Source organism: Lissotriton vulgaris, chromosome 1_1 (assembly GCF_964263255.1).
Source record: "Lissotriton vulgaris chromosome 1_1, aLisVul1.2, whole genome shotgun sequence".
In the NCBI taxonomy this organism is placed as follows: Eukaryota; Metazoa; Chordata; class Amphibia; order Caudata; family Salamandridae; genus Lissotriton; species Lissotriton vulgaris.
The window spans coordinates 2,059,111,576-2,059,183,664 of NC_141685.1; positions in this window are offsets into that span (position 1 = coordinate 2,059,111,576).

The window sequence follows — 72,089 nt, forward strand, 5'->3', positions numbered from 1 at the left end:
TAGAGCGCTCAGCTACTCCAAAGGAGTGTCCTGGCGCTTTCAGACCAACAGGTCAGCAACTAACACATAACACAACAGGAAATAGGACCGGTAAAAAATAAAACAGAAAACTAGAGACAAAACAACCAGGTTTTAAGTCCCTTTCTAAAAGCAAGCAAATTGGCAGTGCTGCGGAGTGATAAGGGGAGAGTGTTCCAGAGCTGAGGAGCAAGACGTTTGAAGGAGCGTCCACCAGTCCGGGCCTTCTTCACCACTGGCACCACCGCAAGAGAGAGAGTTTCTGATCTCAGAGCCCTAGTAGGTTTGTAAAAGGCTAGCCTTTTCCGGATATAGGTTGCTCCCGTAGAATAGAGCGCCTTGTGGGCCAAAGTAAGGGCCTTAAAGGCAATTCGCTTTCTGACAGGGAGCCAGTGCAAGGTGGACAAAAGGTCGGAGGCACTGGCACGGCGGGGAAGACCATAAATGGCGCGGGCCGCCGAGTTCTGGACTACCTGAAGGCGCTGCAGCAGGTAGTCAGGCAAACCCAGGTAGAGAACATTGGAGTAGTCCAGCCTCGAGCCAATGAGGGCATGGACGGTAATCTTGCGATGGTCAAATGAGAGCAGAGGGAGAAACCTCCGAAGCATCCTAAGCAATCCAAAGCAGATGCCCACAAGGCCAAGAACTTGGGCTTTCATCGTCAGGCCGTTATCAATTTTGACCCCCAGATTTTTCGTCACGGTGGAGGAAGATGCCAGTGGAAACATGTCATGCGGCCACCATTCCTGCCAACTCGGGTCAGATTGACACCCAAAAAAGAGCACCTCAGATTTTCCAGGGTTACCCTTAAGACTATTACCCTGAAACCATTCAAATACAGCTCCCAATCAGCCACGGATACTCTCTCCATCGAACTCAGCCCCCTTTGCACACATGAAAAGGAGCTGGGTGTCGTCGGCGTATGATATTATCTGGGCCCCAAAGGACTCAGCCAGCACCGCCAGAGGGGTCAGAAAGATATTAAAGAGTGTCGGGCTCAGCACGGAGCCCTGCGGTACTCCAACCTCCAGCGGCGGCACTTCGGCTGAGTAAGGGGGGGCCCAGACCACCTGCCGGCGACCAGCCAGGTAGGATTGGAACCACCTCAACACCGTCCCACGCAGACCTATCTTATACAATCTGCGGAGAAGACCTTCGTGAGGGACGGTGTCGAAGCCCGCCGACAGATCAAGCATGACCAACATGGCCCTACCCCCTGAATCCAGCACATTCTTGATAGCCTCACTGACTTCGAGAAGTGCTGTTTCAGTGCTAAAGTTGGAACGGAAGCCAGACTGGGTGGCATGCAGCAGGCTATGTGACTCAAGAAATGCAGAGAGGACCTTATGGACATGCTTCTCAACGATTTTAGCAAAAGCAGGTAGGAGAGAGATCGGGAGATAGTTAGCATGAAGGTCGGGATCAAGGCCCGTTTTTTTGAGAAGCGGAACCACCCTCGCCTCTTTCCAAACACCAGGAACAACGCCGCTGGTCAAGGAACAATTCAGCACAGGATTCACCAGTGGATTGACCACCTCCGCCATCCTTGCCAAAAACCTGGCAGGACACGGGTCAGCAGGTGAACCTGATTTGAGCTGAGAAAGCAAATCAAGCGACGCAGTGATCGATAAAGGTGGAAATTCTGATAAAGTACGCTCAGAATCTTCCGCCAAATTCCCTTGGATCTCCAAGTGCTGACAGTGCGACTGACCTGAGGGTCAAAAATAACCCCCAAGTTTTTGACTGAATTGGCGGGAACAGGAAGGGGACCACAATCTCCCGGCGACCAGGCATTCAACCAGATTGAAGTCTGAAGACCAAAAACTATAACCTCAGTTTTTTCAGATCATTACCATGTCACAACAACACATATATACAAGTGTCTGGGCTTACAACATCTTTATTCTAGTGTTCAAATAATAGGTTGACATGGTTTCAGACACATAGCAAATAAGATATGACTCAGTTATTCTGGGTCAGTGATCACATATTCACTAGCAGCCTCTCACAACTTGGAAGGAAGGTATACATCTCACAATATCCCACAAAATGGGTAACAATAGCTTAGGTGTACATTATCAGATGGGGCCACATGGCATACCTCACAAAAGGAACCTTACATCAAATAAACAAATTAACATGCTCATGTCAGTGCAACAGTTTCTGACCACAGGGTCATTTCAATCCAGTGTTGCTTGCATCTGGTGGAATGACACAAACAAATGTCAGTGATGTCCTACAAGAACTTTGGCCTACAATGAGGAGTCACATTAACAGCTGCATCCAGTTCATACACAATGAGGAATAAGTCAATGTGCAGTCAAGATTGCATAAATTGGGCCCAACACAACATTGTATCGGACCGCATGATGGCACACATATTGCATTAGAAGCAACGCATCATAAGGAACAAGCATAATGGAAGTTAGGTAACTTCCATCCCATCGCTGTGCAAGCTGTCTTGGTAACAACTTTGTATGCCCAAACCCTGTGTTAAACATTCCTAGGACTGATCCTTGTCCACTTGAACATCTGAAGAGCATCATATAGATGCTAATGTCACAACTCTGAAATGTCCAAAGGAAGATGACAGGGTGAAGGTACATCGGAGCCTTGAGGGAGTACAGTCAGGTTTGCTGAGAGGGAGTAGCCTTGATGGAGGTGTGACTATAGGAGTCCCTTCCAACTCCTCCAAGGACCTAATGATGGTCCCAGATTATGATTTTTGATGTTTGACACAGACAAATTAGGTGCTGTATATTTGTTTTTTACTGCTATTATGTTCACAGCAACAACAGGAGGGGGAGCATCATTTCTCCTTTAGTATCCCAAGGGCCTTGGGGTAGGGCTTGAAACTAGTTGACCTACCAGGGAAACAGTAGGTAATTATGCCCAGAGCTTTTTTTAGTATATCATTTTAGAGGTATGCCATAAAAATGTTTTTGTCCCACCAATTTGGTATTTTTAACTTTTTTTCACACTTTAAAAAAAAAACACTCCAGCTTCAATTTAAGACAACACAGGTGTATAGGTGCATAGGGACACCCTTATTTTTCAATCAAGAGTTCCTCGGTATTCGTTGGTAGCAGGACGCTTCTGTCCGTAGAGGGCAAGGTGGACCCTATGATGAAGCATACCACCAAGGGGAAACCCGGGTGGGTGAGGGTTATTTGAAAGAAAACGTTTTTCTCTTAAGTTCCTGCAAGGGGTGCTTTTTTCTTTTCTGATACTGAAGGGACCAGCACAGAGAGAGTAGCTACAAAAACATACCTATGACACACATCATATTGTCAACCTGTATAGAAAACAGTCCAAAACAACATTTATTGCTCAAAAAAGCTACACTTACAATGCAAACACCTTTCCCCAGATATTTACAGACCCATATATTACTAGCATGTGGCATTTACATCCTCCACATAACAATCCATCTCACACCATACTTGGATAAGTAGTTTTGGATAAGATCCTGGCGCAAGTCAGCTGCTTCCTCTTCACAACTATCACCATCGTAATTTGGCATTTCAGGGTCCCCTTCTGGTGGTTCTTCATGGCCTGCATCCTCTCAATGTGAGATATGTTCCAACGCAGGGCAATGTTGTAGAGTATACAGTGATCTTGCACACCTTCCCGGATGAGCATAGGAGGGCTTCCCCAGTTGGGTCCAGACATCTGAATCTGGATTTCAGGAAATCAAAAGACTGCTCCACTGGCCACTGTTTTCTTTCATGGGCCTCAATGAAGCGGACATACCCTTGCGTTGCAGGATTCCTCAGCAGTGCCAACAACCATGGCTGTTGGAATATGATTAGTATTTTAAAGGGAAGATAGATAAAAGGACAACATTTAGTTACACACTTTATGATCATACTACCTGACATTTCCCACACTTAGAGGCCTATTAGGATGGTGGACGGACCTGCGTCCGCCCGCCACCCCCGAGGTGGAAGGACCGTCCGCTAGGGCAGCGGCGGTCCCTCCATACCAATTAGGATGTGACCGCCACCCGTATCCCTAACCTTGCGGCGGGTCCTGCTTGAAGCAGCACCCACGCAAGGTTAAAAATGCATGTTTTTCATTTACATGCACAAAGCGGCAGTCACCGCGCGGTGCCTGCCGCTTTGTGCATGTTAATGCAGGGGGGTACCATAGGTATCCCCCATGTGCACCCCCCACACCCGACACCCTGTTGGCCCGCAACGGGCCCCCAAACACAAAAGACCACATGCTTTTCCACGGTGGAAAAACCGCTGTGGAAAAGCATGTTTCAGCCTGCATCCTAATATGGCTGGCGGTGTCTTGCAGACACCGCCACAATATTTGCGTGCATACACTGCGGATCAGCGGCGGATGGACTTGCCGTCCGCTGCTGATCCCACCGCCATCCTAATGTGGCAGTGGGTGTTTTAGATGTCCGCGGGGGTGAATCCGCATCCTCCAGGCTGCCGGTGGCTTCCGCCGGCTTGGAGGATGCGGATTCACTGCCATCCTAATCGGCCCCAAAGTTAGGACAGATCACACTTAACTACAATCCGAGCCCTCTCAGGTAGTAGTTGTGACATCAGCTGGGGTATGGTGCTGTTCTGCAGTATGAACAAATCATGGGCAGATCTTGGGAACTGGACAAAGATGTCTGAGATGTACAAATCGGGTGAGCAGACAACTTGCACGTTGATGGAATAGAAGTGCATCCTGTTCCGGTACACTTGCTCTCTGTTGTGTGGTGGTACTAAGGCAATATGGGTGCCATCAATTGAACCAATTACATGTGGGATGTGTCCAAATCCATAGAAATCCACCTACACAGTGGCTAAATCCTCATGTATGGGGAACTGGATGGAGCTGCCCATGTGTCTCAAAGGTGCTGCTAGCACCTCCGTGAGAACCCGACTAAACACAGTTTGTGAAGTTCCACCATAAATAGCAACAGTGGATTGAAATGAGCCTGAGAACAAAAAGTGCAAAACTGAAATGAGTTTAGGAAGTGGTGGTATTCATGTAGGATTATTGATGTGAGTTAGGAGGTCAGGCTCCAACTGATGACAGGTTCAGGATTATTTGCTGATTCAAATGGAATTTATGCATGATATGTTGTTCTTACATAGTGTTTAGGTCTGGATATGGGTGTTACACTTGCGTCTGGTATCTCCTCCCTCTCCCAGGATATCTATGTGAGAAAAAAATGTATTTTGGTCACAGTGTGCAGAGTAACATATGTGAAGAGCAAGGCAAAAGCCATGTGTCTGAAAAGCAATTCTTCATGAAGCAGTACACATTTTACATCATCATTGTAAAATCGGGAACATCCACCTGTCATCCCCAAGGTGGCCTTCACAGGTCTGTAATAGAACTGTGTACATATTAAATTCATAGAATTTAAATTGTCACTCAATTGTGTGTCTTTTGCTTTCGCGCCCTAAGTGCTCCAGGTATGCCCCGGTGTGGGTCCTGTGCTCACTGTGCCACTGGATTCAAGCTATCCTGGCTGAAGAGGAGTAAAACCCAGAAACTGGTCCTAGGATGCTTGTTTCAGGTTCAGGGAGGACCAGGCTTAGCAGTTTGGGCTGGACTGTTCCCATGAGGCACAGGGTCAAGACTGATTTGCATATGGCCAGGTCTAAACTGGGGTGGCATGGTGAGAAAAAGAATGATGGATTTAACCCAGATCTCTTGATTGGGGATGAATGTTTTCATTTGTTCTGCATTCCGTCCATCAATTGTGTGCTTTTTACTATATTGAGTGGAGCATAACATTTATTACCGCCAACCACGGTGTACAATGCGTCACACACATTTTGCACATATAAAGGTTTCCTAAAGGCTAACATGGTGGATGCCTGATCTCACCAATAGGACATGTCGGATGTATGCCGGTGGCGGTAGTTAACTGCTTGGTAGGCGGTCACATGCCCGTGGTCACGACCATATCCTAATATTGCTCATAGTAATGGTCAAGGCCCAATGGCTATGTACGTTGAAGCTGATGACTGCGTACTTGCCATATATGTATCCAGCGGTTGGAAAAAACCTCACTAGTCTCCTGACACTGCTGCTAGCAACACCTCCTCCATTTTAGTTTCTGTTTGCCACCTTTGGCAGTAATAATGGCATGAACTACTGGGGAGAGGGCCTGTACCCTCACTCCAGAGGAGATGAGGTCCTCCCCCTGTATTCACAGCTCTATGGCTCACCAGAGGAACAGGTAAGTTTCTCAAATACATATTAAGCTCCATTTCACTGCTTTCATTCTATTCCCATAGGCTACAATTGCCCACTGAGTGTCAGTGTGTAAGCATCAAGTTGCTTTCATAGATACCAATGTTTTGACCTTTGTGGGCATCCTACAGATGCATTTTTGATGATTTTTTTTAAACAATCCCAGACAGGGTCCCTGTATACGTGCAAATGACCCCAACTCCCTTGCCTGGTCCATGGCGGGGCATCATTTTACAGAGGAGTCTATGGCAACAGGTAGTTGTATGCCTTACCACTGATTTTGTTTGTGAAAAAGTACGTTTTGAATGTAGTTTAGCAGGTAGAGCAGCGGCAGGACATGTTCCACAGTCTCCATGAAGGTAGATGAGTTGCGCTAAAATGAAGTGATATTCAGCCTTATACCTCTCCCTTTCCACCATCTCAGATGTGGAGGTTGGACTGCCACTGTCACTCTCACTGTAAAGCAACTCTTAATTGGGCGGGCAGGTTTACTGCCAGTGCCAGTCTCCCACAGCCTTATAGACCCATTAATTAGTCAGAGTTAGCTGGGTGTGTCAGCAGTTTGGCAGCGGTCTTCTCAGAGCCAATCCACCCAACTCATAGTCACACTGCTGAGCTCATCGCAGTCGGACTGCCACCGCCGGTATAGTGGTCCACAGACCACCAAACTTGTAATAAGGCCCTACATTTTTTTTATGAATCTACAGTTAAATAGACATTTTCGTTTTTTTCAAAACTTACTTGTATCTTGTTTAGCAAACTTTTGTATCCGTAGAACCTTTATCTTCGGCAAGCTTTTTCTTGAGACCGGTGGTAGTCTTATTTATTGCACATATTATATTTTTGATGTTTAAGGACATATAGGTTATGTAGAGTTTAACTGTTGCTGTCTGGTACTTTTAAAACATTTTTTTTAGATATCCTTAATTTATTTGTGGTCTTTGATGTTTGCTTGTCGATGCAGTTGATTAGTTGAAGGCTGAATAATCTGTAAAAAATGATCAACATTAAAAACTGTGTTAGAAACTGCTTCATAAGAATTCTTTCCTATTTTGAATAAAATATTTACTAACTTAGAGAAGTGGATGTGCGGTTGTCTATGTTTCATGATTCTCTTTTGCCCGGAAAATCCAGAAGAGTTTACCCCTTTTCAAATGTTCGGCATTTTCTGAGCAATATGTTAGCTTAATTACAGTGGCTTGTTTATTGTTTGTGTAATTGGATAAGCTCTTTTATTGGTTATAATTTTGTATAGTTTTATATTACTGGTTGTTTTAGCTTCCTTTTAATTATTTTAGCAATCATGCCCTTATTTAGAAAACATAAATTAGGGGCTTATTACGATGTTTGGTGGATGTCCGTTGCGGATTGGAAACCCCCAACATTAGGTCAGCTGTTCCAACTGTAGTATTTTGCAGTCGCAAACATCAAACTTTCAATGGAAGCTTGTGCGATGGGCGGAAAAGGCCCGCAGCACAAGCTTCCGTTGAAAAATTGTTGTTTTCAAACATCCCTGCACTGTGTGGCAGGCACCTCAGGTGCTTGCCACGCGGTGCAGGGATGTATAGGGAGCACCATAGATGTCCCCCAGGCCCCAGACTGAAGGGCAAGGAGGGAAGGGGGCCCAGCAATGTCGCTTTTCAATGTCAGAAAGGCCGACATGAAATGGCTGTCGGAAACTGACATCATAATCCCGACGGCGGAGCTGCGGTCATTAATGGAGTATGAAGTGTTTCTGGAGTACTGACGCGCTCCCTGGGCCTGTCGGAAAGCGTTGGATGGTCCCTACACCTGCTGCCTCTGACCACAAGCATTGTAATGCATAGTTCAGACCGCAGCAGCAGATGAGGTTTGGACCGCAACCAACAAGATGTTGGTTGCTGTTGAACCGCCATTGTAATCGGTCTCTAAATGGTTTTCTATGCTAGTATTAGAGATAACTTATTGGTTTACTATTATATGCATTTATTTTAAGTAAAGATATAATATTCTATGTAAAAACAGATATGTATTGTTTGTAAGTGGGATGTAAATGTGTGTAATATATAATTTAAAGGAATTTAATGTTGATATATTTTAAATGTATTATGTTGGTGAAGAAAAATATTAAATCTTATTTATATATTGTAGTTATTTATATGGGATATATTTTTGTTGTTTATTTAAATCCTGTTTTTTTTTCCTTATTTGTTACTGCTACTCATTACTTGTTTTAACAATATTTATGTAGTTGATATTCTTGATTTCGATATTTTTGACATAGTCTATGATTAGTTATAAGTGACAATATTTTTTATTCCTATACTTTTGTTTTCAATATATGTTAGTTTAGGTATTTTTGAAGTTTATTTTTTTCTGTGCGTTATTAGTGACTTTTTAACTTAGGATAGGGTCTTGATGCATTTGTCAACGATATTTAGGTTGATATTTCTATAACTCATTATTTGTAGTGTCGATATTATGTCAGTGAGGCCTACATAGCAGTTCTTTTGGCAAACATTATGGAATAATTTGCCTCTAGCACTTCGATTGACATCTGACTGTCTTTGCTGCCTGAAAGCTTTAAAAAAAATGTAGGCCTAAGCTCTTGCTTCCTCTTGTCCTGCTTCATGGTTCTGTTCCTATCGCCATTTGCACCTTCAGCTACCTGTTGTTGTGATCACAACACCTAGAATTTATTGGATCTTTTGAGCAACTGTAGTGGTCTACAAATAGTATTTACAATATATTACATAACATGCAATGCTCATAGAGCAAAAAACCTTTCTATACCAGGTAGAAAGGTCTAGAACACATTTTTGCATGGAATTTGTCATGTCGTTGATGGAAAATAATGCAGTGCTTGTAAAAACGGCATATCTTTTTCAAAGCGATGTGCCTGGTATATAAGAGTTTATATTTCCCATAAAAAAATGCAGAATTCCAGATTTACATGGTATTGTTTCTCCTGCCAACACCGATCAGCTAACCAAAAACTACTTAACAGTTCGAGACTATTGATGACATAAAATGGTCGGAAGCAGAGCATTCTCGTGACTGCCACCAGTATTAGAATGCTCAACCTATACAGCTAAGTCTGGTTGCCAACTTAATAAAATTCTGGATAATACTGTATTTGTGGTGGTTTCCCTCTACTAAACTTCTTTAACGTGCTAACTGGTAGATAAAGTGGGGGGCTTTCTATAGCACCCAGAAACCATTTATGGGTGTACATAACGCTTAACAAATATTCAAAAATAAATCAATATATACAATGATTCAAGTAGATTTGTGTAGGTGGCAATATGTGACAAGAATATCTGTGTATATTTCATGGTTTGCATTTTGTTGTTGTGATGATCTGTTGTTTTTTTTCTATTATTTTCGTATAATATTATGGCATTTTATTGTTGTGTTCTATTATGGTTGTTGTGTTGCGTTCTGTTTGACTGTTTTATCATGTTGTTCTCTGTTATGTTAATGCTGGGTTGTTATTTGAGATATGCCAACACATGCTACTACATTTCCAGTAGGGAGCGGCGCTTTTCTATGTCCGGTCCAGACCACTTCGCACTTAAGCAGACAGTCTTTCAGTTATTCCGCAATGTCCAAAAAGCTTGGTTAGGCAGGAGGGTCTTTTCAGTCTTAACCATTAAAGCCTGGAAGTCCCTACCCCTACTTCCTCGCTGCACTACAAATTACATTACTTTTCGTAAATGGTTCAAAAACTCTTAATTGATGATATTGTGTACCTCAAATCATATTGTTTGGCAATTTAACATTGCTATGTTTTTATTCATGGACATGAAAGTCTTAAAATTCAGCCCTAAAGTCTCATTCTACACCATGACCATTTTGAAGAAGTTTTTGATAATTATACCTGCTATACTTACATTGCTTTTACGGTGATGTGCCATGAAGATGCATGCAATGTTATTGAACCACAGAGCCATCACTTTTGCAACTGATAACCTCCATTGTAACCTTCTCATCATAGGAAGCATGAAAACTCTACTATACACAATTGTAAGGATTCTTAGCCTCAAACTAGGAAGAAGTTGTAGTCCAAATATGACATTGGTGCCTCAAAAAAGGTTGGGTGCATGTGGCACACATGTGTATGTGCTTGCATTAGACTGTAATGTGAACCCTGAAGATTTACCAGTGTATGCGAATAATTCAAGCATTCCATCCATCATTTACTTTGCTCTTATTTGTGCCTTTGGGTCAAACATACTGCATGCAAATATTGTATCATCAACTCAAATGTGCATCTACTTACAGCATGACTTATACAACACAACCTGCTTCACACTTTTATATGTGCAAGAGTCGCCCAATAAGACATCTGAAACATTTCAGTATCAAGCTTTAGGCCAACATATCTGGGGGCTCAAATTTATTGTTGCTTGTTGTTAGAACTGTCAGCCTTAGGGTGGTCTTCCCTCAAACGTTTTGTCTGTTTTGCCTCACTTTTTGCTAATAGACTACATATCTGTTTTTGTTGGCCTTAGGACACTGGCCACTTCTAACCAGTGCTAATGTGCATGTGCTCACACCCCTAAACATGGTTAAAATTGGTTTATCCATAATGGGCATATTTAATTTACTTAAATCCACAGTAAAGTGCAATATATGTGCCACGGGCCTGTAAAATAATGCTACTAGCGAGCCTGCAGCAATGATAGTGTCACCCACTTAAGTAGCACTTTAAACATATGACAGGCCTGCCACTACAGAGTCTGTGTGTGTAGTTTTACTAAGCATTTAAAACCGCTTGCCAAGCTTTAAAGTTCCCTTTAATTGCTTATAAGTCACCCCGAAAGAAGGCCCTATGTAGTCTATAGGGCAGGGTTCTGCGTAACTAAAGGTAGGACATGTGCCTTTAAGTTATACGTGTCCTGGTACTTAACTTCATTTTTTACTACTGATAGGCCAACCCTTCCCATAGGTTAACGTTAAGGATTTCTTATAACATATAATAGGTATAATTCCTGATTGAGGGAGAGTAGATATTTCATGTTTGGTATCTAAGAATTTGTAATAATAAATCCGCTTTACTGGTAAAGTTGGATTTATGATTACAACTTTAAAAATGCCACTTTTAGAAAATATTAATTTCTGCTGTTAAGCCCTGTGTGATTGCTGCCTGTCTCCAATACACGTCTGGGGTGGGTGACAGCTGGGCCAGGTGCATTCTCTCTAGACAGCCACACACAAAGGGAGCCTAGGTGTGACTGATGGGCCATCAACATCCTGATGAGCCATCCTGGGCAGAATGGAAAGGAAGAGCTGAGTTTTAATGTCACACGTATACCTAAAAGTGTCTCCGCACAAAGGTCCCTCAGTTGATACCCTCAGCTTAAGTAGTACCAAAATTGAGCTTTGGGTAATGGTTGGGGCTCGTATTATACCATTAGTATTATCTGCACCCCAAGGAGCTGCTCCAGGTCACACAAAAAAAGTAGCTGGGCATACTCTTCAAATTTAATCTGATCGCCACCTCCAAATGAGTTGTAGTACCTAGTTCTGCTAACTTCATACTTTCCATACCTTTAACAATCTTACCACTGCTACAAACCAATCACCAAAGAATGCTAAACCTGGATGCTGAGGAGATACGGTAGTGGGGATCCATTTTCATACTGGAGATATTTAGATTGTTGGGGGGGGGGTCCCGATCAAAGGCCCTTCCGTGAATGGGAAGCCAGATTAGCAGCTGGAAAATAGTATTAATGAAAGGATGTTACCCAGTGGTCTGTAGTGGAAATCTAGCTGAAGTGTGCTCCCTCCTCACTCTACTTCAAAGATACCTATTGGCATTGACCATCCCAGACCTCCATGACTAGCTGTCTTCTCATTAACACCAGCAAGTTGTAGAGTTTCAATTCTTTTAAATAATATCCAATGTAAACTAATACAGAGATGTTGAAAATTGAGGTTTCTAGTTGGCAGAGGTATGCACCCTGTCCAAGCAGGAACTACAGTCCTAGTCATGGTAAGTCAAATACACACCCCTAAATTAACCTGTGCTTACCCTCTGTTAGCTTGGCACAGAGCAGTCAGGCTTAACTTAAGAGGCAATATTTAAAGTATGTGTACAACACTTAAAACAGAACAACTGTGAACAAGCCCACATAAAAAGATACCACCCTTTGACAGAAAAACAGAGCTTAATTTAATGAACAATGCAAAACCAACACTGCAAAAATCCAATAAGTAGTACCAGAGTTATGAATTGTTAAAGACGTTCTGCAAATATAGTGCTTAAAAACTATAAAGCACCAACCAGAGCTACATGGTCACGCTTGCCCGAGCCAAATCCAAAAGTTCAGGCTGACCACAATGGAGCATGGGTTGGATCCAAGGACCAACCTTGAGGATGCGTTGACGTTGAGGGCGAGATGTGAGAAGCAGGGTCGTGATGAGCTGATTCCAATCATTAGGATTCATAGGCGATATGTCATCATACAGCTGGGTACTCAGAGATGCATCGTCGTCAAGCAGCACTGGATCTAGCCGATGCACTGTCGTCGAGCTGCGAAGCTGGTGGAGCTAGGCCCTCGAAGCAGGCGATGCATAAGCACTGAAGGAGATGCATTTGTTACAACTGGTGCAATAACAACGATATGTGGATTTTGCAGCACAGGGTTACTGGAAGTCTTTTGATATCCCTGAGACTTCTGACCAGAAGACAAGCAAACAAGCCCTTGGAGTCACTCTATTTTGGTTTTCATTTTGCATGATACTTTTATGAGGCACATATCCTTCTTTATATGTATTTGCACGTACCATCCAACCCTTCTTTTTCTAGTGGCTTTCGTGAAGAAGGTGCTCCTATACAAACACGTATAGATTGATGATTTTAGATCAAATTTGTCAAGCCACATATAATCTTTCTAAATGGAATATTATTGTGTATAAATGCGCAGCAGCATACGTCTTTACAGAGCATTCTTCAAGTAATCGTGTGTCCTTCTGTGCACATTGTTTTTAGAGGTTGGATGAGATCAGTGTGACTACAGACGCAAATGAAGTGTGGATGTGAAATTGTTCATTTGGATATTGCCAATTTGGTTTTTGTATATTCTTTTCTTGTGTTGCCCTCTTTATTATTATAATTATATTTTGGAAGTAATTTTATTTTCCTTTCGGCAACAACATGTATCATTCCATTATTACACGATCATCTGCTGTGATAGATGGAAGAGACCAAGAAGGATGCCGGAATTTGAGCACACTGCAGATCTTCACATTCATTACCACCACTGTTTTACCTACTGGAAAAATTGGCAAGCACATTAAAACACTGGGACCTGTTCACAAAGGCAAGTAGTATATTGTAGTACTCTTTTTCGTACTCTTCCCTGACTATGTGGACTGCTGCAAAAACCTCTAAAATGAGGGCCAAAAATTGAATAATTCAGGGACTATTAATACAAACAAAAAAAGGGCCAATTCACAAAGGAATGTAACAGTATGCAAAACTGTATCCCCTCAGTACTAATTTCTGTTCTCAAAACTGTTTAACATCTGGTGTGATTAATACAGGGAAAACTGCAAGGTTTGGGCCCATGTTTAATAATGCTTTGCATCAACGCAAAATGGTGCAAAGTGGTGCACGGTATTTACAATCCAGTGCCAAGATGTCCTTTTTTTACAGACAAAACGATTTGTGCTGTTTGATGTCACTTAGCAACAAGAGAGAGTTACATTGTTATTGTTATTGTTATTTTTGATTTATAGCGCGCTCAATCACCTGCAGGCCTCTAAGCGCTCGGGAATCGATGGTAAAACAACAACTTTAACAATACAGAAAGGAATCCACTAGCCTAGATGGCTCACAAGGACCTCCTAAACAGCAGCGTTTTCAACCCCTTTCTAAAGCGGAGGAGATTCTCTTCCCTGCGCAGTGGCTCAGGTAGTGTGTTCCATAGCTGAGGAACCAGCACCGAAAAGGCTCTTCCGCCCTTGGTGACAAGTTTATACCGAGGGCAGACCAATAGTTGAGAGTCTGAAGATCTAAGAACTCTCTTTGGGCTGTACACTGCCAGACGGTCTTTAATGTATGCGGGCGCCATACCATAAATGGCTTTGTGGGCTATACACAAACTTTTAAATTCCACTCGTTCCTTGATGGGGAGCCAATGGAGACTCTGTAACAGGGGGGATGCTTTAGTTCGTCTTGGCAATCTGAAAATGAGACGAGCCGCGTCATTCATCACCACCTGTAGCCTATTTGTCAGAGTTTTTGGTAGGCCAAGGTAGAGGGCGTTTCCGTAATCTATTCTTGAGATCACGGTGGCTGCGACAATGGAACGTAGCATAGATTGGGAAATGATGGGTACTAATTTCCGTAGCTGTCGGATAATATTAGTGCAACTGCCCACCACTAAGGAAATTTGGTTGACCATAGAAAGGTCACAGTCCAATTTGATCCCCAGGCTCTTCACGTTCAGGCTGGGTTTTGGGGCCGGGCCTAGCTCTGCGGGCCAGTAGAGATCACACCATGGTGAGGTGGCAGATGGAATCACCAGGACCTCAGTCTTATCTCACAGACTTCAATGAAAAGCCCGATCACCTAAGCTACGCAGACCGAGCTTTGCATCAAAATGGGCACTACTTGCAGCGGGCATTAACGGGGAAATGTGTGTTTTTCTACAAAAACAAAACAATGTATTGCATATGTGCTGGGCATTCTTCTGAGTTTGTCTAGGACCGGTATAGGAATTTATAATGGAAGGGTATGCTTCCACTACAAGTTCAATGCGAGTCAGCAAATACTCAGCTCTGCACCATGGTGTGAGACTGCCGGGTTACTTATCGGTAATATTTATTACTCCTAGTCTATGTCTTCCTCTCACAGGGGTATATTTACAAGAACGTGAGCTAAATATCACCAAAAAATGTTAACGCAACTTTACACATCGAAAATAACCCAGTGTTAACGTTCACAACACCGCGGTACCATGCAATAGTTCGCCGAAAACTCAGCCAATGTCCACGATACAACCACCGCGACGGAGAAAAAACCACAAAACTCAACATGAAAAAACGTGCAATGAGCCCAGTCGCGATGAGGAAATTAGCGATAAGCATCGCCAGGCCTGCAATTCACATATGGCAGGTGAGAAAAATCATTATAAAAGCAGAAAAACACACAAACACAATCTGACCAACACCCAAGCACCATGGAGGCAGCCAGGACAGGCGCAGAGTATGAGCACAACCCCACAAGCACCCCGGATGACCAGCCCGGGACCTCAGGGACATGGAAGGGCAAGGACAAGAAGAAGTGGAAGAGACGTAGTTCAGTCCCCAGGAAAACAGGATCCTGATCACGGAGGTGATGGAACACCATCAACAAGTCTTTGTCACCTCCAACGTGTCATTGGGCACCAAAAATGGGATATGGCGGGACATCGTGGACAAGGTGAATGCCGTCCACGCTGTCCTGTGGACATTGTGAATGCCTAACGGACACCCACGGCCCTCTGCATGGTCTCCAACGAGCGCTGACTGACATAGCTGGAGTCATGATGCGGAGAGAAGAACACCTGTGCGCTCAGACTGACTCCAGCGATACCAGCCGTGAGCTGGCACACATGCGGATGCTCATGGAGGACATGGTGTAGATGGAGGCAGAAAGGATGGCAGCCACCGCTGCACATAAGCGCAGATCCTTATCATGGCATTGCTACCACAAGGCGTGGCACTAATGAATGCTGCTGCCCCCACACCATCTACATATCTGCCCTCCGGGGGTGTCAGTGCCTCACAGTGCTGCAGGCGTATCCACTCCGGCACCTGATGTGTCACTGCCACACAGTGCAGCCGACAAACCTTCTCTGTCCCCTGATGTGTCAGTCACACACAGTGCCACAGCCAGCACTGCAACACCCACAGGTGGGGCAGAGCACACATCCAAGGATGAGGACGTGGCTGGGATTGTTGTCAGAAGGAGGCACTAGCATTCGTTTCCGCCACCTGGCCAGTTTATGCTTGGTGTTGCCCAGGGCCCCATGACCTTCCACTGGCCCCCGATACACTCTGCTGCACTCACCGTGGACCACAACATGGACTGCCATATCCTGTTTGATAAACAATGACACGGCGACCAGACTGCGTACTGTACCCTTCCTCTTCCGCAGTACCTCTCATTCCTGGATGGACTCTGGCTGGCCCTCCGTGGTGTGCTAGGCATGGCCCTGTACCGCTCCAGATGCATAATTCCACTGGATGTGCAATAAATATCCAGTTACACACTGCTGTGTCATGTCTTTCATCATCCATGTATGTATGTGATTCCCCTCACGCCAATATTGCCCATCTAGTGGGATGCCAGTCACAGTGTGCTACATTTCTGATTTTGAACCGTGTGCCTTGGACTCATGCATTAGTAACTTCCTGGTCGGGACATGGACTGAACCACGCCCAGAGCCCCAGAGTCATAGTTGCAAGCCCTGCCCTGGCATGGCATACGCCAGGGCAGACCACTCCACTTATGCTCGGAAGGGGGGCCCACATAGTTACATGTCACAGGCATTCACACTGATGTTTTGCTGGTCACTGGTCTAGTTGTCAGCATGTCATGGACACTCCCTGAGGGCAGGTTTGCACACACACCACACCCATTCGGCACAGACGCCAAAGGCCATGAGACCACGTAACTATAAGGGGTCGACGACGTCACATTCCTCTCTGCCGGTGGCAACTGGATGACCGATGCGCCACGGTGCTCAATCATAAAGGGCCCATGAGATGTTGCGCACAGGGTTGTTGGCACCTGAGGCCTTCTGGTTGTCACGGGCCTGCCAACACATGGGGCTGACTTGGGTTGCATAGGGTTAGTGGCACTCGAGGCCTTGCAGACGTCACAGGCCTGCCACCACGTGGCGCTGACTTGGGTTGCACAGGAGTAGTGGCACCGGACTAGCTGAGCGGGTTTGCAGCCTGCAATGATGACGTGTGCACTGATGTGGTCTCCGCCATTGATGACTTAGGACTCAGCGTCATGTGTGTGCTCTGCTGGACCACAGTGTAGGCCAGAGCCAACAGGCAGCATGTGCCTACTGCCACATGGTGTTGCATCCGGGATCACAGAGTCAGTGGCTACTATTGGGTTGAATGGGTGTGCAGCCTGCAATTATTCCCAGTGCACTGGTATGTCCTTTGCCATGATGTAATCAAGACCCAGCATCAAATGTTGGACCTTGTGGCCTGCGGCGCGCAGCTGCATGATGTGGAAGGGGCCATGTCCGTGTGCCCCGGGCTTGTGGCTTGCAGCGGCACGTTGTGGGACATCTTTTACAGACGCTGGTGGCGAAAGGTGAGCAGTGATGCCTGAGTGTGCAGAGATGGGCATGTGCCAATGGGCAGCGGAAGGGGCTGGGGTGCCTCTGCCTGGGTGTGCTGGGGCAGGCATATTCAAGTGGGGGGCAGGGAGGGATGGGGTGCCTCTGCCTGGGTGCGCTAGGGTGGGCATGTTCCGATGGGTGGCGGTAGGGGCTGGAGTACCTCTGCCTGGGTGTGCAGGGGCGGGCAGGCGATGATATCTTGTGCAATTGTTTGTACTGTGCCATTCATGTATCTGGACTCTGTTTCAGATGAAGGGTCTGTCTCAGTTGTGGGACCAGGTGTACTGCACTACATACCGGCATGTGGTTGGAGACACACTGGTGGCAGCAGGTGAGCAGTGTGGCCTGGGCGCACAGGGGCGGCATTCTCTCTCTCTCTCTCTCTCTCTCTCTCTCTCCTCTTGTCTTCTCTCTCTTTCTCCCCCTCACTTCTTCTTCTCTCTCTCTCCCCCTCTCTTCTTCTCTCTCTCTCCCCTCTCTTCTTCTATCTCCCCCTCTCTTCTTCTCTCTCTGTCCCCCTCTTCCTCTCTCTCTCTCTCTCTCTTCCTCTCTCTCTCTCCCCTCTCTTCCTCTCTCTCTCATTCGCTCTCCCTCGGTCCCTTGATGTGCGCAGGACACCCCTACTCATCCTGATTTTTTTCTTGCAGGCTGTGGCCTACAGATTGTACGGAAGGGAGCAGCCATGTGTCTTCATTTCTCTTCAGTGTTTATTTTAATATATTTTCATTTGTCGCTTCGTAAGTGAATGTGTGCTGCTCATTGTTGTGACGACACATGCATGTCACCAAATGTGATTGTGCGACATCATGCGTATTATTTGGTAAATTTTTGAGTGTAGTTGATGTGGCATGTCTGTGTTCGGGGGGGTACTGGTGAGGAGGGTCTTGGGGGTGGTGGCGGTAAATGTTGTGGCCCTCTGTGGGCTCTGAACTGCACTATTGTTGGCTCTATGGCATCTGTTGTCCTTCATGTGTGGCTCTGGGCTTGGCTACCTTTTGTGGTGCAGGCTGTGGTCCGACTTTACACCAGGTCAGGGCAGGTGTTATTTTCCTGCTGCTACCGTGGCTTAACGGTTGTTTTTTGTTCGCATTGCGGATCAGGCATTTCGTTGTGAAAGTGGTGGTGTTCTTTTTCTGTGTGTTTTTTGCACGGGAACGCCTCCACTGCATCTCATTTGGGTTAGTTGGTGGTGTACACCGTGGAGGTAAATTTTGGGGCAGTTATCGCAGGAATACTGGCGATGTCCGCAGTTTTCGCCAGCTTGTGAAAGGGGTGTTAGATCTATCTCCGCTTTTGAAGCGGTAAGGTGGGGATATATCGGAGTTACGTCCTTGTGAATATCCCCCAACAGTATATAGATATGAGTTTATCTCCATTCATGCAGAATGATGATTGATTGCCTGAATGGAGATAAACTCATACGGAAGTACTGTGAGAGGAAGACAGATGGACAGCCTTGTTTGAGCACCAGTGCAGGGAATGACAGCAGCAGCAGACCAGCTTTAGTAGATATGGATTTGCAATGTGTTTCCTTTTATAGATGGCACACAGCAAATGTGGGTGCTGCACAGAGTTGCGTGTAAAATTAACAAATCTGGCTGTCAGAGTTTTGCAACTTGGTAAATAGAAAGCGTGCAATTGTACTATCTTAATTGAGATTCGGAAGTGTCAGACTCAGGAGTCAATGAAACACTGGGGAAAGGTGCACCACACTATTTTTACCAGGTCTTAGGTGTTCATATTGCCACCCCAATAGTAATGCTAAACATCAACTTGTTTTGTAAAATTTTAATCGCAAATGGTTCTTTCTAAAGAAATAGAAAACATGGTTTCTTCAGGAGTTTTTGAGAGCCATCGTTTAATGGCGAAATAAAAAAAGACCGAGAATCCTATTGATGTATAGAGAGGTGACTATTTAAGGCATTTGAATGGAACAATCTTCTTTTGGAAGAACATGTTAAGCTCTTTTTTTATCGAGGGTTTACTTTTTTTTGCAGAATGAGGTACACTTAGAAAAAGAAAAGAAAACATAGAATGATAAAGCATTAGAAAAAAACTTAGGCAATGGTCGACAGAAAATAGGGAATGTGAGATCGCCAGGAAAAAGAGAAAGAACATCACAAGTTCCATAAGAGGTGGAAGGATGGCATGATGCTTGCAATGACCTTTAGTGTTCCGCACACACTGGTAACTTGCTGTTCTTTTTAGAAGGTGTCTGCTGAAGACATTTGTTCCAATTGCTCCGGAAAGAACATCCTTAAAAAAGCATTTGAAACCTCACAGTTTATGCCTGGCAATTCAGTAAAGTTAGTGTAGTTTTAAAATATAGTTAACCGCACAGAAAGTAAAAGATTAATGTTGAAAACATATCATATTCTATTAATTTTTTTTAAGTTGCTGGTCTAAAACATATTATTTACTTTGAAACTGCTGAGAAGCCTTTGTTCATAGCAAGGGTAGACCTACCCTTGCATCTCTCAGAACTCACATGTTTTTCGGCCTCACACCACACTGCCCTTGAGGTGCAACCCTTGACAGTTTCATTTGTCTTGAATACCACAGAGACTTCCCATGTTAGTCCAAAACTAAGCAACTGCTTTCACCAGCTAGATACATCCTCTTGAATCTTGCAACTAAACTTCAGGCATGACCAGTGGTGGCTCCCTCATTGGGGGGTGGAGGCGTCGCCCTACTGCTTTCTCGCAGTGCAAGAAGGCAGAAACATAAATGGTAAAAATTATCATTTATGTTTCTGCCTTCTCGAATTGTGAGAAAGCAGAAGTGCCTCTCTGCCTGGATGTGGGCGGGCGGGTGGGAGGTCCTGCTGTGCAGCCTACATAGAGAAAATGGCCCGGGTGTGGCGCGCTCCGCTGCACCTGCAGCGTTCTGATTGGTGGAGGGGAGGGAGGCTGCCTGTGATGACGATGAGACCTGCAGGAAATTTGGAAAATGCAGGACGGCGGGAGTCGGGACCCATCTGAGGTGGCGCGGCCGGTAAGTTTTATTTAATATTATTTTTTAATTAAACACCTCCCGCCTCCACCCGTGATGACCCCATTTACACCTCCCACCCACGCGTCATGCTGGCCGTGATTGCGAGACCTAGTGACCTTGTGGTCGGCCTGAGCCTCTGAGCCTGATTGTGTGGCCTGCCTCGTGTACAGAACTTGGCATTTGAAATTGGCCGTGGTAAGCTCAAAACAACCCCCAAAAGCGAGGGATGTTACAATGTGGAAGAAAAATATGAAACCTCAAGACTTAAGTGTTTTTCATATCTTGCCAATGAACAAGCACAGTAAAGGAATAAGCACTGTAGGATGTTCAAGGTCTGCAGTGAATTCTTTTGATATCTAATATGTGTAATAAGTAACACAAAGTAACACAAGTAAAACAAAAATCTGATATTTATACTCAAATAGTGTTTTTTTGGAATTGCCCATAGGATAACTTTTGTTTTCGAAGATTTGGTTCCTACTTCTTGTCTGACAAAAGTGTGTCAATATGTTTACAAATATTCGAGGCACTGGAAAGTTCGTTGTAGCCAGGGCTGTTGGTGCTTACACCCTCGTTAATTTCTAACGTAGTGCTAATAAGTGCATTGGTGTAAATCCGAACGTGCAGAGTGTCACTTGAACATGTAGTGCATAGCATGTTGTTACACAAGCGTGAATACCCTGCCCTTCCCCTATGACGATGAGACTCCGGGCCTCCCTGAATGACATAACAAACCATAGATCCAGAAGAAGGGACTTATCTGCAGGGTGTGTGTCACATGTCACATTTCTTGGAGTGAATACTGTTTTTGGTGGGGAATCCCTGGACTCCGATTAGGATGTGCAAGTCCCTGTGTTGGGTTTCACAAGTGATCATGAGGGATAAAAAATAGATTTCCCATACATAGGGAGTATCGGATCATATTATGTTAGCATGATGCATCTATATGTACCCTTTTTTGCTTGATATATATATGTGTATCCATCTATATCACTTGTGTTAGGGAGAACAGCCTTTATTCACTCCTTGAGTTAACTATGCTTACAGAGTAGGTCGAGAACCACACAGACACCATTTTCTGAGCCTATGCTTGAACACGAGCTGGGATCACGTGTCGGTCTCCGGCAGTTGTCAAGCCCCAGTTCATCTGAATTACTGGGAGCAGCTGAACGTAGCCTGTTTACTCGACTGTCCTGAAACTCAAGGTCGCATCTGGCTTTGGGTGCGATAAGCACATTCTTGGAGGCACCGTGCCTACAATCCCGGGCACCAAGGCGAAAGGGAGTCACCCCTCCTGACCTCCCCAGTAATAAATAGCTAAGCTTTGAACTAATCATGTGTGCCATATATAGTCCTTTTTCCTGGAGCTCGAGTGCCAACTGGTGTTTTTCCTTTTGCAGTGATTATATGTGCTGAACTGAAAAGTATATAACCTCATGTTTGAATGCAAGCCAACAGTCTTCTCCGCACACCTGATGGGTGAGGGTTAGAGAGGCTCCTCTATAGAGTATTTTTGCTTAATAAACGATTGAACTTTCTTCACTGCCAACTGGCTGTTTATTGGGTAATGGGATTGGGGCTATTGGGGCTATTGTTAGGTATAGCCCTTTATGTTATTTTTATGGTACTTCAGTTGGCGACTCTGGTGGGACTCCATGATAAGGTCGTCCTCCCCGTAACCGGGTAGAAAGGACAAAGAAAGGGGAGTTCTGGCCGAGCGAGTGGACGGACCGAAAATTTTCGACTTACTCCGCTCTCGCGAGGAGAGTGCCCCAACTGCTAGTGACCCTTCGCCTGAGTCCTTCGGGCGTAACCCATGAGCTGACCGTGTTGGTCTTCAGGAGTTGGCAGTGGAGAATACGCAATTGTACCTGCGTGCACCAGGCGAGAGGATTGTTTTTGATGTCTTTTGGAACGCGCTGTTGAGCAGTGCTTTTGAAGCAGTTAATTGTGTTGGATTTGGTGGTCGGTGTACCACGGAGAATCTTGGAGGTCTGATAGGCAGCATTGTGGCTGCACGGGTAGATGCTCCACAGACTTGTTTTGTGAACAATAGAGACGCCGATCGGACGCCTTGGTGTGGCTCGTGTGGTGCGCACCCGGCCGGACTGGTCTCGGAAAGGCCTGTGGTGGTACCTGGGTAGCCTTGGGGACATATCTGAAGCGGTGCTAAGGAAGCAGGCTTAGTCAGAATAGTCCCAGGGGTGAACCAGGAGGACTACAGGATGGTCTGTAGGGCAGTCTGTGGTTATACCTGTCCGACTGTCTCTTGGTAGTCTTCGGACTGCTTGATTTTGGTATCCGTTGGTCTGGAGTCGACGGACTCTGTTCTTTGTTTGGAAAGACATAAATGAGACATGTCATTTTGAATATCTTTTTATGTACATATATTATAGTTCTCTGTGTGTTCGAATGAGAGTGAGGTTGAATATGTTGTGATTGTTTGAACATGGCCATGTTTGAAAGTATGTTTTCATGATTGAATGAGGAATACTTGACAACGATCACTATGACGTGCATTAGCAAATTGAGTTTTTGTGGATGTTGTCGCCGTCCTAATGATACGCCCTCGGCTGAAAGTCAGCCTGCCCCGCCTGAGTACCGCCCGAGTTATGATATGTATGTAAAGCATGGTATTACACCTATCTTGTTTAACCCCATCTTTGCATTAATATACTAAGGATAATGTAGAATTGCAATGGCCTTTAACCGGGTCTTGTGATGAGGAAAAAGATACATTTTCTGCAAGATCGATTGTTTGCTAAACGTAGTCTACAGTCAATATTTGATTCCCTAAACATATGGCAGAAGGAAGCTAAGCATAGACGGATACGGGAGGAAAAATTATGCAGAATGAAGGCAGGTCAGACGATTACGCAGCAAGCCATTGCTTATGATAAAGCTCAAACCGAACAGGGAATTGATTGTGCAGACAGACAATATGTAGCTATGATCAAGTGGAGGATGAGATGGAGGATTTATTGGATACTCGGCCACCTCCACCTTATGCCCCACAACGTATATATCCTGTTGTTTCCCCAACTCCAGTACAGGTCCCTTTAGCCTCAGCCCTGTATGTTTCCTCTTCCCCTGTCTCTCCAGGAACGTCTTCTGTTTGTCTCCCTCTGTGTCTGAGACGGCTACCTTATGGTCTGTTACATTGCCATCTTCGGTTATGTCCACAGCTGTTTTGTCTCCCCCTTCCCTTGCGTGGGCTTCCCAGTCCGTGAGCACGACCCCATCCCTAGCTGCTTCGACTCCAGCTCGTGCTCGGGGGATTTGGACACACAAAAGTTGTTTACTCGTTCGACTGTAGGACTAAATGAGAAACAGATGCTTGAAAATCAGTCATCCCAGTGGATGTGACATCCTATATATACTATAACCGATATATGGAGCACGCTCTGAGACTTTGAGCCTGTTATGCAGCAACATGCCCTGAATCACATGGCCACATGTCTTATTACTTTATGGGAACAGTGTTTTCCAGGAGGGATGGCCCCCCCAAGTGATGTATGATATTAGGGACAGGGCGCATAAGTCCGAATTTAGACCAGAGGAAGTCTACAAAAATGTCGAGGTTTTGTTAAGTTACCGGGAGCGGATGCAAAAAAGAAAACAGATTTCCCTTACCGGCCACACAAATCTAATGCAAATATGTCTCAAATTTAAGATAAGATATTGGTGACAAAAGCTCAACAATATATTACATTCTTTCAAAAGATGTAAGTTTTATTTCATTTTTTATCCTTTGATTGTCATTGCTTTTCATATATAGAAATTTCTTCACCAATTTTTCACAAAATAGAAAATTACCATTTTTTTATAAGAGATTTTTTCATACATGGACTTTTTTTAAATAAAGTAGAGAAAAAGTGAAAAAAGAAGGCATAATAAAATACATACAATGCATAGCTATATACAAAACTAATTTCTTACAAATTTACACATAATTCATTATACCCCTGGTAGTAAACAATTAATCACAACATATCACACATTCACAACATTCACAACATTCTCACCCTATCTACATGTATCACCACACCATTTGAAACAAGGAAGTAAAATCGTGAATACAGGTCTCAAAGATCAATGTGAGATCCCGCACTTGGTCGACGCGCGTTTCGGCGGCTGAAGTCCACCTTCTTCAGGACCTCTTCCAATAAAAGCAACCCAGGTATCCAGGGGATATAAAAGGGCAAATTTTATAGGCTCAGGGGAGTTTCTTGTGACATTATCCTGTATTTGTATTGGATATTCCTATTTTGCGCGTCTTCCAATATGATATTCCCTATGGAGGATTCTCAAAAAGTCACATTAAGTCTCTTCATGTAGCCAGATAATTATATTCTCTTCAGCTCTATAAGCTGGCTGGTATTTCCAAAGTGTATTTTGTATGCTGCTTCTATTTCAGTTATGCGTGAATGGACGCCTGCCAATACCTCCCAGTGTCCTGGCCTCAAAATTGATAAACGTGCCGGCGTGTCCTGCTCCTAGTTCGCCAGGCCAAAAGGGAGCGGATGCACCAAAAATGTTCCTCATGGGACTCTCAGCACCCTATTTGAGAAGTCCATCCTATCTTTCACCCTGAAATACCGGAATCAAAAAATGATCAGGATGTAATGACCAGACCTCCTGTAGAGGCACGAGTACAGGAACAATGGGTTTATACCTCTTGGAAGAGGAGTGAAGTCCTCTCGCTAAAATCACAACTACCTGACTCCCGTAAGATTCTCACGGCTTATTATAAAGAACTCACAGAAGCGGCTTACTCAGCCATTATGACCCTAGCTGACATAGAGCTATTTTTTGCGCTGCTAGTTCCTATTGATGTATGACATCAGGTGCATGATCAGGACTATGTTCAGGAGTTGGGAGGAACATAGGAACAGATAAAAGATTGGGATAAGGAACGAAAGCCTGGTGATAAACCAAAACCCGAACAATTGGCATTACCTGGACGTATTATTACTTACATGCATTCCTTAATTCCGCCCGTAAGGGGGATTGGGATAAATTGACAGCATGTAAGCAGAAGAAAGACGAAAACATTTCTGATTTCTTCACTAGTTTGGAAGGTGTATTCATTGACTTTAGTGGACAAGATTTATCATTGGAAGGCGGTGTACAATTATTTGTTAATCGTTTTGTGACAAATTTGTTACCGGAAGTTTCTGCGTGACTACAAGCCGCTGAAAATACCTGGACTACTTCTACGCCCTCGATAATATTGAATGCGGCCCAATATTACGAACATAGAGAAAATGAGAGTAAGGATAAGACAGAAAAGAAAATGAAAGATCTTAAGACACAGGTGTTATAACAGTAAGTTGTGCGAGGACGAGGCAGAGAGAGAGGCGGAATAGGATTCGTCCCGAGGGGGGCGGGAAACGTACGAAGCGGAGGGCCGGCTGTTGTTTTGGGACCAAACCAGTGCGCTTACTGTAAGCAGGAAGGGCATTGGCAATTTCAGTGTCCATTGTTGCTGGCTCAGAATGGGGCTATGAGAGGAAGAGGTCGAGGTGGTGTGGATCACAGTGATATGCGACGAGAGGAGGCAGCGCACGTTGGATCAGAAAATAAATATTTCGATAATCCGAGAGGTAGGCAGTATAATAATGAGGACTGTGCGATGGATGCAACCGAAGGGTATGCTTATTCATAGGACAGCCAAGGACAGGGTGGGGGGCCAGGTGTCAGTACCCGTTGATCAGCAGGGTCCTTATGTAAAAGTGCATTTGATGGGGACATCTGAAAAGTTATTAGTTGATAAGGGTGCAATAAATAGTTCTATTTCTTGTTCTCTGGTCCCAGGGGCTGCTCTGTCCGGGCACAAATATGTTTTGGTGGGATTCTCTGGAATTCCGGTGGTAAGCCCCATTTCCAAACCTATTCTGTTTAAATTGGTCCAGTTACGGTAGACTCCCCGTTTCTTTTGACTTCCCATTGTGGTGAAAATGTATTGGGCTTGGATTTGTTGAAGAAATTACATGCAAAAATTCATTGTTCACCTGACTATTAATCCCCTTGGCAAGCATACTTTGCAGTGTTTCACCAAAAATCAACCCCTCCCTCCCGAGTTTGATGCCATCCCAGCAACGCTGTGGGCCACTGGAGACACAGATGTAGTATTATTGAGGATTCCACCCGTTTCTATTACTCTGAAACCAAATGCTCGGCTTCCACGTATACCTCAGTACAAAATTTCACCAGCGGGCGAGAAAGCTTTGCTCTCCATCATACAAGATTTGATCAAAAAGGGTGTGGTGGAAGAGACGTCTGCTAATGTATGCAATAGTCCCATTTTATCTGACTATATTGATACTTATCACTTTGTGATTGATTTGCATGAAATTAATAAAATAGTAGTGCCCCAATATCCTGTGGTTTCTGACATCAATACTATTCTTAACATGATTCCTCCCACTGCAAAATATTTCTCCGTGATCGATTTGTAGAATGCTTTCTTTAGCATTCCGATACACCCTGATAGCCGTCATATTTTCGGTTTCTTATTATCTGGTCGCAGCTTCTGGTTTTGTCGCGCTCCCAAGGGGTACACGGAGAGTCCTAGTATTTATAGTCAAGCTTTGAAGACATTGTTGGATGATTTGGTCCTGCCCCCTGGTAATGTGCTTTTGCAATATGTTGACGATCTGTTAGTGGCCTCCGATACTGAGGAAGGTTGTAAGGAAGCAACTGTACAAATATTGTCTCATTTGGTGGCTAATGGCAATAAATTATCTCTTTCTAAATTCCAATATTGTCGACAGGAGGAGACCTATCTAGGTCATCTGCTGTCGAAAGAGGGGAGGAGACTAACCCCTGAGCGTGTGACTACCATATCTAATATGTCTGTACCTCGTACTAAGCGTGATGTTCATGCATTCCTCTGCATAACTTCTTACTGTCCCCAATAGATCCCTAATTTTTCCCTTCTTACTAAACCTCTCCTGTATTTAACCACTAAAGGTGTGCATGAACCTTTACTTTGGACTGATGATTGCCAAACTGCTTTCGACTCTTTGAAATCTGCGCTTTGCTCTCTACCTGTTCTCGGTACCCCTGACTACCAAAAACCTTTTGTGCTTTATGTACACGAGATGGCCGGTTGCTCGCTTTCTGTGTTAACACAAGGGTTTGGTGGTAAGCAGAGACCTTGTGCCTATTTCTCGGCGGTGTTGGACAATGTCGCCAGAGCACTCCCTAGCTGTTTAAGGGCTACTGCTGCGGTTGCTGTGGCTTTTCGACAGTCAGAAGGGCTCGTTCTGAACACTGATCTCACAGTGAAGGTACCGCACGCTGTGGATACATTATTGAACAAAACGAAGACCCAGCACCTTACGAGTGCTCGTCTTACAGGTTACAAATTGACTTTGTTTGCTCCCCACATTACGTTTAAACGATGTGCCACTCTGAACCCTGCCACATTACTACCCCTCCCTTCGAACGAAAAGAACAATGATGTTCATGATTGTATATTTCGGAGAGAGGAAGAGAAGAAGGGACGGGTAGACCTGACAGACAAACCTCTATCTAACTCTCAAGGGGATTTGTATGTCGATGGCTCTTGTTTAAAATTACCAGATGGCACGACAACTGCTGCATATGCGATAACTACTCTTCACACTGTAGCTGAGGCTTCTCGAGTACCCTATCAATCAGCTGAGGTAGCTGGGTTAGTGGCATTGCTTCAGGCCTGAGAGTTAAGTGAAGGATTGAGCGTAAATATCTACACCGACATCCAATACGCCTTCGGCGTGGCCCACAGTTTTGTCTGAATTTGGGCCGAAAGAGGTTTTCTCACTTCTCATGGTCAGCGAATACAACATGGCCCCTTGATTTTGCGATTGCTGACCACATTGACGTTACCAGAGATGGTAGCTGTAGGTAAATGCAGTGCATACCAGGCAGTGGTTGATGCAGTAGGTGAAGATAATGCCTTTGCTGATCAAGTAGCTAACGAAATGGCAAAATCCAAATTGACCTCAATGTTTGTGACTAGCTCTGCTAGGTGGGTGGCTGAAACGGAGATGTTTATTAACACCATGGAGAGTGTCCGAGAAATACAGAAAGAAGCTACCCTATGAAGCTGGCTCATTGGAAAGGGAAAGTGGGGAAATTAGACGCAGAAGATTGTTGGATTGATTTGACAGAAAAACAGCTATGGTTATTGCCAAATGCATTAGTGAATGCGGTGGTAACAAGGGCCCAGGATGTGTTTCCTTCAAGGGTTGTGTGGGAACACAACTCCAACGCGAGAGGCTTGCTTTGGTATTATTTGTGATTAACGATAGGAGTCTGCCTGTGAGGCTCTAAACAGACACAGGAAAGAAGCACCCTCTGGCAGGTCGGACTGCATTGCCCGAGTTTATTTTTGGACTTTTAGTTAGCATGTATCCCTTTGCTCGTTTCGCTCCTGAAGAGGAACGTCCTTTTGTACCACGTTATTTCCCTGGAAATAGGCCTGTCTTTTCTAGTTGGACCCAGCAAATTAAAATTGCATTTATAGTTGTTATAGCAATATTATTAATCACATTGATGGTAGTATTCATCTATTTAGAATTTCGTCACCCTATGCATACTATTTTAGGATCAACTGCCCCACCTCCGGAACATGTGTTTCATACTTTAGCCCCACAAAAGGAAAGGCATCGTCAGACTTATGTGAAGAATGTATTTGTTGAAATGCTTCATCAAATACACAGTCCCACTAATACTACAAATTGTTGGGTTTGTGGTCTTTTACCATCTGTTATGCACAAACACGACTTATTCATATCCCTACCCTTGTCTCATCTGGGGAGCTGTGAGGCTTGGTTTAAATTACTGTCAATGATGTATATACATTGCACTGTGGACACTCAAAAATTCTCCGAAAAGGATTATGAAATTATTTTCAGCATATATTGAAGTTCATCAAGGATTCGATCCCGAGGGGAATAATGAAGCGGGAACATTAGATCCGAATGCATGTATGAATATGTATACAATGTATGAAAATATCACTTGGTTGAAAAATGAGATTTTGTAGAGTTTAATTTCACACAGTATTTTCGACATTTTCAAGACCGAAATGTTACTGAAGATAAGGTTATTACAGTGCCTATACTAAATAGTACTTCTGCATTCTGTGTTCAGGGAGTAAGGTACATATCAGTAGGAGAAAGCCGATGTAATTATACTTATCGGTTGCGTACTTTTAGAAGCCCCCCTTTGTTAACCCCTCCTAATGTATATTTTGTCTGTGGAGAGAATGCCTATACTTGGCTTCCGCGAGGTTGGGCTGGACGTTGCTATCTGTTCTTCCTGTACCCACCCGTCTATATCTCCCCTTCTAATTATCACAAGGATCACCGCCTAGATAAATGAAGTATGCCTGTTCAGAGAAATAGATACCAACGATATAGATCACACTGATTCTCCTGAACAGCATTTTACCGATATTGTAAAAGGAATGTTTCCCATCTGGGGGCCTATAATCACCAGCAAAGAAGTACGTCGTTTGTCCAGGGTAGTTGAAGGGGTAATCAACACTACTGCAGGAATATTGACTAATCTAACCGTAGAGCTGCAAGCGACGAGGCTTGTTTCTCTTCAAAATCGCATGGTTTTAGACGTTCTGAGCTGGGATGGTGCAGTGAGCTAAAAAACGGTGATGGATCAAGCCCTGATCTTTGGACTGGGTAAGAGTGGTCTGCTTAATTCAGACACTCTGTTCATCACCACCCCCTTTTCTGAATCATTTTTGTCCACCACAAGCGTGGAAGGGTATACTCAGATGTGAGTCCCTAGCTCATTGCACAATCAGGATTCAAGCAAGCCGGGCCGAAGACGGCTGAAATGCCAGAAACCGGTCCCCGGTACCTTGTTTCCTTCCCAGTATAAAAATTGGCTTGGTAGTTTGGTCTGCCCTGTTCCCAATGAGCACTGGGCCAGGGTCAGACTAATTTGCATATAGCCAAGTTCTGAGCTGGGATGGTGCAGTGAGCTAAAAAACGGTGATGGATCAAGCCCTGATCTTTGGACTGGGTAAGAGTGGTCTGCCTAATTCAGACACTCTGTTCATCACCACCCCCTTTTCTGAATCATTTAGACGTTATCTTGGCAGATCGAGGAGGAGCATGCCGTGTGATCGGCAGTTCTTGCTGTGTTTATATCCCTGACTCTGCCCCCTCCGTACATTTGGCTATCCGGAACCTACATCGTTTGGCTTCCAAAATACATGTAGAGACTCGTACGTGGTCCCTCTCTGGGTGGTTCTGGGGCGTGTTGTCTTCTTGGGGATGGAAAAGTTTGATGGTGCTTGCTGGTATAGCCGGTATCATATTCATGTGTTGCCTTTTTGTACAATGTGGACCTGCATTTTGCTCCTATTGCACAACTAAACTCACCTCTTCCTTGGCCAGTCCATCCCCAGCAGCAGTAAAGGCTCAGTTGGTACAGCAGGAGCTCAAAGATTTAATGCAGATCGATGAAGGAATATTTGAAGATTGAGCTGTTTTAGTTAGCTACATCATGCTAAAAGGGCCATTCTGAGGGATAAAAAATAGATTTCTCACACATAGGGAGTATCGGACCATATTATGATAGCATGATGCATCTATATGTACCTTTTTTTGCTTGATATATATATATATATATATTGCTTCACGTAGCAGGCAGTTTTCTGGCTTGCAGAATAAGAGGCACACACGGAGTTGATTTATAAAGCTGGAAATGCTTTATTTGGTGCTTAAAGTCCTCTCCCCTCCATATCGACAGACGCGTTTCGCCTCGCGGCTTTCTCAATGTCGATTACCCATTTGTGTAACAACCATTTTAAACCCTCCATTCGTCTTCATAGCCATGAAAACAAAATATGGACATTTAACCAACCCCACAGGTATCAGTTGTGTGGTGGCCATCTTGTAGTGGGTATATAAAATGCAACAATGTCCTTTTCATTTGTAAAGTGCAAGTGCTCAAAATAATTTTAACATGAAAATTAAAGGTTAATCGAATTAAACGATTAAAAAGCATTTTCAATAAACAGGTATTCATTTTTTGTGTGTGTAAAAGCAATTCATTATCTGCCATACAAGTCTCCTGTTATAATTTTTAGCCTCAGCAGAAACAAAGAAAATTGAGTAAATGTACACAAAATTGATAAACATTACATTCAATATCGTATTGTTACTAAGCCTGCTGTGGTAACAAAATTGTGCCCTGGGTGGGCTCATGATTATTCTATACATATGTCTAATGAGGTATGCTGCTTTAGATATTACAATTATTATTCTTTCATTCATGGCACCAATAACATACCCGATTTGGAGGAATAAAAGGATGTTTCAATATTTTGTTTTTATGTGGTGATAAATATTTCATAATTGCATAACACCCTATTACCCCACTATGAAGCTATTTCTATGTTGATATAACACTGCCTTGAATTGTAAAGTTATTCTAGGTGTGTCCAAAGCTCCTCATCATTATTGAGTCCAGCCGGACTCATACTTTGGAGCTCTATGATATAACGGGACTCTTTGGCTCTAAGTTTCCTCAACCTGTCTCCACCTCTTTCATGCTTGTCTACCCCATCGATGCAATAATATTGCAATAGATGCCTATTGCTTTGATGGTATAATTCAAAATGTCTTGCGACGGGGTAGGGGGGTCTTTGTTAGAAATTGCCCGCATGTGCTCTAATATTCGCTTTTTGGTGGGATTCTTGGTGCTACCAATATACCTCTTATTACATGGACAGGTGAGGCAATATACGGTATATTCCGAATTACAATTGTAAAACTTATTGATGGATCTTAATGGTCTAGGGTCCCCTGGTCCACCTTCGAAACTAGTCATTTTTTACTGAATTTACAGGCCTTGCATTTTTTGCAAGGAAAAAAGCCATTTATTCCTAGTTTGTTCTGTGTGGCTTTAGATCTAGTAAAGTGGCTGTGTATAAGATGGTCTCCAATGGATGGACATCTTTTATATGTGATAGATGGACGTTCTGGGATGTGTGTTTTAAGAACATTGTCGGTTTGGAGGATGTGCCAGTTGTTTTTGAAAATCTGAACAATTTCTGCTGATTTCTCATTGTATGTTGTAATCATTCGTACAGTCTTATCCTCAGTTTTGGTTTGTTCAACTTTTTTGTTGTTTTTGGAGGATAATAGTATTTTCCTATCAGTTTGCTGTACTTTTAATTCAGCAGTTTTCAAATGTCCTTTCTTGTAACCCCTATCTGAAAAGCGTAATAATGCATCTTTTTTTGCACTTACATAGCTCTTATCCGTGGAGCAGTTGCGCTTTAGGCGCAAGAGCTCCCCATAAGGTATACTTTTGATAAGGCTTACAGGATGATGACTGTCTGCGTGCAAAACTGCATTGCCCGCAGTCGGTTTTCTAAAAATACGGGTGGCTAGGACATTGTCTTCAATATAGACCTGCAGGTCCAGATAGTTAACAGTGTTGTTACTGATATTCCCTGTGAACTCAAGATTTAATTCATTATTATTTAGAGATGCAATATATTCCTCAGCAGAGGATTGATCGCCCCTCCATATAATAAACAGGTCATCAATAAAAATAAAAAAATATATATATATATATTTATAATATATATATATGTGTATCCATCTATATCACTTGTGTTAGGGAGAACAGCCTTTATTCACTCCTTGCGTTAACTGATTACAGAGTAGGCAGAGACCCACATAGACGCCATTTTCTGAGCCTATGCTCGAACACGAGCTGTGATCACGTGTCGGTCTCCGGCAGTTGTCAAGCCCCAGTCATCTGAATTACTGGGAGCATCTGAATGTAGGCTGTTAACTTAACTGTCCTGAGACTCAAGGTCGCATCTGGCTTTGGGTGCGATAAGCGCATTCTTGGAGGTGCCATGCCTACACTCCCGGGCACCACGACGAAAGGGAGTCACCCCTCCTGATCTCCCCAGTAATAAATAGCTAAGCTTTGAACTAATCATGTGTGCCATATATGGTCCTTTCCTGCAGCTCGAGGGCCAACTGGTGTTTTTACTTTTACAGTGATTATATGTGTTGAACTGAAAAGTGTATAACCTCATGTTTGAATGCAAGCCAACAGTTTTCTCTGCACACCTGATGGGTGAGGGTTGGAGAGGCTCCTCTATAGAGTATTTTTGCCTAATAAACTATTGAACTTTCTTCACTGAAAACTGACTGATTATTGGGCAATCGGATTGGGGCTATTGGTAGGTATAGCCCTTTATGTTATTTTTATGGTACTTCAATCAGTAGTAGGCAAGACTCACTAACTTTCAAGTGTTTAATTTGGCACGCAGTAGGTTTAAGTCGTGTCATATGAGGGATTGGGTCGGGCACTTGACTGACATTAAATTGTGACTCACCATCCGTGAATTATGTTAATGTTTTCCGAAAGTCGGCCCTTATTTAACTTACTGTGCAATATATGATAATGGCCTGTGGTGGGGCTGGCTGTGTGAGGCATACAAGGCATTTGCTGATCACGTCACAGCAAAATAACTTTCAGTAGCACGAGTTTAGAAGGGACATGGGCCCGTTTGTCTTTGGACCTTGTCAAAGCCTGACGCCTAAGCGAGTCACGAGAGAGTCACCATCAGGTAGCAACACACTCTGTGCCAAAGTACGTTTGCTGGTTCGCTGTCATTATTCCTCTAAAGCATAAGCAATATTGTAAAATATGATTTTAAAATGCACTTGTTCCATTGAAAACACTTATTACATGGGTAGCATGCTTTAAAGAAATTACTATTTGGTTTGAAGGCCGCCTTTATTTTTCCTTCAGATAATGCGTCTTGGTGTTAAGGATAACAATTCAACCCATAGCAGAGTAAATTCAAGGGCCTCACAGATGTACGTTAAGCGCCCAGGGTCAAATTTTGACAGTGGTATTTTTTATTTTAAAGTTCCTATTGTACTCTCACCCATGATTTAAACAACTGCAGAGTAGCCTATTCACCTCTCTAGGGTATAAAGTATTATACTCTTGCATGGTTGTGTATTGCTAGGTGTTGTGAATATTTGCACTAGATGGAGCCTTATATGCCTATTCACTTCTTTCAGTTAGTGGAAATACATGTACATAAGGCTATGAGCATATATCCTTCCAGCTGCTGCCTACAATATGTTCCTGTATTTATGGTTAGTAGCCGGCATGCAAAAAAGGCTTTTCTGGCGAGGGGAATGAAACATCTGCTAAGCCGAAACAACATGTCGCTGTAAGTTGTTGCCATTGTCTGTTTTGAGCCATAGATGCATGGGTGGGCGTAAGAGTTGCAGGAGAGTTTGTCCAGAAGGATGGGTGAATATATAATGAATGAATGGACGAATACTCCATATGATGGACAAATGAATGGATAATTTTCTAGTATATGGATACATGGATGGGTGGGTGGATGAGTGAATGGGATAGTCTCTAGAAGGATGGATGTATGGATGTATGGATGTATGCATGAACAGATGCTGTGAATGATGGAAACATGGATGAATAATGGGGGGATGATTTGGTTAATGATGAATGACCCTTATGTTGGCTGGACTCATTCGCTATATAAAATGTATCGCCAACTTTTACGCCACACCACTTTGAAATGTCACCAACCACCACTGGGCATGACTACTGGAACACGTTCTAGGTGGAATTCCAGAGAGCTAGATTTTGAGTCATCAGATGATACACAATGTTACTTCATCAATGATTTGGGGTTGAAAGTAAGAGACCAGAGTATCTGGGCCCAGAAGTCTACACATTGTCCTAATGTATGGAGAATATTCATTTGAAATCATATGGACAGATTTTGTACGTGGTTTCATTCTGATGTTTGTGAACACAAAGTACATACATACCTGTTTGTCATCTGCGTAGCAAACACAAATGCTTACTTAAAATGTTACACTATAGTCCCTGCTCTAAAAAAATATAGACCCTTCTCTGTCCAGAGATCTTCTAGATGAAATACCCTCACTTTAGAACTTCAAAAGTCTTTGTCTATGGCTGATCAAGGCCTCTCTCTATCCCTACCAACAGTGCATATTGACACATTGGCAAACAGCCCCTAAAGTAAGAAACCTGGCAACACCTGGAGACCAGTACAAATTCTTTCCAATGTTTGAAGTGAAGCAGAACATGTAACTACAAAGCTAATCAATAGTAGACAATAGTACTACATAAGAATCAATAAACTAATCAAATCGGGAAACTTCGATTAACAATGTACTTAAAGATAACACGGCTCACAGGGAATTTTGGCATGGCCAAGCGATGCAGCTTCTGACACCCTGAGTAGACAAACCTAATGCTTTAAGCCACTCAAATGCAAAATGAATCGCAATATCTGTAGCAAATACATAGCAGGAGCAGTTTGGTAAACATCAATTTAACACCCTCAGACCCCACGCCAGGCATAACAAGTATTTAGCATCCCTCACAGAGGCAAGATGCAAATAACACAGGAGTAAATCATGTAATTCAATAAAGAGAGGGAGAGACTGAAACTAAAATGCATTGTAATTGATCTAGCACCGACACCTTCCAGTCAATAACCAATAGCAGTTGTCCAACAAATAGGAGGGAGGCCCTGAGGGACGAAGCCCCGACACACTACAACATCCATAACACATCAACAAAACTCATTTCCCCCCTCTATATATATTCCATAATAGAAGTGACACATTAAACATGGTGAATATTTTGCTCTCAATACTTCATATCTCTTCTCTAAGTCACTATCAAACTGAGGACACTATTAGATTCAGTTCGAAACAACTTACTTTTACCCTGACATAAAATCAACAATTGTAACCTGGTAGTCCCCAATGCATCTGATGCGGGTACTTAGCAAAAAATCATATTTTTCACAATGGGGCACAGAAATTAAGAAACTTGATGGATATCCTCACATTTTAAACAACAAGAGGCCTCCACACACTACAAATTTAACAACAAAATGTATACTAAAGGGAGGAAAACTGATCCCATTACAAATAAGAACCTCTTTATTCAAATCAATCTTGTTAGACCTGTCATCCTTAGGGTGGTCTTGCCTCAAACCTTTTGACTACTTCCCTCAATTTTTATGCTAAAATGTGCTTTTGTTGGCCTTAGGCCTCTGTGCACTTTACCACTGCTAACCAGTGCTATAGTGCTTGTGCTCACTCCCCAAACCTTTAATGGGCTTACACTCAGTTGTCAAAAACTTATAAGTCACTTGTAGAGTGGTAACCATATACCCTGGGGCTGTAAATTAAAATGCTACCTGTGGCCTACAGTGCTTATTGTGCCACCCACTTAAGTAGCTTCTTAACCCCTTCAGGGCGGCGCGAATTTTCGCTCTGTGCTGAAGGTTCTAATGAGCCTATCGGCTCATGATGGAACGGTTCCGTCATGAGCACAGCTCAACCGACGCTCATGACGGAACCGTTCCGTCATGAGCATGGAAGGGGTTAAAATATGTCCAGGGTCTGCCACTGCAGCTTGATTGGTTTGAATGCAGCCTCTCCTGAGTCACATGGCTGGGTGTAACTGTCAAAAAGTCTTTGTGAATTCATCCTAGACAGTCACACAATAGAGCGGTGAGATGTGCCTGAATGGGCCATCTGCTGGCAGTAAGGGGATGAGCTGGACACATACCCACTTGCAACTGAATAGGCAGGTCTCTGTCTTCATATAAAGGGCGTATAGCCTCTACATTGTCACAACAGTTGGCTTGGAGCGAGAGCAGAGGAGTCATGAGATTCCATGCACTTCAAAGGAGAAAACTCTAAGCAGTACTGGTTATAAAAATAGGACCCTCAGACCCACTCTTCAGTTCACTTTTAGACCTGCAGAAGGATCGCAGGGGATTGCCTGCTGCTGTGACCTGCTGTGCATTCTGTAAGCCTGCTTTCCTATACCTGGAAGTGCTGCTTGCTGATTGGACCCTGCCTTGAACCCTCAGAGGCCAACCCTGCTTTTGAGCCCTGCATCTTTACCTGAACCCAGGACTACCAGAGAGACTTCGAGGGCTGCTTTGCTGACCTCCTGTTTAGAGCCACAGGGACATAATTGGCACTCAACATCTTGAACTCTGACCTGAACCCAGCCTGACAGAATCCTGAACTCCCAAGTGTTGTCCCACATGTCCTTTACCCTTGATTGTGGTACTAAAGATGCCCAGATAGCCACAATTGAAAACTGAGGACTTAAAGATTTTTCAGCTAAAACCTGATCTGAGCCCTGAGGTACATCGCCGGTCGCCTTGACTTTGTGGCTGGTCCAGCTACATTCTTCTCTGCAGAATCAAAGCCTGTTCAGCAACCTTTTGCCAAAGAGTTATCCGTGCCCCTGGAACTGTCTTCGGCAAAAGCCTTCTGCCTCTTCCTGTTGGAGATTTTCGTCTTCCATAGGAACTATTAAGGGCCTGATTATGAGTTTGGCGGTCCAGGAACTGCTGTGCCTGCAGTTGCGGTCCGACCGCTGTGACTTACGTGGTCCAATTGCTATATTACGAGACATGCGGTTAAAAGAAAGAAACAATGTGCGGTCCTGTTGACACCGCCGGCCAACTCTGACTAAGGTGACAGCAGAATAGGCCAATGAGCCTATGAGAGGCTCGGACCAACAGTAAAACCACCGGCCCATTTATGAGTTGCTTGACAGCCAGTGTGACTGCGGCGGTCCCGCCACTACATCTGAGATGGAGGAAAGAGAGGGACATAAGGGTGAATCTTACCTCTACACATCTTATGTCACCATGGAGCCGAACGTACACGTCCTGCCGCTTCTGTACCTGCTTGATCACGTCCAAAACCTGCTCTGTTGCGGACAAAATCAGGGGTAAGCCATTCAAGTGCAAGTTGCCCTAGACTACTCAGTAAATCGATCCCCAGCCAAGGGCCAGGCAAGGGATTTGGGGTCCCTGAGCAAAACATATTTACAGGGACCCTGTCTGGGATTGTTTCATATGAATATCAAAAAAGACATCTGTAGGCTGCCCTCATAGGCCAAAACACTGACACTGTAAAGGCACACTATACAAAAATTGTTATGTGTTCAGGAAGACAATAGCTTGTGTCGAAGACTACATACCCAAATGGAACAAGCTTGACTTTGCCTTGTACTCTCAATGGTTGCTGCAGCATCCCCATTCCTGGTTACTTGTGCGAAGGCTCTTTCAAATTCACTGTCACCCAAGATGGCAGCCGCTATGCAGCTTGATACCGAAGTTAAGTACTTTCCCCTTGCACTGTAGTGTTCTTCCAGCATGCGCACTCTAGAAGCAGTGCACTTCATCCGTCGCTTTTGAAGAGAGAGAAATGTTCCAGTACCGCTCCTGCTCTGATGAGATTCTTTGCTGCAGTAATTCCCGATTTTTTGACTCCGCCTCCCGTGGAGTGGTGTGCACATTAGGGGAATTCCCCTTTTTGGGAGACTAGTGTCTCACTAGGTTTCCGACAGCAAAAATGTGTTCTGAGTCAAATTTCTGATGAGAAAAGCACATCGTTGTTATTCTTCAACGTAAGGGCAGTAAGAAGCCTAGTTTTTTTTGTGTGAATAATTTCTAATTCTGCAACCTTGGCGAATTAAGACTTTTCTGACTGGTCAAAAAAATAATATTTCTAAAGCAACGTTCTTGAAAGCCAAAAAACAGTGCATGAGGAGAGTTTCTGGACTAACATATATGTATATTTATAAATGTATATATATATATATATATTCACTGAAAAAAACAAAGGTTTCACACTAGTTATAGTTAGGAATAAGCATTTAAAAAACCTATTAAATTCACAGAAAAAAACATAGGTTTCACATCAGTTATAGTTAGCTGGAAATTTTACTGACATAAAACCATTGAAATTCCCATGTTATAGATAGTTGGACTCACTATAACTTGCGCGCCTGCAATGCACTGCTGATGACATCACATATTACATCACTCATGACATGGTCAGTGACATCACTCATTTCATATTCCATACCAGATGCTCCAAAAGTGGAGTGCAGGATCTGCCACACAGTCCTGTCACTGGGTGACCCCACAAAGAAATATTCTTTTGGGAACTCCACAATGCTTCGCCATGTGGAGAGGAGGCACCCCCAGAATTTTGCCCGGGAAAGTGTCAGGGCTCTGGCACAAGAGGTTCCCAGTGATGGGGCCTCTACATCCACCGGAGGAGCAACTACTTCAGTGAGGGGGCGATCGCAGGAGCTGGTTCCAAACATTCAGCCTGCATTCAACAAAGGCGTCCTGAAATGCAGATACTGCGATCAGCTACTCACCTTTGGGGAGCAAAGTGTCCTGCTCATGGTTCGAGCATTGGAGAACCATCGCTGCCGTTCCCAGCCCTAATTTGTTTTTGGGTTCTTTTTGCTCCTGTTGAGCAGTTTCCATTCCCTGTTTTTGTTTTTGTTCTAAAAAAAAGAAAAAAGAAGAAAAAAAAAGTTCTTTTCAGAACTACCTCCAATTCTCATCAAAGAGCTATATTCTCAAAAAAATGAAAAAGAGTAAGTGAAGTGGAGTGCATTGATAATGGAAAGGAAAATGAGTAAGAAAGAACAGAAAGGTATGATAGGAGAAAGGAAGTGAAGTAGGGGGACTGAAAGGTGGTGATTGTTGGGAAGGAAAGTAAGGAGAAGGAGAGTAAACATGGGGAATGTGGATATTCAAAGAAAATGTAGAAAAGGAACAGGGGTGTGAAAGGGTAAGAAAAAATGCATTGCTGGAGATGCATCATTTTGGTGACGCACTCCAGCAATGCATCACTTTTGCGCTTACAGATACATCTGAAATACTGACATATCTGTAAGTACTTGCGACATAATGCGTCATATATTTAATATGATGCATGAGTAGAAGACTAAAGGCCTCATTTATGAGGCCATGCGTCACTTTAATGCCACCGGTGCGTCACTTTTTGTGACGCACCAGTGCTGTAAAAAATGCACCTTATTCAGTCATATTTACAAAGTGACGCATCTAGGTAGATGCGTCACTTTGTAAGCCCCTGCGCCACATTATACCTACGTCAGGTGTAATGTATGCAAAAGGGACGTATTGACCTAAGAAAGGGTCATAGAGGTGACGCAGTGAAATCTATGAGATATCACTGTGTCACTTTTATGACGCTGTTGCGTCCAAATCTTACACCTGTTTCACAGCAGGCGTGCAGGCCCTTTCACATGGGGCCTGGCCCCATGTGAAAGGATGCATTGCTGGAGTTGCATCATTTTTGTGACACACTCCAGCAATGCATCACTTTTGTGCTTACAGATACGTCAGTATTTCAGACGTATCTGTAAGTACTTCCAACATAATACGTCATATATTTAATATGACGCATGACTAGAAGACTGAAGGCCTCATTTATGAGGCCATGCGTCACTTTAGCGCCACCGGTGCGTCACTTTTTGTGACGCACCAGTGCTGTAAAAAATGCACCTTATTCAGTCATATTTACAAAGTGACGCATCTAGGTAGATGCGTCACTTTGTAAGCCCCTGCGCCACATTATACCTACGTCAGGTGTAATGTATGCAAAAGGGACGTATTGACGCAAGAAAGGGTCGTAGAGGTGACACAGTGAATAAACTGGGTTTTCCCCATGCTACTCTCCCCGGTCCGCTGCCCCGCGGGGCCCTTTTATAGCCCCCACATCAAACCTAGGGGATCAGGGGGGTCTACTCTGCCCCCTTATGGTAATTTCCCCCTTTTTTTTGCCACCTCTTGTGTCTCGATCCTACCGAGACACAAGATGGCGGCCGCTCCAGACTGTTTCGAATGTTTACAGACACCCGTGAGCCAATCAGCTTTCCGTGCGCAAGTCGCGTAGCACGCCCGGTGCGCTCCCCGGTGCGCGTACCGGGGCGCGCCTATAGATATATATATTTTTTTGAACCTAAATTACTCAAAATGCACTGGAGCACATATCTTGAGACATAGCAAAGGCGCATCGGGCTACCAGTCCCTACAACTTTGCCAAGTTTGGTGGAAATCCATTCAGCCGTTCGGGCTAAAAGTGAGTTTGACCGCCTTATGAAATTAACATGGGGAAAACACGTTTTGGGACCCCCCTTTTATCTTGGCCCCCGCTTGATGAATCATCCCCATATTTTCAGGGAAGGAGCGGAGCGGAGCCGGCCACGAACTTTGAGAAATTCGCAACGATTCGTCCACCGGCGCCAAAGTTATGCCCAATAGAATGTTGCGGATTACCTATGGAAAGTAGATCCTAACTATAACTACGTACTGGCGACCGCCAGTAGGTTATATATATATATATATATATATACACGAACAGTCAAACTGCAACCCAGCTCCAGAAACTAGAACCAGAACAGACGACCAAACGAATCCTCAGTAATGCAAAGTAGAATTTTATTCAAGGCAAACTAAGCAGCAAAAAACTGACGCGTTTCGGGCGGATGCCCTTGTTTACAGTCAAAAGTTTACCCACAATGCCTGTGTTTTTAAATTGCTAGTGCACACCATGTGACACGAATAAATATGGAAGAAATACTACTTTTGCATGTATATAGCGTATGTAAGTCGAGGGGAGGTCTGATTTCCCAATTATCATATAAAAATTCATATGAGATTACAATCATGACTGAGTAAATTCATTGTTTGAGGCAAGAAAGTTTCAGCTTAAATGCATGAGCTTGGTCAAAACAATACAATGATCTTGGAGTATATAGTGTGCAAATTGTCGCAATATGTAAACATCATATAAATAACACAGTTCAAGTTAAAAAGCATATTTTAAATACTTAAAAACATTTTGAATACAAAAATAGATTGTTATTCTAAAAACTGTTTCATTGATGATGTGCAATCTTGCGCAATGTAAACACACACTCTATACAAAAGTTGTTAATAAATTATATGCTGTAGAGACCTTGCATATGATTTACAATCTTGCGGGGACATCTCAAAAATGATGGCAACCCCTTGTTTTACTGGTCATAATAAATTGGGGACATCACTAATTGATGGCAACCCCTCTAAATTATAACGCCTACATTCAGTTAGTACCAACGTCCATCTGTTAGTGCCCCTGACACCTCAAATAGTGAATACACAACTAATGTGTGAAGAGAAATTCAAAATGAATATATAACAGCATTTTAACAGGTCAAAGAAAAATATGGGTGAAATGACAAAACAACATATTTTATTCTTTCTATGATTTTTCTCTTCGTTTTCAAAAATACTATATAAAAAAATGTTAGAAGGAACAGCAAAGAAGGGAAATAACTTGATTTACATTTAACGTTAGAATTTATCTATATGGGGCAGTGAACTCAATGTACAGATATATAACTTTTGAAATAGGGATATTGATTATCATTATCACGATGGATTATGTTTGCCCTATAGAAAATGGTACAGATCCTCTGTGTTGTTCAACCCATTAGGCACCTTGGTATCCAGTTCTAGTATCATTCTTGATTCTAGTTGGCGTAACATCTTGTCTCTGTCCCCTCCCCTGCGAGGTTGGGGCTCAGATGTCAAGACAAAATAGCTTAAACACTCCAAGTTGTTGTTGTGCATACTTTTGAAGTGCCTCACCACTGGGTACGCATTGTCATTGTTTACAATCGCTCGTAGATGCTGCAATATCCTGGCATGCACTGCTAGCCGAGTACTCCCAACGTACCTCAGGCCGCATGTACAACTCAGGACATATACAGCATATTCTGTCCTATAATTGTAGTTACCTTTGATCTTTAAGGGTATAAGACTGAAGGGGGTCATGTATGTGCTGGTGTTGACACCAAATTTGCACGCCTGACAACTTGAGCACTTAAAGAACCCAAGTCACGGGGTAAGCCAAGATTTGATTTTTGGTAATTCAGGGAATGAGTTGGAAACATGACTACGTAAGGAGGGTCCCCTCCTAAACGTAATTTTCGGATTTTGTGGTAAATTCGAGGCCAGGACACCATCTGTTTGGAGGATAGGCCAACTTTTGGTCAAGATGGACCTAATCTTCCTGTCCTGGCAACTGAAGGATGTAATGAATCTAATAGCAGAGTTTTCAGAATCATCACTGATGGTCAATGTCTCACTATTCTGATCAAAAAGTGATTCCCTGCTTAGTGATTTCATTTTATTTACAGCCCTACTGAGGGTTTGGTCATTGTAACCTCTCGCTTTAAATCTTGTAAGGGCCTCTGCTGTACATTTTTCCAACTCATCTGTAGAGCTGCAAATTCTTTTTAGATAGAGCAGTTCCCCATAGGGGATATTATCGATTGTGTGTCTAGGGTGGGCACTGCTCGCGTGCAGAGTGGAATTGCCTGCCGTTTCCTTTCTATGGAGAGTGGTTGCCAACTTGTTGGATTTTATATAAACTTTAACATCAAGAAAGACTACTGAATTTTTACTTATGTGATTTGTAAACTTAAGATTATACTCATTGATGTTAAGTCTTTCGATGAAGTTTAAGACACTGGATTTGTCTCCTCTCCAAATTAAAAAAACATCATCTATAAAACGAACCCACATGTAAACATGTTCAGAAAAAGTATCTTGATGTTCCCCCCCTGAGGACCTGCTCCTCCCAATAGCCTACGTGCAAGCACGCATAGCTAGGGGAGAAACAGCCCCCATGGCAACACCCCTCTTTTGTAGATAGACATCTCTGCCAAACATGAAGTAGTTGTTATTAAGGCTCCATGACACTAGTTCCACCAGCATCTTATTGTGATTGAAACAATCTACCGATCTAGTGCTCAAAAAATATTCAAGAGCCCTGAGACCCTTATGGTGTGTAGAGGGCCTCGATGTCTAATGTTATTAACAAAGAGTTTTCAGTCCATGTCACATTTGGAATTTTGTCCAAGAAGTGCCCCGTGTCCTTGATGTATGTGGGCAGACTTTTAACCAGGGGTTGTAGAAAATAGTCTGTATATTGAGCAAGATGTTCCCCCACACTATTAATTGCCGAAATTAACGGCCGTCCTGGAACAGGTGATATTAGTTTGTGGACTTTAGGTATGAGGTAAAATCTGGGCATTACTGGTAATTCCACGTGTAGAAACTTGAAATCCTGATTCGAGATTAAACCCTCGCATTTGTACCGGAATAAAAGTTTTCTTAACTTTTCTTTAGATAGATCATATTGTTTTAAACACGTTTTAGTGTAGCATGCAGCATCCGAGAGTTGCCTTGTTCCTTCTGCAACATATTGCGTTTGGGGCCAGATGACAATATTGCCTCCTTTGTCTGAGCTGCATACCACATTTTGATGATCATTTTTAGGTTTCGACCTGGCGAGGGGCACGAAGTGCCCCTCCCAGTTTGAAAACTTTTGTTTTCAGTAGGGATGTTCAGACCGCCTCTGTTTCCAATTGGCTAGCTCCATAAATGGAGGCTAGCCATTGGGAGACAGAGGCTGTCAATCGCGCTTTCTCTTGAAAACGCGATTCGGGGGCGTTTCTGGTGCTTTTTTTAAGCCCCGCCCCTTTGTCCCGGGCCGCGTTGCTATTGGCTGCCGGCCCGGGACACCCCCGTGACGTCATTCCCGGGCCGCGCTGTGATTGGCTGCCGGCCCGGGACACCCCCACACCCTCGTGATGTCATTCCCCGGGCCGCGCTGTGATTGGCTGGCCGGCCCAGGACCTGACTTGTTTTAATCTCCCTCTTTGCTCTTCTGAAATGTTGGCATGTATGGAATAAAGTTTACAAACCTTTAGATTATTCTGCTTCTTTTATCAAAAACCCAACACTACTACTTATATCGATAGAGACCCTCTGACACAAACAGCACAATTATTACAATTAACTACACTTAACTAACACATCTGGTAAAGTCCGCCAATTCAAATGGCCGACATTTTGCATGAAGCCTGGAGAAATCGGGAAACGTGGCTGGCAGCCATCTCGAAAGTGGACAGTAAATTAATGGTCAAGGAAAGTACAGAAGACTCACGTACATAAAGGTTTGCGTTGCTTTCCACCAAAATACAAGGAAGACAGCTGAATAGGGTATCGAATAAACAACACTGTAAAATGTAATTATTAAAATGATGCACCTTTTTTCTTAATTATCTAGCAAGAACTTTATAACGACCTTCATATAAAATATTTCTATTTCTTGAGTCGCTTGCGTTATCCGAGGAGTCCCTGCATCGGTTCGTTGAAAGAGTGGGGGAGTCTAAGATGGCCGCCACGATAGCCCGAAGTGAGGCTATGCATTTCTCACGAAAGGACTATGGATACTTTCTTCTGCCACTCTATGGTCTTTTTCTGCGCATGCTCGGTTGCAGCTCGTAGTTTGTAGCCCTGCAGGACACGTGTGGATGAGGAGCTGTGCGTTGAAGAGCGTGCGACATGAGGCCAGGTAACGTTGGATTGAGTGGCCGTGCATGCTTGGGGAGGAGAGTGCATAACGCGGAGAAGGGTATCCGAGAGAAAGAAACACTCGAGTTGCAGAGTGATTATAAGGGGCGTCCTTGGGGATAGCTAGAGAAGTAGGGCCTACAAGGAGTTAGGCGGAGGTAAAGGGGGCTGGGGGGCGGTAGCATTGACACACCGATTTTGTTTTTGGGAGTGTGGGGGCGATCAAACAAAGTAGTCGAAGGTGGGGGGCAGGTGGTTGTGTGATATCTCCAGTGCCCATTGTAGTGTAGGTTCAAGGTGCGCTCTACAGCTCGTTTGATGCGTTTCTCCAACCTTACGTGTGGCGAGATTACTTTACGTGTGGCGAGAATAAGTGTATGTCCGTCCTTGTGGTGTGTGTAGGTAGTTTCAAGTGTGCATTTATTTCCTTAGTACCCTCAAGCGCCGCAGTCTGGAACCAATTCTGACTAATTTTGAGACACTCTCAGGGAAACTTGATAGTTTAGAGCTTAGGTCTAGGTTCTTATATCCAACAGCCAGGCTATCTCGATCGTGGCTGGACGTTCCTGGGTAAGTCACCAAAAACTTCTTAATAGGTTAAAACTAGGGTCTAGCGTATTTTTTTTTTTTACAATCAACTTTGAGTTTTGAATATAACAACAAACGGCACCATTTAGAGCTACATTGTCAGAGTAGAGAGAAAAACACATCACAGTGGCATCAATGCTATACAAATAAATAAATAAATAATGACGTATCCACGTGTATCTGAAGAGCGGACCACTCCATCTCAGTCGTCTATTACCCCACCCCAACCCAATCTAGCGTATTTATGTTATTTCTTGAGTGCAAACCTAGCCAAAATGCAGCAGAGGACTGTACATAGTAAAGCAAAGGTAAACTTAAAAACCACAAGCAATAGCAGAGGAAGCTAAGTTATGAACATTTAATATATTGTGATGTAGTGTTTTTTAAAAATGTGCGACTTAATTTCTTTCCTAAATTGAAGCAGCACTGGAACGGTTTGAATCCCCCCCACCCCCTTAATCTGCCTATTTCTGGGTATCCACTTTCTGGTACTGTAAGCATTTAGTTTTTATTAGATTAATTTGCTTTGAATATTTTCCCTTGTCTTGCTATTCCATCATGAACTTTAATTCAACTTAGGGTATTTATGCCTAAGTTTATTGTAGTTTTGTGAATGCGATGTAGAAAAATTACAGCATCTGGTGGAATGTTCCTCCCTAAAGGGGGTGCCACGAAGAACCCTATATAAAGATCAATTAACCATCATGCCGCTCGCCCTAATTTTACTCTTGGGTTATTTTATTGACTGTAGTGTTACCTCTGTGTAATCCTTGGCTAACAGTGGCATTTGCCCTGTAGAAGCGAGCGCTGACCAGTCTTTGTGTGTAATAATGCCAGCCCGGGACCCTCTGAAAATGACATTCTTGAGTGCACCGGAGCGCTCGTGGTCTTTGACAGCAGATTGCACATAGGGAAAGCTGCCAGAAGAGAAGGCTGGGATCTTCTGCAGTGCCTGCTGGCACCACCCGCACAAAGGCTGGTCCTGGCTTCCTGGCCGGCGCGTACATGAAGGGGGTGATTGAGACCAGGTAGCCGGAAGTGGAGCTGTCCAAGCCCCGGGCTACGGAGGGAAGGGGGGAGGTGCGGAACCCCTAGTACTGTCAGGCCCTATAGTCTGCTAACCTGGCAGCCGGTGTGTTTTCACCGTGGCTCTTTACCCTGCTGCAGGGTGCCCTGTGGACACACACGGTGACGGAGCCAGCTTTAGATTCCTTTAGGAATTCATGGATGAATCAGAAAATGAGACGTGATCTAATTACTAATTATAGTAACAATCCTCTGTTTCCTATACCTACTGCGTTTGAAGAAAATTCAGGGCAAAAATAGAAAATAACAAACAAAAATTCTGCTTGGCTGTGTGGGTCCCTGGTGGCGGCCGCCCCTCGTGGTGCTGTATAGGGTCATGACTCATGACAGAAGTTTGACACAGACCTTTTGCTTTCTACATGGGTGGGGTTTAGGAGCTAGCTGCTGCTTTCAAAGTCAAGGATTGGAAGAGAAGAACTCCTCCCTGAATGCACTATAAACCCCCTCCTGTATTCATGTGCACAACTTAATTTGGAGCTGCCTTGATTTGACCAGCTACCCAATATCTCCCCTCGACTTTGAGATCACCATTTTGTTTTCATCTGTGAAAACAGTCTCTGCACGTTTTGTGTAACAGATAGACATTCTGAGTCTACCCACATAGTTTTATCCTGTTGATGATGTGTAACCAATACCCATACAGTGTTAAATAGTTGAAAAATGTCAACATAATGAAGCAATTCTATTACAAAACATGCTGGCTTTTGCTGCATAATTTCCTTTTCTTGGCACAATTACTCAACCCTGCCGCATAATTAATCTCTCATGCTGCATAATTCCAGTGGCCCTGGTTTTATTCTATTGTGATTCTAATGCCAGTCACAGTGACTTCTATGAGAAGACCAACCAGTGAGCATTGATCTGTTCTTTAACCTATATTGGAGTGCTTGATTATTATAAGAGAACAGGGCGGAAAGATATCAATCAAGAAATTTGCGGCCAATAAAAAAAAAAAGTATCACTCGTATGTATTGCTATGTGACTGCTAGGTGGGGAGAATTAACATTATTCTGCTAGGGTTGTGATGGAAAGCCAAGTAGGCATGTTGTACTACTCGCCTGAGAGTTCAGGAACCCACAACCAATTGTATATGGAAGCATTTTATCTGTATGATGTGCTCTAGTAAAGTGGATAGATGTGTGTTACTTGCTCTGATCCTCGAGGCCCTCAATCATCAACTCTGACTGATTCCTGTGTAGAGGATTGTTTGAGAAGCTGCTAGCTGGCACCCCTCTGTGGACTGTGGAAATATTTACATATAAGTCTTTAATTTGGTGCCCCCTGTATCTCTTTGCAGTCCACATACAAGGTACTTTGGTACATGTTCATGGGAAAATGTAATAGTTTTGAAAGTGGAGGGTCAAAGAAGTCTCCCAGTTCGTGTGACATGTGGCTACATGTCACAGGGCTTCCCCTGTGTGCTTTGTGGCAAATCCAAAACTCACCTCTTGCCAAATTAGGAAGCAGCAAAAGTCCACAGTTTTAAGGCGAAAGCTAAGAAGAAGCTGAAGTGAACCTTGTATCTATACCCCATATGTCTTAGCGAGGCTGCTGCCGGTATTAGTCGACTCCAGACCAGGCACTAGCAACATTCGCTTCTTGAGTATTAAAAAGGAACTGATTGGAAAGTTCCAAGGGGACTCTGCAAGACCTGTGCTCACTCATCTGAACGTGAGAGGCAGGCAGCACAGACTGTATAAGTGAAACTCTGTCTCAAGGCATCCATCTGGAAACCAGTCATCCCAGGCCACTCCAACCCTCAGATCCTGCCGTTCCTCCACTCTTGTGCCAGGTCTTCCCAGCTCCTTCGCCCACACCCAGAAGTTCTGTCACAAATACGACTCCTCTCCTCCCTCGTACACACAAACCCAGCAGTTTCACCACAGTTCGGCCTCCTCTCTCAAGGCCACCGAGTACAATCAACTATAGACAAACAGGCGGTTTTTCATTTTAATGTATGTCCAGATTTGTGTCGCAATGTATGGTGGTGCAGTGTATGACTGGGCGTTCGAGACCAAGTGAGTTGGGAAGGGAGCATGTATTGTATTGCACAGTCTTGAATACACTACCTCCTACAGGGACGCCTGCTGACTCAACTCTTGATACTCTTCTGCAGGAGTAAATGCACAAGCCAGTTTTCATCGTAGTGCAAAATGATAACTGAAATAGTTGCAATACAAATCGCATTTGCGAGAGATTAAGCTATTGCCATTGTAAATGACAATGCCATTTATTTATCTGTTTTCAAAACCAACACATAAATAAAGTTTGTCATTCACAATGCCAATAGCTCAAACTTTTCCAAAGGCGAAACCGTTGCATTGTAAATGCTTGTTTAATTTGTTAACCAGATCCCAATATTGAATTTCTTGCTCTTGCTTTACCCTTCTTCGATGTTTCACCTGGTGATATAGCTTTTTGAGGGCTGCAGTCACTACATCATGGAATGAATCTATGGCATCCCTGGGCATAATGGGAATAAAACTAGAGGACAGTTTGAAAGGATTGCTTCCTGCTCCTGTTTGTTGAATTGCAGCCTCCCTTAATTCTTCCTGTGTAGAAATTTGAGAGTTCGTATCATCATTGCCCTCACCCAATTGAACGAGAGTTAATAAGCCTCTGATGTCACCAGCCTGGAGGGCTGACGTAGTGCTATCCACTGCTGTTGTTTCTTCATTGTTTGGACCTTTTTTGATTTTGAAGAACTTGCATAGCTTGAGTTTTCGGATGTAACGGAACACATCAATCCTAGTCGCAGCATAGTTAAAATCTGTTAAGGGGTAGAATGTGAGGCCCAGACTGAGTAATTGTTGTTCCGCCGTGGTGAGCGTTGCCGATGACAAATTTACAATTGTTTTTGCATTTACTTTTTGTTGTTGCGCCAATATTTTTTCTTTTTGTTGCTGTTGTTTGAATTTGTGTTTGCTGCGGCGCTCTTTCCTACGGCGGTTGATTCTGGCCCTTTTTTCTGCTGTTGTTGATTTCGCTGGCGTAAAGTCTGCAGTCGAGCGTTGACTAAAAAATCAACCTCTTCCCCTAGATCAAGTACCATTGAGGGTCCTGAATCCTCACCCCTTAATGCTGCGTCCTCATCCAAATAGATACTGGTATTGCTGCTGGAGATTGAAGTTGTGTCACTGATATTCTGAATCTGTTCAGAATTCTGGCAACAAGGTTCTTTGCCTGCTGGTGCTGGCCCAGTTGCCCCTAATGATGGAGCTGATTTTTCATTCTTCTTGAGCCGTTTGGCATTGTCAAATTTGCGCGTGAATGTGTATATTTTGCCATGTTCATAATCATCCTTATGGCGCGCAAATTTCCACGCTTTGCGAATTTTAATTTTGTCCTCGTGTTTATTGACCCTATCTTGAACCTCCTTTCTCATTGTTGTTATTAGTTTATTAGGTTCAAGTTTAAGTAACTCCCCATTTATTTCTTCCATATCTTTAAGCAGCTGTGTGCGATCAATCTCTGCATACTTTATCAAAATCAAAACTAAATTGCGAGATGCGTCCAAATTACTGTGCCCCCATTATCTCAACATTTCTGGATGGGGTTTCTCATAGCTTGGGGCTAATAATATTCGCAATCCCCGTGGAATACGTCCTTCCGCTATATACATAGTGAGGGATTTGTGCTCCCACCACTTGGTAACCTCATTTTTCATGACTTTCTCCAAGCGTTTCATCGGAGTCTTTATTTGTATCTCAATTGACGGGGGGCTAGTTTCTGTAAACCCCGAAGCTCCCGCTGCGGCAGCAGCACCTTTTTGAGTGACTTTGGGCAAATTAGAAAAGAGTTCTGATGAGGCTGCCTCTCGCCCCTTCACTGTTTCCTCTGTCATAACTGTCGCTGCTCAGTTTGCCCGATTTTATAGATAGATGGTTATTCTGTACGTGGTGGCTTTAATGCCATGGCTCACCCTCGCACAATGCCTGTATCCTCCCCACCACCTGTCATGCACTTGGGAACACTCATCAGCAAGCTTAGAGCCGCGCCGTAAATCCTTGCCGTTCTTCCCGCTTTGGTGTTGCATACACAGCTGAGCTTTCTCGCACGGCGGGTCCTTCTTGACGGCATTCGGCGTTCTCGGCGAGCTTGCCTTTAGGGTGGGTGTGTTCTCTATCTGCAGGCAGGGTCCGTTGTCAAATTCTGATCCACAGACGAACCACACATTGGTTGACAACGCCGGACAGCTTACAGGGAGTGGATCCGTGGCGGAAGCAACCACCTTCCGCGAGGTAAATACACAAACAGTCAAACTGCAACCCAGCTCCAGAAACCAGAACCAGAACAGACGACCAAACGAATCCTCAGTAAGGCAAAGTAGAATTTTATTTAAGGCAAACTGAGCAGCAAAAAACGGACGCGTTTCGGGCGGATGCCCTTGTTCACAGTCAAAAGTTTACCCACAATGCCTGTGTTTTTAAATTGCTAGTGCACACCATGTGACACGAATAAATATGTAAGAAATACTACTTTTGCAAGTATACAGCGTATGTAAGTCGAGGGGAGGTCTGATTTCCCAATTATCATATAAAAATTCAAATGAGATTACAATCATGACTGAATACATTCATTGTTTGAGGCAATATATATACACAAATCTGACTTGCCGAGAAATGTGCTTTCTTGCACTGACAGGTACGCAAACTCCAATGAACAGCCCGAGTCAGTCTTGGAAATATTCGTGAAATTTTATTTCATTGCGGTGCAAGCCATCAGACGCGTTTCGGACTTCACGCCCTTGCTCACTGATGGGGAGTGTGAGGGATTACTGCCATTTAACAGGGGTTTACACACACCAAAAAGCGCGCCATTCCCTTTCACGGTGATGAACAACAACAACGGACCAACTGATCAGTGCAGCTTGTGATCTAACATTTTTCGTGGGCGCCATTTTAACACTATACAATGTCATCTCTATTACAAAGGATACGATCAATATGTACATGATTCTTTTAGAATTTAAAACAGCATGACAAGCCAAATAAGCAATATACCTTGATTCATGGGTAGTTGATTATTTAACAACATCGAATTATATAATAGATTTCTTTATCTGTACAAATACATACATAATTTTCCATTCGAAATCAAATTTAATCAACCCATGGTGTATCAATGGTCATCTATTGACAGTGATTACGCGTGTGCAAAATATCGATGTGTGTGTGTTTTATACCTGTAGCAGAATTCCTAAAGTGATTGGGTGCTAAAACAGGGTCCCACCAAACAACAAATAAAGGTGAGAGTCCTGTGTATAGGTGCAAAAATAAGTGTGTCTACGATGTGCACTAAGTGATAAAAAAACATAAATGTTGAAAAATCTTTCGTATGTTTCTGAATTTTCCCTTACGTTAATTCATTAAATGTACATATTATCAGATGTTGATACCAACTGAAGACTATGATGTTTGTGTCGGAGTACATCTAATGCCTTACTTGATCTTTCATATCGTTGGACCAATCATGATTATGGAGTATAATACCCATGAGATGTCTGTACCAGATGTTATCCATAATTCCATAAAGACACTATGGAAAATTATGGAGATCTTATATATATATTGATATGAAGTTTGGCACACATTATGATTGTCTTCAGTTGTTTACTGATATAAAGGTTGGCAACAAGAAATAAGACAATGGAGCCAGATCTACGAAGAATTTTACCATTCGCAATAGGCCCATTGGATGTGTACAGGAATCTTCTGTACTCCAGGTCAGAAAACAATAGGCACAGCACAACAGCATGCACTGACTACCAGACCTACACTAGACTACATATTGTGTGTGATACATGGCCGCCACCAATATGGTTGGTGAAATGCCTGTCAGTAACACTCAAAGTTGGCAATATAGTATGTATGACTACTGTTGGGTACTCAACTGCCTATCAAGCTCCGGGGTAACCCACATCCAGTAAGTGGGCCATCAGGGGGGTCAGGGTCCAATGTGCAGACATTTCTCATTGGGAGGACTTCCCCAGCTGGATATCCATGATCTTCTGGGTCCAGCACCACAGGTCCTCACACCTCTTACTGCAATGGACACTAGACCAGTTAAAGACCCCCAGGGGTGGCACTTTCCGGGCAATGGCTTCTGATGGGTGTTGACCTGTATGGATGTAATAGATGTAGAAACAATTTGTAACTGGAGGTTTGAGAATAAGTGTAAAGTTAATACACAATTAGTTGACATCTATTACAAGCATTCTTCAAGAGTCAGCATAATATATTGTGTCCATGTTACATGCTAAGCACAAGTAAATCATGGATATATACTTTTGTGGTCATCTGATGACTAACCTGACCCCTGGTCATGACCATCACTGTCTGAGGCAGCACATTTACATCATGTAGACCAGGGCAATCCTACATGGAATGTGATGTGAGGTACCATGACACACAGCACACCATCTGAACCTTCTGAAGGGTAAACTACCTGTGCATGATTGTCCAGACATCTTTCCTGCCAGGCTTATTGCATTGATGGATATGGCCCACAGAAACGAGTACCATACTATACACAACATCCTCAGACTTACGTCACAATGTAAGGGCTGTTATGGGTGTCACTGAGAGCTACTTCTCTGGGTGATGTGTGTGCATGCGGACTAAATATTGCAATATCTTAGTCCATCAGAATGAGTTTGAGTGGTATGTACCGCCATCACAGGACATGCCTTTTGATCGGAAATATGGTAACCAAACAGATGTTTTCAGGAGTAACCCACTATCTACACTGTTCATGTCTCAGATGTGCAATAGTATTGTACAGTGGAAGCACCACTATTGGAAAAGTGTCAACAGACCTGTGTGAGTATGGGGACTGTCATTAGTGACAGACACAAATTGACACTCTAGGTCAATGGAAGGAAGTACAAGCTCAGGGGTCACATCAGTCACCATTCCATATATCATTCATGTAACAGCTATCGGGATTACTAGTGATACAGATAACTCTTTCTGGGTATATCCATGAATCAGCAGGTCTACAGGTACATTACTCTGTGCATCTGTTTTCCTGCCCCAGTAAATGAGCCAGGCTGGGCACTAGCCTAAACTGCCCACAAATCATTATCAGGCCTTGCTTTCTACAGGCTAACACATTTCCACCTATTCAATGCATAAAAGTGAATCTTCTGCCCACCTCATATGTGAGCATACGGTTATATGGCACACTGAAGGGGTCTGAGAGGCATAGTAACTCTGAGACAGCTGTTTTACAAAGTCTGATGTGGCTGAGTGATCTGTGGGATGGTACACATGGCCAACATCATCCTCCAATGTTCATAACAATATACCGATATGGCTCATGGTGTAAAGCCTTTAAATAATTATGCACATATAATATGTTGTGATTTGAGAACTCATTGAAGCTACTATAAAACTAAAGCTCTGCATTGAAATATGCATGTACCAGTAGTTGAAACCACCCTTATCACACATTGCAGTGCTAGCCTTCTCTCCACAAAGTACAGGGCCCCATAATCCATTATGTGTGTGTCCTATGTGGGCACGACACAATATATGCAATCAACGTAATGTGCCAATGATCAGAGGCACATTGTGGCCTATAGGAGTAGAAAGGAATAGAGTTAAATAGGTATTTGAGGTAATTATCCGGTTCCTCTGGTGAGCCATAGAGCTGATCATATAGTAAAAGGACCTCATCAACCAGGGTATCCAGCTCCTCTGGAGTGAAGAGACAGGCCCTGTCACTTGCATGGCATGCCATGATTGCTCCCAGAGGTGGCAAACAGCAGCTACAATGGAGGAGTATTGATAAAAGCAGTATCAGGAGGCAAGTGAGGTATTTGTTAAAGCACAGCATACTTGTACGCCAGGTACGGGGTCATTCGCTTCAGCACATACAGTCATAGGACCGCAACAGTCACTATCACCAATATTAGCCTATGGATGTCTCCGCCACGCATGCGACCACCCAATGCGCGGTGGACTTCCAGCGGCGGCAGATGCTTTAAATGTCGTATTAGCAAGTTCAGTCATCTGCCATTTTATCGGTTGGGAAAACAACATTGGTATAACTTAAGTGCATCACAACCACTACAGATGAGTGCAAAAATGTTTACATTTGAAACAATGCGGCCAATTTACAATGTGATGCAACTCGGGAGATGCGTCACATTGTAAAGCCCTGCATCACATTATATCTGCGTCAGGTATAATGTATGCAGGGTGGACGTTCTCACGCAAAAAACCATGTAGAACTGACGTGGTGAAATCTACATTTCAAAGCGTCTCAGACCAGGCGTAAGGAATGACGCAGGGCTTTTTGTATAGGACTCACCTATCTGTTGTGGCGCATTGCTGGAGTTGCGTCACTTTATTGAGCAACTCCAGCAATGTGTCACTTTTGGGCCAACAGATGCATCAGAATTTCTGATGCATCTTTTAATCCTTGCGCCATGGAGCACTGTATTGTAAATACAGCGCATCCATGGTGGCGTCAGTTCATTGAAAATCTGCCCCTAGGAATATATGTGTTTTGCAAGATCTGGGGAAAGGTGTATGTTTTGTGAAGTGTAGCTTTGTTTTGCTTTAAATGTTGTCAGGGAATGAGTTCTCAAGGAGTTGACAATGTGACTTTTGCCATATGTATGGTTTCTTAGCTAATCTCCTCTATGTTGGTCTATTTTAGATTGTTTCACCGTGGTTTCTTCATTTGGAAATTTCTGAGTTGTGACATTAGCAGGTCTATGATGTTGTACAGACGTATGAATTGGACATGGATTTGTCCTGTTAATGTCTGTCACAGAGTTTGGGTGTACAAAGCAGGTATCAAGACAGCTTGCATAGCGATAGGATTGAAGTTACTTGGCTTCAATTGGACTTGTTCTTTGTGGTGTGTTGATCCTAATGCAATATGTCTGCCTTCATGTGATTCAACACAATGTTGAGTTGGGCCCAATTCATGCTATTCTGTCTTCACATTTGCTAATTCCTCATTGTGTATGAATTGTATGTAGCTGTTGATGTGCCTCCTCATTCTAGGCCAAAGGGCTTGTGACACATCACTGACATGTGTTTGTGACATTCCAGCCAAATGCAAGCAACACTGGATTGAAATGACCCTGTGCTCAGAAACGTTTGTACTGACATGTGTTAGTGTATTTGTTTATTTGATTTGAGGTAGGCAATATAGCTCCAGCTGATGATTTAGACCTAATTTATTGTTACCTATTATGTAGGATATTGTCAGATGTAATCCCTCCTCCCATGTTCTGAAAGGCTGTAATCGATTCTATAATCAAAGACACAGAATAACTGAGTCATGTCTTATTTGCTATGTTTCTGTCAGCCTATGATTTGAACAATGGAATAAAGATATTATCAGACCAGAACCTTGTATGTATGTCCTGGTGTGAGATGGTAGTGATCCTGAGTTGAACCCTGTTTATATACAACATACTTATACTTCCAGAAGTACCTAGTTTTGACCCTGCAAAGTTTACATGGTAGTGCATTCACATTTGTATATGTGAAACTTACCACAATAAACAATGATTGAATTGAACAAGGATAAGATCAAGAAATGTACTTAAAATTAAACTGTGAAAACCAAAAGATAAGTATTCAGTCATGGTGGATGAAATTATTGTTGCAGAGTCCAAATTGTCTGGAGTATAAAGTCCAACATACTACTCCCATTAGATATGGAACAGTGGTCAAGAATAGTCTACAAAGTGAATGTGTAGCACAAACAGGAGGAAATTAGGGGCACGGTTTCTTACTGGAGGTGGTGGGTGTCTTGTCATCTCCATCAACATATTTGCGTAGACGTCCCCTCTTTTTGACAGTGGGTGGATTAAAAGCTGCTGTAACTGGGGTGTCTGCAGGCCTGTCCTCCTCTGTCAGTGCCTCCATTCCTCTGCCTGCAACAGATTATGTCCTGGATGGACTTTGACCACAGGAAGGGGTAGATGCAGGTGAAAAAGCTCTACAGAGGGTGGTGTTGATGTCCCGCAGCACCCCAACCAGGGAGGCCATGGTGGTGTTGATGCCGGACTCCTTGTTGTGTATGTCGGCAACCTCCTGGTATGTGTCCATCTGCATATGCCTTGCTCCCGGATTTCAGTCAGTACCTGGCCCATAACACCTTGGGGGTCATGGTAGGCTCCCAAGACTTGGGTGCTGACAGTCTAGGTGTATGTGGGCCCAGTGGGTTTAATCTGAGGGCCTACAGTTTCCCTCCCATGAACCCTACACCCACGGGCTTGTGCCCTTGACACAGACTACACCCTTCCACTGAGTCCTGGTTGCTCAGTTACTTGGGTGGTATAACCACCTCAGAATCTGGGACTGGGGGGCACATGATGGTATAAACTTTGCTAGGTCAATAGGTTGGTGGTGCTCAGGTTGACTGTGTTATTGCAGCTGTGGTAGAAAGTTGTGGGCACAGTGGGCCCCACTGTTTCTGTCTGCACAGTCTGACCAGATGAGCCAGGACCATCATCCACATCCACATTTCCAGGAGTGTTGTCATCACGGACGGCTTCATTCTGGGGTGGAGGGAAACTCTGTTTTGTGCCAACCACTGTGCAGGTGCTGTTGCCGATCCACCTTTTGAGAAATTGAGACCATTGTTATTTGTGGAAATGAGGTATCTACATCCACGTCGTTTGTGCCAAAGTAAATAGGGACCTGAATAAAACAAATAGATAGAAATTAGTATTGCCATCTACTTGTGTGGATATGAAGTTAGTTACTAGAGATTTAAAGACGTTCAATACATGTAGTAGATATCATCAGCTCATTAGATGTGCAGATATTTGGCGCTTTGGCTTTAGGAATAGACATGACAGTTCTAAAACATTTCAACCAACACAGTGCAGTCGTAACATGTGTATTTAACGGTTGTATGCGGATCCATCGCCCACACTGATATCGCGGGCGTTTACATCGCGGCACTAACATCGCAACGGACATCACAGAGGCAATTTTTTCATCGCACGTTGTCGCCACGCAAATGCGGCCATGTCATTGGGTAACATGTCACATCGCCCACACTGATATCGCAGACGTTTACATCGCGGGACTAACATCGCAACGGACATCACAGCAGGCGCAGACTCTCTCAAACTGAGTCCCAACAAGCCAAGGCCCACAGGAACGCAAGCGCGCAAAGGATGCTAACTCCGAGAGTGGCCCGCTCTCTCCCGGCGCAGACACGTTCATGAATGCACCGAGAATAATGGAAAAGAAAAACTGATTCCAAGCCGGAGCTCCCTCCCTTCCCCGGGATCACCGGTCCCTCGGAGCTCCCTTACCCGGCAGGAGCACCGCCGGTCCCCTAGTGACGAGTGACAACCATTCCCTGCCACCATGCGCACCCGGCACAGTCTGGACACCGGGTCCTCGGAACTCCCACCCTCTACAGGAGCCCCGGTCATTCAGAGTTCCCTCCTCCCTCTGCAGGAGCACCGGTCCCCAAGTGACGATCATTCCCAGCCACCGTGCGCACCCGGCGCAGTCTGGGCACCGGGCCCTCTGAGCTCCCGCCCTCGACAGGTGCACCGGTCACTCGGAGCTCCCTCCTCCTTAGGTTTACAAAAATAAATTACAATCTCTCAAACTAACTGTTTGGACAATGTCGTTATGTTCTGCACGTCGCTAGCAGTGCTCGGGGCAGCCCGGTGGCACGCTTGTATCTTCACGGCGTCCTCGCTCTGTTTATTAAGTGGAGTCATTTCAACAAATTACATTGGCAGTTGAAGAGATATCACACTCCTGCCACAGCTCTAAAAAAAAATCAGGAAATGACATAACACAATCTTTAATCCCGAAGACAGACTAATATATTTATTTTTTGAAAACTCGAGCTTTCTGAATGAGAAGGGCCAGTGTTAGCTATGGTTCATTCATCCATCCATCCATCCATCCACCCACCCACTCACCACACACACATCCATTCATCCACCCGCCATCCAATAATCCATCCATCCACCCACCCACTCACCACACACACATCCATCCATCCACCCAGCAACCCATAAATATTGACACCTGCGACACCTGTGCCATTGACACCTGCGACACCTGCGCCATTAGCGATCTGCTTTGAATACTGCGCCATTAATGGAAAGTCCTTTTGGCATTTCTTATGTGACGTGATTATTTGCAGTCTGAATGTTTGAGCCGTGATTATTTGCCGTCATTTTTGTTTACACAGCCATCAATTGAAACATCCACCACTACCCATCCATTCACCCATCCTTCATTCATGCAGCCATCCACCCATAAACCCATCCATCCATTCATCCACCATCACCCATCCATTCACCCATCCTTCATTCATGCATCCATCCATCCATCCACCCCTAAACCCATCCATCCATCCATCCCCCAGCAGCCACCCATCCATCCATTCATCCATCATCACCCATCCATTCACCCATTCATCATACCCGCTGTAGACAGCCATCCATTCACCCATGCATCATGGCATGTGACTGTCTGTGATGTTTTTTTTAAATCCGCAGCATTTTTCCGTTCTTGTGCATTTTGAAATATACTGCATTTGCATTTAGTAACATCCGCAGCATTTCCCCATTTTGAAATAATATCCCGTCTTGTGCATTTGTAAAAACCGCTGCATTAATATCCCGTCTTGTGCATACCGCTTTAAAGTAGTAATCCGCTGCATTTTCCTAAACTAACATCGCTAACATCGCATGCGTTGTAATTGCATACGATGTTAATGACACCGCGCCGTCGTAGCATGCAGTGTGAACGACGATGCGATGTCAAAGTTGCGGTGCGATAGCACCGCGATGTTTTGACACCGATGTTCTGGGTGCTTCCCGTATTTAACCATTCTAATGCCTAGTTGTCTATAATACAGGCAAACATACCGTTTGGTTGTATATTTAGCATTGTTCATCATGTGAGGAGTACAGAGTGAAGGGGACACCTGCCACTGCTAATCAACTGGGTTTTCTTCATAGCTTACATATTTTAGTAGTACACAGTTGTTAGGTTGTCACTCACACCCTCAATAGTTTCTGTTGATGAGACTAGGACACCATCAAGCAAAGTATTCAGACATATATCTGAGTAGGACATTAAAAGTACATTGCACAGCCCATGAAAAGTGAAACTCAGTTGTGACATGGCAGACAAGTGAGAAGGGGCAAAAGGAGTCTAGAATCTTGGTTAGAGATCCAGTCACAGTGCCTCATGGTAGTTGGAGTGCAATCTATCTCAACTTAAGAACACTTGACAAGCGGTACCCTGCATGATAAGTGAACATCATTTGTGACATGGCAGGCAAGTGAGAAGGGACAAAAGGAGTCTAGCATCTTAGTTAAAGTTCCAGTCAAAGGCCTCATGGTAGTTGTAGTCGCTTCAATCTCACTTTACCAACACTTGAAAAATGGATTTGGGATGGACCATACAATTATATTTTCATACATATCATAGGTCCAGGATTATATTTCTATGGAAATCCACTTACAGACACCATTGCAACATGTGGCTTGTCATGGAGTTGGATACATGTGCTCCTATATGCAACAGTACACATTGGCACAGACAAACCAACATCTCAGCTACTTTGAGTATTGCATGTTAGAGAAGTAGATAGGCAACACAATTGCAAAAACAGAGTTGAGAGCAAACAGGACATTGTGATATTGTGACAGTTATTGAAGTGTAACTTACTAGAGTCCACTCCCCCAGCTATTCCTGTCAAACCCTCAGAATGCAGAATGGCCAAGACCTTCTCCACCCAAGAAAATAATTGTAATGAGGCACTGGGGGGCCACCACCAGCACTCTAGGCCTCCAGGTGGTGGTTGTTGTACCAGGTACGCACCCTCAACCTGAAGTCAGTCCACCTCCTCTTAATGTCATTCTGTGTTGCCAGGGGGGTACCAACAGTATTCACTCTGTTGACTATCTTGTCCCACATTTTCGTTCTCCTACTGAAAGAAGTATGTTGGACTTGGGGACAAAAACGTTGGGGTTCTACTTAATGTTTTCATCAACCATGATGGTCAACTCAGCCTCAGTGAACCACGTTTTTTGGCCATGCATGATGATAAAAGAAAATGTGAGTGACTATATAAAAGTAAAAACAAACAAGCGATACAGGCAAAAAAATGCAACACTAAAATTACAGGTGGTGGCAAGTGCTAAATGTGTAGATGAAAAAAAGGGGTGCCTTTGCTCAAAATGCACAAAACAGTGGTGCTTGTCTTGTGGGCTGCAGTTGAGAAGCAAAGGATCCTGGTCAGGAATGGGGAGTGTTTTATAGTGTAATTTTCAGGTATGTCCACTCTGCAAAAGCACATCAGCTGTGCAGTTTTTAAATCCATCTTATGGTCACTTTTGTGGTGCTTTTTTGCGCCTGTACCGCGGTGGTCTACTGTCATTGGGTAACCATCACCAGTGTAGAAACAGACAAAAACCTGAAGAACCCAGAGGGAAACTCTGTCACAACACCTGAATGAAATAAAGAAATGCATTACATGCACAAGAGCACAAGTTTGGGTACTGAAGGCTCAAATAAGCAAAAGTAGAATACAAGAATATATAGTTGCGAACCACATTTTGTTACAATATCTCATGTGTAACAGGTGATGGGGCAGGCCATCATATTCCGGCATAATGCTCGGAAATGTACAGTACAATGTTATACAAGAATAGATCTGGAATACACCCAACATGTACGTGACAAGTCGCTTGTGTCTAAAGTTGGACAGTTTAACAGTTACATTATGCTAAAGTCCAAGCAATAGATGCTGACCATTCCGAATGGTCCACATTATCTTATGTGTGTCTGTATCTACTTCTGAGGCCTACAGGGCCTGTTGCTAAGGCAAACAGGCAGAATGCAGTAATATGGAAATGTACTCTCTTGCACAAGCCTTGCAATGTGTTGCGTTACCGGCAGCTTGCTGGCAGACAAAGCTCAAACTGTCTACTAGCATCGTTATATGAGCTCAAGCAATGGTTATCATAATGTCAAGTTATAAAAAAAATGGGTGCCACCATTGTTATCTAAACGTAGTTTCCACATTCCCGCAGTTTTTGATTTTTTGATAAACAATGATGATGGCATGTACAAATATTCAAATTTTCTCTTTTTCTTCATTTTCTTCTTCCTGCACTCTTTTGAGTATATTCTATGCAGTCTGCCATAGGTCTCACTGCTTAATGAGTTATCCTTTCTGTTGCAGCAGCTATTTATCACAGCATTTAAGCAAGTTGTACATACTCGTATCAGTACACATAAAGTCAAGAGTGCCACTACACCTATTATTCGGGATTGAAGTCACTATGAACCCTAGCCCCAAAACCGATTTCCTATTGATTCCATATTTCACCATAGTGTATCCCCTTTATCTCCTTTTGCATCTTGTGTATGTTGTATATTGCATTGTGTTTATTGTTGAAATTATCCGGTGTATATATAAACAAGCAGGACTGATGGACCATCTGGCAGGCCCCCCTTCTTTAGCAAGGATGGTGTCTAGCGCAATTCTATTTTGAATTACTACTTCCCTCATAGCTGTGAGTTCTTCCTTGATGTGGCCTAGGGCAGTTGCAATAGTCTGCCAAATCCTCCATCAAAATTGCCAGCTGCCCTATCCTATAGGTGGAGTAGATCGGCCCTATAGTTGGTCCCATAACACCTATAGCTGTCAGCATTTGGTGCACCCATGGCACAGTTCTCATAAAACGGTCCATTACTTTTGTTATTGAGCCTATAACTGACAATTGAACAACATGAGTCGTTTGAGGTATCACAAGGGAGAGATAGCAGCTACTGTACAGTCCCTCTGGCAGAAAAAAGTATGCCTGTTCCACATATGAAGAACACCCCTTTGTATCCTATCACCCTTCGTGATAGTTGTGAAATCCCTTCTTTCATTCCTTCTATATTGGCATAGTAGGAACAGTTGCTAGTACCATGTTAATGCTTGACTTTTACACCTTCCTGTCCTTTTCGCTACTTGTTGATTTTAGGCCATTATCCTTGGTATTCTAAACAAACCATGTGTCTTTTATTTTGTTCAGTACTCTGCCCTCTTGTCCCCGGAAGCTAACCATGTTCCTAGGTGATGTCCACTACCCATTCTTCTCCCCTTGCCTTGTTTAAGTTGGTTCACTTAGTGAATGGTCACCCCTATCTATTTTCAAGTTCTGTCAAGATTACTTATCATGTGTGTCACCGCCCTCCTCCTATGCCTGCCTGTATGGCCGCAAGAAGTCTGCGCAGACACTCTATCATTTTGTTTCTATCCTGCTCAGTTAGGTCTGTTTTTAGCTTATTTCCTTTTCCTATTTTTACAGACATGTTATATTGCTCCATCATCACATCTTTGAATAAAGCACAGGCAATGGCTTTACCTAGTGACAAAACATTGTATCTTGCTTGTTCATCAGCAGATGTTGGTGGATGTGTGCAGACATAACAATTGGATATATTCATTACTTCTGCATAGAAGTTTACCATTTGAACATAGTTGTTCTCTGCCTAATTTTCCCAGTTGACTTTCCTATTGTTTTCCTGCCCTGCAATCTGTCCTCCTTTCCCAACCTCTTCAATATCTAATTGTTCACCTAGATACAATATCTCAGTTTAATTTATCATTATCTCAGGGCCAGGGCTAGGTATAGCAATGTGATATGAATACACTATAAGGAACGTAGTTATTATAATGGTGAGAATGGGGGTGCATATTGCCACTAACACCCACATCCATTTCCTTTCATTGTTCTGCAAAGTCTGAGGCATTGTTCCAGGCATTGGTAGGTGTGGCTAGTGTGGCTCGTTGGAAGAATGTCTTAGCTTTTGCTGCTTGGTCACGCTCCCCAGGAGTCCTCTGAGGAGGGGTATAGATCCGTAGTGGTGATACCTGCAAACAGAAAATATTATTTGTTGGTACCTGTCTTCAAGTATTTCGAGAGGTTACCAGCACTTCTATTCCTTGGGTACTTAATATGAAGGAAACAAAGTGAAGTGGAATAAAATAATGATGCCTCGTTGTCACAGCTTGTAGACTGAGAGGTTGGTGCTTGATGTTATGGATGTCTTTATCGATGCTGTGATGGAATATATGACGTTACAACGCAAATAATTACAATGCATGCTTTTACAATGCAGTTTTTACATCACACCGACCATTACCTCACATGATTTTACAACGCATGCCATTACAAAGCATTTTTTTAAACTACCATTACAACGTATTCCATTACAACGCATACCATTACAACACATACCATTACAACGGATAATACTTTTAAGGTAACAGTAGGGTAAGTGTTGGATAGTGCAGGGGTAATAAGTACTATTTCCACTCCAGTGAGTGCAACAGTAGGGTAAGTGTTGGATAGTGTAGCAGTGAAAATTACTATTCCCACTCCAGTGAGTGCAACAGTAGGGAAATTGTTGGATAGTGTAGGGGTAAAAATTACTATTCCCACGTACCCCAAAACCCATACCAACCCTAAAACAAGAAAATCTCTATTACTTACTTTATAATGCATTGTAATGGCATGCGTTGTAATGGTATGCATTGTAATGACATGCATCGTAGTGACATGCGCTGTAATAGCATGCGTTGTAATCGAATGAGATGTAAAGGTAGTGCATTATAATGACTGCGTTGTAATAGGTGTTTCCCCTGTGATTGGGCCCACTTGCACACTCTTCTTTCTTTTGCTGTGTGCAGCAAACGCATCCCTTCAGGTAGAAATGATGGTGCCTGTATCATGGGGTACTTTAGTGGAACGCAGATTTTAGCGAGGTCGTCCTTGTTGTGGTGCAGAGAAAGGCACTGGAGTCTCCTGTGGTGACGATGGTGTCACTGCTTTCTTGGTATGAGAGCCATGGATCCAAGATATGAGGCCCTCACAGTTGATCACTGTTGCTGTAGTCAAAAGGACCTGATATGACCCCTGTCACCGAGGTTGTGGGCAGTGCCATCTGGTGTGGGCCTTGAACCAAACCCGATCACTTGGCTGGAGGCTGGAGGCTGCTGGTGTCTCTGCTTCAGGAAGGGACTGCAGCACCTGACGATGAAGATAACGCCAAGTCTCTGTTAGACTTTTGCAGTATTGAAGAAGCAGATCATCGGACACGAACAGAGAGACAAAAAATATGTGACCTGAAATGTTCTTTGACCGTCCAAACATGATTTCATGTGGCCTGAGCTTTGTCACTCTGTTTGAGGTACTTCTCATGGACAACAGAGCAAGTGACAGTGCATCAATCTAGGCCAATTCAGTAAATGCACACATTTTCCCTTTTTAGTTTTCAGCACCCCATTCTTTCTCTCAACAGCACCCACTACTGGTGGGTCATATGCGCAATGTATTTTTCGTGTTGCCCCTTGCACAACCCCTTAATCACATGTGAGATGAATGCCGCTCCATTGTCAGAACTCAAAAGCATAGGCACTCCAAAGCATGGAATGAAATATTTTAGGAGGCATTTGGCAACAGTCTGTTCACTGCAGTTCTCAGTTGGATATGCCTGAGTCCATTTGCTGAAAATGCACATGATAACCAACACATACTTATACTTGTGCGTGGGGGGCATGTTTATAAAGTCCATCGGTAGGCTCTCGAAGGGTCCATGTGGGGGAGAAAAGTGGCCTGGGGCAGGTGAAGTACCTTTTCCAAAATTATTTTGTGCGCAAACAGTGCATTGCTTACAAAAGCGTTCAGCTTCTTGGCGAAACTTAGCATTATACCAATATTGGGAAAATAATGTGATGGTCCATGGAAAAGTTTAAAGAAACCAGGACAGAAGTTCCGGATGCTAGGCGCTTGTTCCTGCCCTAATGCTGCCCTGTAATCAAATGTGCAAGCCATGTGATTATCAAAATATTGGGGGGGGTAATGACATCAATGAACATCATTAAACTTCAACACTTTATTGAACAAACAATTTTAGAAGAGGAGAATGAAGATTGGGAAAAATCACTAGTGACAATCAGTCGCTTGCAAGTCGAGTTATGTGGAACCCTTAAAGGGTCACGGTCATGTGGGCCCCTGGACCAGTCCACAACATGGAGTCTGGGTGCAAAGTTGTCCTGGCTGTCCTTGATGTAGAATGGTAGCCACGGTGGTGCTGATTTTACCAGCTTACATGGTGCTGCAAGAAACGGAATGCAAAAATACAAATACACAAGAGATACACAGCTCCTGATGTCAGTTGATCATTGCACAGTGCTTCCTGTAGATACAGAGTTGAGTGTGGGAGTCGGTTACTGGATTGGTGCCCAACAAGCCTTGGGCAGCGGTAAGCACTTGGAACTTCACTGCGATGGGCAGATTTTTTTGGATCCAGCAAGCATTTTTACCTTCAGTTTGCAGGGACTAGTGCCACTAGTCCAGGGTACTCTGAGGGTGCTTTTAGCCTCCACAGGGATCCCTCTCATTGGGAGTGCAAAGTTTTAGCCAAGGACGACGGAAGTTCACTCAGTTCCAAGTGTCTACCTCAGGGACTAAGGATCCCTGTTTTGTTTTGGTGCTGTGGGCAAAGTCCTGTTTTTGGTGACATGGGTTACTTGATCCTTCTTTGAAGCAAGTTGTTCAGATCTGAGGTTATGGTGTCAAAGCAGTCCCTTAAATTCTAGATTTAGGGGAGTTAGGAGTGTGGTAGCTAATAGCCAGTGGGCCACTAGTCCCTCAGCTAGTCCACCCTTGAGGTGACCACATTCGGGGGTGTAGGTCAACTTTTCTACCCAGAAACCTCTTTTCTGCGACTCCTGAAGATGGCAGAAATAAAATTGTGGTTTATATACCATACTGCTGACCCTGGATGTGTGGCCGGCCTTCTGAAGGGTTCACACCTTCCTGCATAGCTAATTTCCCACCTGCTCGGGTGCAATTGTACCTGGGGCAGGATGAGGGCTGCTTCCACCACTGGGAGCCAGTCCTAATGTAAATCAAAGGTAATGCAGGCTTTGAAGCTCCTTGCCTTGATGTGTCAGTTCATTAGTTTTCTATGGAGAAGGGAAGTGTGACCTCCTTCCTGCCCAATCCTTTGGATCATAGTACATATCATCAGCCTTTATCCTAGTATCATGTGGATCAGATGCAATCTGAACTATTGCACTCTCAGAACCCATTAGTGTTATTATTTTTGCTTCTGCTTCAATGAATGCATTTCCCCATATGACATAGTCTCTGGAGAAAGTGTGTGCAGCACGTTTGAGAATTGCAACTTTTTCTGGTAGCATCATGACTTGCAATAGCTGTGCTATTAATGAATCATGCTGTATTTGTTGGCCAGCAGAGGTGTGGAATCCCCTCATAGCCCCCAGCTGGCCAAAATCATAGGCCACCTCAAAAGCATATTGGCTGTCAGTGTATATGTTCACTGTTCTTCCTTCAGCCGGCTCATATGCCCTTGTGAATGCGACAAGTTCTAGAACTTGATCACTTTTGGAGGTGGTCAGTCTTGTCCCTTCTACCTTACTTTTAGCAGTGCCCTCTGAGTAAGAGGCTTGCAGTGAGCCTGTGTTATCCCTGATGCATGAACCATCAACAAACAGATCTCTATATACATGTGGGAAGGGTGTGTCTCTTAGATCAGGTGTGTGTAGGCAGGTCGAACCTCTGTGTATCTATTTGTTGTGAGCACACAATCATGAATGGCATCATCTGAGGTAGGGTCATCATTGTCACACTCAGAAGAAAGCAACCAAGCAGGATTCAAGGAGGTCCACCTTTTAATTATAATGTGGGGTTTTAACAGTGTTAATTCATATCTGGTGAGACGTGCATTTGTAAGAAGCTAAGTTTTGGTTGTTGTCAATAAGGTGTCGACTGCATGTAGAACATGTAGGATTAGGGTATGCACTAGAACTATGTTCTCAGACTGTTCTTCTGACAGGGCTGCTGATGCTTCAACATTTGAACATGGCAGCAGTTCCACTGTGACAGGGCCTAGGTAGCCGAATTGTAGGCCGCTGGGTGACAGAAAGAGCTGTGATTTTGTGAAAGTACGCACAATGAGCAGCCTCCTGGGATGCCCAGTTCTGGTGCTGTACTCAAGGCATTCTTTAGTGATACAAATGCAAATGTTGATGGGGACTCTGTAAAACCCTGTGGGAGTCTTTCCCATGTAAATCTTTTCTGCTGGAATTGGAATGAAAAAATATATTGGGTATCGGGATGCAAAGGAATAGTAAAGAAAGCAGAACTGTGATTTAGTACAGTAAAATGTGTTGCAGTAGCTGAGATGCTTGCCAATATGGTGGCTGGGTTGAGGACCACTAGGAAAGATGGGACCACTATTTTGTTCAATTCATTGAGGTCTTGTGTGAGGCGGTATACAGGGGCCCCAACTGGGCCCTTGGAGGCGTTTTTTACTGTAAGTATAGGTGTTGTACGGGTGTCTTTTATCACTGGTGCTATGCATTCTGCCCTTTCCTTTACAATCTTGTATTGCGGTACCCATTGTAGGGGTGCCCCTGATATCAACTTTATCTATACTGTTGGGAAGTCTAGCTGCCATCCCACATCATTTGCTACCTTTGCCCAGAAACTGTCATGGACTGACTTTTGAAGTGGTGGTGGTATCAATGATGCTGCTATTTTCATAAATGCCTGTAACACTATTCCGTTAGCTCTACTTTCCAGAAACACTCCATCTGGTGATCAATGGATGGTGCATTGCAGTTTACATAGCAGGTCCCTGCCCTGCTCAGAAGGAACTGATGTTGGACTGTGAGGGATCCCACTACCAAGTTTAGTGGTTGTGTCAAATACTCACCTACTAATTGTCCTGGCATGCCGACTGCCATTGTCTGTGTACCCTAGAGTGGTGCTTCAGGCATCTGAGATGCCTTGAGCATAGATCTTGTAGCCCCAGTATCAATCAGGAAAGGAACTGTCTTGTTCAATATGGTACCTTCCACATAGGGCCCTTCCAGATCTACCATTATTGCCGGGGATATTAGGCAGTCTCCCATGCTTGGGCATCTCTAGTAGACACCAGGAGGTGAAGGAGGAAAACCAGCCACTTCACAATCTTCTGGGTACCATTGGTGTACATCCCCCCTGGGGGGGTGGTGGTGCAAATGTGGGGCCCTTGTATCATTGTGGTGTCTGTGTTACTGTTGTTTCTGTTAAAATCCTCATCAAATGAGTTCTGTAAAGGCGGGGTTGATGGTGAATTCCCTGGCTGGCCTGGGTCTGCTATCCTTGGTGGAGCAAGGGCCAGAAGAGCTTTCCAGTGTCCTGGCTGATGACAATGGAAACACGTTGTCCCTGGGGGAGGCTGAGAGGATGCTCTGTTATTACCATCTCTTCCTCGTCCTCTAGTATTCACATACCACTATTGTGCTTGGTATGTATTATTTTATTCCAGTTACCTTGTCCTCAGGTACCATTTTTCTTTTTTGGAATTTTACTGCCTCTTTATATTTGTCCTGCACTTCATCCCCTGGCCTACTTCCTTCTCCTCTCTTTGGCTCTTCTCTCAGCCACTGCACCACTTTTTAAAAATATTCCCATAAGTCTATCAGTGCAATAATGTTAAACAATATGTCCATATCTTTCTACAACAAATCTGCAATAGCTGCTATTCTATTTAACTTTGTGAACCATTTATGTGGTTCTCCACGTACTTTCGGAAAGTCTTCAGTAAATGACAGGAGATCAGCCCTTGACCATGGGACATGAATATATGCTGACTCATTCTTATCAACCCCACTTGGAACTTCTTTCATTGGCATTATTAATTCTTTTTTTGGTAATACTGGGCATGTAGTCTCCTTCTCTAATGTCTTAGCTACCCCTAATGTTTTTAATGAATTCCATGAGCCTATCCACTGTTGCAGTTTTTCAATTGCGTATTGCAAGGTCTTATTTATTTTGAAATCGGCCCACGTAGGTAAGGCTGAGTCTAGAAACCTGAAATTTGTCATATCCCATTCAAAATGTTGTTGTAGTTGTGGTGTGGGTATTGCGCCACTACTTCAGTGCCCTTGGTGTGCTGTGCATAGTCACTGCACACTTTGGGTGGCTCATCCATTAATTTTGCACTCGTATACACCCTGTTAGGACATAATAATCAAGCAAACATTTTGGCTGGCAGTGTGTGAACACACTAAGCAATAAAACCTGTACCCACAGTAAAATGGACAGTGTATGTCCCCAGACTCTATTTAGACACAAGCACACAGGTTACAGGCATCTTAGAATGTATGGCCCAGGACAGCCAAAAAAAAGGAGACCTGCTGAACTAACATAGCTGAGATCCTTAGAGTTCTCAAGTCCATCAGAGAAGATGGGGTCCCTGGGCTCTCTTTTTTGCATGGACATCGAGGTCTGGGCAAACTACTTAAATGTATACAAAGTGTGCTGAATTGTTTCATCCGTCCTATAAGAAGGATGACAACACAGTCCCAGCAAATTATTGGCTAATCGCTCTAAAGGACGTTAAGATAAAAGCGTATGCTAAAATGTTATTGCATAAACTAGAGTTCTGGGCATCTGGAAAGAAATTAATTTCCTTTCTATCAAACAGGATTTAGGCAAAAATCATCTAGTGCAAATAAGATAGCTTTTCTATTTTACATGATACACTGCTCTTCTCTGAGTCATCGCACCCTACCTTTTTGCTTGTTTTGTTGATCACTCTGCAGCTTTTGATGTGGTTGACCGAAATATATGGATCACTGACATAATATTGATGCATACAGTACATCCTATACTTAACTAGTAAAACCACAAATATTGAGTACACAAATATAATGGTAAAAAATATTGATTTTGAACCATTTGAAAAACAAAAATCTTGGAAGCAAAAATATTGTTACACATACTTAAATTAAATACAAATATTTAACATCAACTAAATCTTTACTAATCGCCTCCAAAGAATATATAACTAAAATTATGACAAAGCAACCCCCAAACATCTTAGCATTAACTACAAACATTTAAACTACAACCTAAAAATATATATAATGTATAGTTTGAAAAGCAATTAATATTTGAATACAAAGGAGTTGATCATGTTCAAAAACTTATTATTAATTTGAATACTTTAAACAGATGGCAATTTATTTTTTTGTCAAAACTGAATTTCTGTGATAAAATATTTAATTTCAACGTGTATTATTTGCTTAGAGTACAACAGTATTCATGTAATTCGTTTTCTGATTAAGCGGTCCATTATTCCCTCTTGGGCAGTGTCTGTTGTCGATCTTGCAACACTGTGATTCACTTTTATGTCTGTGATTCAGTCTCAATAGCAATTTTTCTGGCCTATATATACCATCAGTCTCTCTGCCCACTTGGGCATTGACTGACTTTGGAATTTGCCCACCTGTGTGGTGACACACACTAGACCATAGTCATTTTTGTCCCAATGTGTTCCAGTTTGGTCAAACAGGCAATGCTACCTTGTTTTGCTTTTTCCCTTGAAATATGTCCTAATTGAGGTGTATGGGAATATACTTAGTTACTACTAACCAATCTGAAACATTTCAAGTTGGCCACTATAGCCACTGTCAAG